Raw genomic sequence first — 72,089 nt, 5'->3', positions numbered from 1 at the left:
TCAGAAAATGAGCAAAATGCGATTTGTTCCAAAATCGGGTCGCGAACAGTCGTAAGGTGTGCGGTGGCCTTTAGACTCGCTGAGAGCAAATCGGTCAGTGGAAATGACTGATAAACCACTTCATTATATGAAATGCTGCACAGCAAGTCTGTCTTTGAAATATGCAGTACAAATTAAGAAACCTTAGGGAAATTGTAATCTTGATTGATTATGAGTAGATGCTTCGTGAATTTTTCAAGCCCATTTTGAAATAGATTCAATCCATCTGCTACATGTACATGCAAAATGTCAGTCATAGATATACAATGTACAAAGATTGTAATTAACGCCTTTCCTTTTTTAATATGGAGTAAACTCAATAGATAAAGTGTATTGTAGGGTTTTTGTGATATTACTCATGCCTATATTAATTACCTTGTATGAAGTGATATTGAATGAAATAGACATGAACTTGAAATATACCTGGTGCTATCAGAACATTGCATGTACATGTGTTTGATTATATGGAAAATATGTATTAATGTGATATATTTGAAAAAATTTTGAAGAGAACTGAATGTATTGCCATGTGACTGTTTTATTGCTTAGGCCCATATAATTGTTCTTGAAGCTCCTATTTAATTTGGCTGGAGATGATCTTGTGGCTCATCATATGGCCCGATACGTAACTCAAAAGATGCAGTCAATTGTATAATTACATGTACATGTAGCATGGAAATTCTGTAAATCTCTGATGGCCAATCATGTACAAAAAGTTATAATCTATCATAAATGATATTGATTTTACTGTGTGTGAAAAATCTCCAGGGCCATTGAGAGGGGGGATCAAGGCCATTCCACAGGGTATCCAGGGCTGTGGATTTTGACGGTTTTGAGATGTTTACTCCTAAAAGGAAAAAAAAACAAAAACAAGAAAGCAATATCATGCTGAAGGATGCTTCATCTTCAAATCAAATGGACAGGTTTTGAGGCACATTCCTGTTTTTAATTATAACACATTTTGATTTTTGTTCTGAAGTTGTCTATCTGTATCATTTTACTTCAATACATGTGTTCTAATTTTTGTTTTCTCTTATTGTGTAGTACGTACATGTACAGTTTGGGTTTTAATTATGGGATATTTCTTCCATTCCTCAATTTATCAAGGTTTTTATTTTGGTCTTGTCAGTTTGTACTACAGTATTATTGTTAACATTGCTATTTTCAATAAGTTATTTTCATAATCAGTATTATCAAATGTATGTTTGATCATGTAGGTCCATGGTTTGATTTACCATTCAATTTGTTTGGTTTAATAAGATTTACATGTACTTGTTTTTTGTGACTACTGTTTACGGTGGACTGATGAGGGGACTTTCTGCTGATTAATCTACAGCATATCATGTTATACAGTAGAATGGTTTCAACTCGATTCTGAAACTCGAAAACCATTTGAATTTTGTAGTACTAGTAATTTATTGCCTTGACATTTCATATTTTGTTCAAATTCAGCAAAGTTCTTAGTTCTGTTGTATTGCCATTGAAGTGGGCATGCAGTCTTATTTTTTTTAAACAAAATGAATCTATGACATATTCAATTTCAATTCCTTTTCAACCTTGAATGAACATGGAGTTTTCATGGCTGTTTAATTCTCTTCAGGTGGTTTCAGACCAACTCGAAGTTCGTCAGTTCCAGGTATTCTCTGATCGGGAAATTTACCCCGATCAGAAAATACTAGGTATTTTGGTAATGTGAAAGCAAACTGCGCATAATTTCCCCAAAAGAAAATACCCGCTAAATAGTAGGTACTTGGCGAAATTACGAGAACTTTCACAGGGATTTTTCCAAGGTCGCAGGTATTTTGGCAATGTGAAAGCAATTAACGGGAACTTTTAGCCCAGCGTGTCGTCAGGTGCGGCGTCGTGGGTGGCTACTGGGCTAGTGATTTTGAAACTCGCGCCTTGCCTGCTTATGAGACCATACTGTGCATGGTTGTAACTTCAGGAACTTATCCCAAAGGGTATGCTTCGGGGCGGTGTGAATGCAGGAATAATTTATGGGTATTTTTTACCTAAAAAAGTTCTCGTAATTTAACAGGGATTCTTATGATCGAGGCGGTTTGAAACCACCTTTTGTGGGGGAATGTTCAAAGTATTCAATTATGCCACAATTGCCATCACTTCTTTATTATAGATTTCAGAACCCTTTTTTTTACAAGGGTCCTATCCAACTTTCATTTTTCCTAGCTTGTTTTTATTTATCAAACCGATTGTCTGAATGTAGTCTATGTCATTACACCCCCCCCCCCTTTTGTATTATGCACCTGTACATGTAAATATGTATCTCAATATATTTTTGTTCTAACTGTTCCATCTGTAAAGTGTATTCATCTTCTATTATATCATGATGCACACCTACCTACAGTCTTTGAGGGGAAATATTTTAATATCTGGTAATGTATGAATATGTATATTTTACAAAGTACTACATGTATGTGTAATTGTGGTTATATTCTTGATATACAGTGTATGTTAAAAGTTGTACTAGTAATGATAAATAATAATAATAATAATAATTGGTGAAATACTGGTTAAATATTTTGTTATTACTGTATGTGTAATTTGGGTTATATTCTTAATATACAGTGTATGTTCAAAGTTGTACAGTTATATATGTACACCACGGAAGAGCCATGGTGTAGTGGTTCTGGATCTGGCCTTGTAAACAGAGGGTCGTGTGTTCGAATCCCACCGCGTCTAGCGTCCTTTGGCAAGGCGTTAATCCACACTTTGCCACTCTCGACCCAGGTGCTAAATTGGTACCCGGTAGGATGCGAAAGATATTGTATGCTTGAGTTTGCCAGCGCCATAATGTGGCTGCGATGAATGCAAGGAATGCTCCCCAGGGAGAGGAAATTGTGCACTTTTCGTGCTTGATTGAAATGAATCCAATGACCGGGGTAATAATATGCTGTAACGCGCTTTGGGCCATTCTGGGAAAAGCGCTTTATAAAAATTGGCTATTATTATTATTATATTATCATGTAGAGTATTGAGCCATACCCTTGTGAAGGAGAAAAGGTACTCTTTAATTCAGGGGAAAAATAAAACATAACTTGCCATGTAATTCATTTAATTGTTATCACTATTCTTATCATTTCTGATAATATTTTGTAAAAGACACCAAGGGTGGTTTCCTACATGTAGAAGCCCCTGGTAAAATATTGACAAAATTGAAGCCTAACGAATGAGTGTCTAAAAAGTTTTTAGTAAAATTGAAATTCAATATATGTAAAACATCCTTAGGCAATGTGTTCAGGGGAGCATTTCATCAATATTTTCATCTGACAAATTGTCAGATCTGACATCTTTCCATGATTTTGATTGGCTGAGAGGCACTGTTCCTATGGTAACTGTCGGATAAAATGGGACTTGTGGGATAAAACGTCCAACAAGTCCTTTCATGAAACTCCCCCAGGACTTCTCTTATTTCAAATATAATGATTTGAAATGCATGTTTCTTTTTACAATAAAATCTGGGTTTTTTTAAACAATTTGGCACTTGATATTTCAGTTATTCATAAAGTTGTTCACAACTTAAAAGCAGATTTGTGAAACTTACCCCATCCAGGATAGAAGATCATTTAAACAAATATTTCTTGTACCAAATGTGTATTTGAATATAGTCTCCTTTTTTATGGATCTTTATTTTGGAGTAAATTTATTAATCATAGAATTTTATTTAGACACAGAAGAATAAATACATGTATGTAGATTATATTGTAAGAGAAGTTAATATAATATTAATAAGTGTAAACGTATTAATGTGCCTAATATGAAATAGTAACAAATTTTGCATGAATTGCAGATATAGTGCCAATGTATACAGATATACAGATTGTATAATATTTTGTAGAAGTAATATATATGTTAAAGTGGTGGTAAGTTTTGGTAGATGTAAGCATCCGTCATCAAGTTCATGCTCATTTCTGATATTTTTGAAGATTTAACAAGATATGAAAAGCAATTGTTTTTAATGTAGAATTTTTCTGTTGTTGATAATAACAAAAGGAAAAAATACAATCTTTAATATTGATTGTATCATTAATCTGTAAATTGATTAGTTGCTTTAATAATGAGATCAGCATATTTTCAACAATGCATTGGAGATCTGAAATTAATATTTTATACATTGAATTATTGATGCGCCGTGCGTATCTAGAGTACTACCTCATATGGAAAGGTTCAGTACTGATCATTGTAATTATGTTTTCACTTCAAGCTTTATCTTTTCATTTTTCTTCTTTGTCTGATATTAAAGTTTTGTTGTGTTTTGTTTTTTTGTTTTACATAATTATCAGTTGGATGTTAACATAAATTTATTTAATGTACTATTATTCATTTATTAATTACAAACACAAGCAAAATTTCTGATCAGCAGGTTACATGCAAAATTTATGAAATAGTATACATGTATAGTCAACATGAAGCTGTAAACTTTGGATCTTGCGATTTTAGAACAAAACCATTGTAACATAGCAAATTCGATTCTAAATTTATTTTCTACTGATCATTGCTTCCTGCTCAGTACTTGCCAATAGTCAATAGCTTAATTATGAAAACTACACAACTTTAAAAATTATTTTACTCAAGATTTGATTCTGATGGTCTCTTATTTTTAAGTGATACATAGTCATGTATGTAATATCAACCAGTTATCTTGAGAATGTATTGTCATTGAAAAGCTTTGGAGTTTATCTTGCAACCAGCTTGCAAAAATGTCAATATCCTTTTCTATGATTTTAATTCCCTATTAAAATAAAGGGATTTAGTTTTGGAAACATTTAAATATAAAAGTATTATATTGGAATTGTATGTGTTTTTGGTGTACTTGCTGTTATCCATCTGATCAAATTTATTCATCATTGAATTTTAAATAGGTATGATTTCCTATATCATATGGTGTTGCCTTGTGACAGCAAAGTTGATGGGATATATTTGTTGGTATAAAACAATTCAAATGTTTTAGGGAATATCTGTTAGCATCATATTGTGATTCATCTACATGTATATACAAGATTTTGTGTATTTCTTTGGCAGACATTTTCAGAAGTCATCCATTTAAATTCAGGGAGGGGAGCAATTGCGTATTTAATGTGGAGCGTTGTGGCCCAGTGGATTAGTCTCCGGACTTTGAAACAGAGGGTCATGGGTTCAAATCCCAGCCATGGCGTAGTTTCCTTCAGCAAGAAATTTATCCACATTGTGCTGCACTCAACCCAGGTGAGGTGAATGGGTACCTGGCAGGAATTTATTCCTTGAAATGCCACAGCGCTGTAAAAGGCTGCAGGGCTAAAGCCAGGGTACATGTAATAATATCCAAGTCCTTTGGAAGCGCATAGAGACGTTATTTATAATGTGTTATGCGCTATACAAGAACCGTCTATTATTATTTTATTATTATTATTAATTATAAAAGAAAATATTTATCACAATTTGAAAAAAATGAACTCTTGGAAATAAAAGATTGAAAATGAAATAAATACCATTGTCAAATAGACTAAGACATCAGTCTATGGGAAACGATTCGAGTCCCATATTAATGTGTTTTTTAGTGTAACATTTAGATAAAATATTCTGTAGAATGAGGTGGATGTGGGTGGGTGGGTATGGCACCTTTCTTTCTCACGAGTCTCCCAAGTTTCGCAACTGCATCGATTGCATGATTCCAGTTTCTGACTTATTGTAATGTATACCGATGAATGAATCTATCAATGATTGAAGATTCCTTTGATACCGGTACAGATAACATATTGCATGGGACGAGTTGGGCGTGGCTCACCACCCTCACATCTCGGTAAGTTAACATCTGTATTGACTGCATGATGTATGATGTGCTGCACTGTTGTTGTTCATTTGTAATATTTATCAGATATATATATCAGTACTCTAAGAACACATCCCACTGCACTCAAGACCCATTGCCTTTCAACTGGAAAGTTCAATAAATGATGTAGCATAAATTATTTTTGTGTGTTGTCTAATTTATTTTTTTATTTTTATTGTGTAATTTATTTTTAATGTGTAGATAGAGAGAGTGTGAGGAAAGTACTTCGTTGTTGTTGGAGGTGGTTCCATTTGATTTAATGGGTCATTCTCATAAAAAAAAATCCCATCACATTTCATTGTCCCAACCATTATGGGGGTGTATTCTCAAGAATCCTGACTTATGTGGTAATTTACTGTAACAACACGGATGTCTATTGCACGACATTATGTGCTTGGTGGCCAGTCGGGTCCCTGGGAACAAATTTTTGAGAGGGGGTGCTGGTTAGGACAATGATTTGACAAAAAAATTTTTACAAATGATTTTCACTCCCAAAATGAAGACGAGTTTGGTTAAATGTAGACCTGCCGGTGGTATACACCATACACATTATTCCACACACCCCCACTTCCCAGGGCCATCGATACATTAGCTTGAAAGTGGAAACATTTTAACTGGTAACAAATTAGGAACATCTATTTATATTAAAAAAATTTCATTTAAATTTGGAAATTTTTGCAAGGTTTCTGTTATATTTTGAGAAAAAACACATATGGATGGATGGCCGTTGCACCAAATGTGCTGCGTGCCGATTTGAAGCACAAATATCTATTTAGCAGGTATCAATACAATTAATTTATTATCACACTGCCAACAATACCTGATTTTTTTTCTGATCGAGGTGGATCATGGTCGAATTCCCGAAGAGAGAATAGTTGGTATTCTCAAACTTCAAGGAATTCTGAATACATCCACAGACAAAATCACATAAATGGAGCTAAATAAAACATAGAAAAGGGCAAATGGATTGGAGGAGAGAGGATAAGGAGTGAGGGGGGGGGGTGAGAATAAGACAACATAAAAGGGCAAGAGAAATACAAATAAAAAAAATGGAAGCCTCCAATGACAATTTGAGACCACACATGAATAAGATTAAGAACATCTATTTTTCCTTGCAAAATATCGATAATTGCTTTATTTGTAATATAACAACTGTTGAGGTGATCTAGTATTAACAATATTCTCTATTACCACTTAAGACATTGGAAATGTATGCAACACAAAATAGAAAGACAAACGATCCTGTGCATAAACCAAATTACATGAAGTCTGCAAGCAGACTAAAAATTGACACTTTAAGGGATAATTCGCTGAAAATTATGATTGAACAGATTAAATGTGAATCTGACAAACAAAACACAATTTCATCTACATTGGACATGGAATTACAAATTTTGACGTTAAGTTTACAGTTCTATGCTTGTTTTCATGAATATTATGTGTGTCATTTATGTGCATCATGCCACCACATATTCTTTTGTATTATTACTTGAAATCATATAATTTATTCAAATTTTGTCCTGCAAGAATTAAAACATATTGATTGAATACCGATAACTGTGACTTATTTTGTTACAAGGGACACAACATACATGTACACACATGTAGGAACAAAGGAAATAATTATGATTTCATGTTAATTGCAAGACAAAGGAAGTGGGAACATGACATTTATCAACCCACCTATTGCCTATTCATGGTGACATGCATATTTGTTCTCTCACAATTTGGTCTTTTTTATACTAAAATTCATCAGCTCGGAGCACCCCTTCAACAAATTATAACAGTGTCTGTTGAAGAATAGACTCCAAACCCTATTCTTAAGTCGGGTTTAACTTGGATCATGGTCTAACTCTGTGCTAAAATTATAGGAAGCTGAAAGTGTCAAAATTTTTATTAAGTTGTATGTTTCTTATGTTTGCTGTGCTCTTTCCTGATTCATCGATGGTGAAGACAATCATCTTTTTGTACTTCCTAGATAATTATGAATGATTTGAGAGCCAAATGAGCTGAAATATGATATCTCTAGTTTCTCTACTGTTCGTGATTTATGTAACAATTGGCAATCGATATTTAAACCACAACTTTAAACCAGACTTCAGAATACGGGCCTGTATCTGTGGTAAATAAGTTGGTAGAAACAGCAAAAGTACATGAACCAATCTGGCCTCCTACTTCAGACTAAAAAGCAAGGGTATTGGCCTGCAGACTATTAAAAGTAACACCAATGAAAAGCCATGGAGATGTACACTTATAATTTTACATTTGAATATAAAGGTCAGTTTATCATACTCCCTGTTGCTTTGTATATTTTTAAGAGGGAGGGGGTAACAAAAGACCAGGGGAGCGTTTCATGGAAAGACTTGTCAGACGTTTTATCCGACAAGTCCTATTTCATCCGACAGTTACCATAGTAACAGTGACTCTCATCCAATCATAATCCAGAAAATTTGTCAGATCTGACAACTTGTCAGACAAAAATGTTGATGAAACGCCCCCCAGGGGCCAATTGCAGTCTAAACTTGGAAGAAATTTGTTTACAGGCAACTTGAAAAAGAAAGCATAAGTCTGAAATACTCGCATCTAATGGCTCAAAATGAAGTTGCATTTTACAAGTTTTTATCACAACATAAGTTCATCATACTGGTAAACACCACCAGTACTTTAAAAATAATGATTAAAAAAAAAATAATAATGATAAAAATCTGTATACATGTATATGAATAAAAGTCTCTCAATTCAAAAACATAAGCTGTATAGCACACGTGTACAGTAAGATGTCAAAAATTTAAATAAAAATGTAAAAAGTATTGCTGTTTACAAATTTACAAAATAGAGAACATTCCTACTGCTCTTACTAATGGGAACATAGTAACAAAAATAGAACTGCCAAAAACATTGCATGTACTTGGTTGTTGCTCACAATGGTTAGTTAAAACTGCACCCACACTTGTAGAAGTACATCTATTTTACCAAATTTTGAAATATAATTCTTTTCTAACGAATCGATTTTAGAGACTACTACATGTTTATAAATCAGGGCAGCCATGTACATGTAACATACTCCTTCAATATTGTGGTTCAAATTGTGATGCAATATCAGGCAAATTATTCTGTTTGTAAAGTTTGGTGAGGAGATAGAAAGAGTGGAAGGGGACAGTGGCATTTTTTGGAATGGCTGATGAATAAAATTATCCTTTCTTTAAACAGTTGTGCAATGAAATTCAAAATTAACAGACAAGGTTATTGCACAATACTTTTATGAATTTCTAATCCCATTTAAAAAATATTTCCAGATGTACAGTACATTCATTTCATTTACTACTGTAGTATACCATTATAGGTACTATAATAGTACATGTGATTTATTGTAAAGTAATTTAACATAAAATTAAAAGCAAGCCCATGACATCACCAATATCAAAAGACTCAATTTTTAAAAAGAAATGAAATGCTAGATTAAACATTTATAACTGTAAAAGCCAGTACATGAAAAATTCATGAATACAAGCTCTGCTTTTCAGTTGGCCCTCCCTCCCTTTTAAATATTTATCTCTCAATCTGATGATTGTAATTTCAGAATGTTATTTATTTTTTGTATGTACTTCAAATGTGATTATATGTTACTATGTCAATTAAATCATAATTGTAAATATGAAATTGAAAGTGGAAAATGAATAATTGAATTGAACACCTTCATTATTGTAAATACAGGCATAAATATCATGCCCATGTACATAGTAAATTTACCTGATAGGATATCATTAAAATAACAGTTTTCAACTTGAATAAAAAGTATAAATGTTGGCCTAGTATTCTATTCTTCTTCTTCTGGAAACAGTACAGTCCACCGTCTGGTGTATTGTCGTACTGGTGAAGTGCAGCGTGCAAGTGTACATGTATGTACATTATCCAATAAAAAATTGCTTACAGCGTGCAAGTAAAAACAAACAAGTATCCGAGTATGGTACTGTCCAATTCGATAAAAATATGTTTCAGTGTCCCCAATTTCTACACTCTTCAGTGTGTATGTACATTGATAACAATAAATTTGCCCCACATAACTTCCATTCTACCATACATGTAATTCCTTACCAAAACTTCTGGACAAAGGCAATTTCTTAAATGCATCTGTGTCATTTCATTCTTGCATATCGATCTACCTACAATCTCTAAAATACATTAAAAAATGTATGCAGGACCTTCCAGCAAAGTAGCTGTTCAAATTCAACTTCAGATGTTGTTAACTGCTGCATTGTATTGTATTACAATATAAAGTGTCAACGAGGTTACACAGACACAGTGCATTAAGATGACTATTGACTAGTCAACTGGCCACAAGTTCTATTAAAAAGCAAATTATGGCAAGTGGTTCAGCTCTGATAAATAAAAACGGTGGCTGGAGCCTCTAGTATAAAGAGCCGATTAGAGAAGACAATTTTATCCTGGATCATGTACGCAGTAACGCAATACAGAGGCAGCAGTGGCATCAGGTAGATTTGGTTGAATTTGAAAGAAAAAACAAATATTTCCACACAGGAAGCTGCTGCGTGATGCCTGTTGGTATTATTTCCTCATGAAAGCTACACTAAAATTGATGATGATGGCTATTTAAAACAGAAATAGGACTCAGACAGCTCAACCTCAGCCCTCAAAATCCAAATTTGTTTACAATTGTACAAATTATGCGCGTGTCTCATTTGAATGAATTTTTGAAAAATACAAGTTTCTGAATGTTTTTGAGTGGTTTTTGTTCTTTCTTGTCATACAGTAGTCGATTCTCCATCATCGTCGACATCTGATATTGAGAAGCTTCTATTCCCTGCTACGCTGTAAGAGTTCACGAAAGTCCCGCCTGGTACACGCCCATTCCCGGTGAATGTCGACGAACTCCCCGAATCTCCACTCGCAGAAACCTCCATACCCTTGTCATTATGCAGGCCGCTGGACAAGGCAGACGCCGGGTTCAGCGGTCCGCTGGCGCTCCGTGATCTCGCACTCCCATGTCGACTCCGAACTGATCCTGTGCTAATAATAAGGTCATTTGCTTGTTTCAGACTCCACAGACAGCTCTCCAGGGCAGGTAAATTATCACAAGCATCTTCTAGGAGCTGAGTTTTAGCTTTTAATCTCTCAATCTCAGCGTCTTTTTCCTTGTTTTGGGTCACTAATTTCTGTACCCGGGCTTCCGAAGCAGCCACCGTTCTGTGTAACTCGGAGATTTCGAGGTCCTTTATTCTTACAGCTTCTTTGACATTGGCTTGATTAATCTCATCTCGATGCATTATAGCAGAAGCCTGCTCTTTGACAGTGTTCTCAAGTTCACTAATCCTTTGGTACAGCGCTTGAAGGTGGTCGTTAGCCTCTCGAATACTGGATTTATTTGGAGAAAACATGACTGTAATTCGAGAATCATCACTCGCTTTTATTCAAAAATATGATGTTCACGTGTAACCGGAAGTGAATTTCGCGGACTCTTTAACCTCGCTAGCGCTTCCGATGTACCCACGGGTATGGCAGGGCGTAAATCCCGAGGGGGGGGGGTGTGATGGCACGTACAATCATCCTCGCCCCTCCCACTTTTCAAGAGACAATTTTTTTTAATCAAGTAGTTAATACTACTGTTGACGTGTGGATTCATCTTTAAATGCTGCACAGTACCTAAATTGGCATAATTTTGCCTTCTAAATTAAAATGCAAGAATGAGTGATCACTTCTTGCAAGAATTTGGCCGTGATCGATAAATCACTACGTTTAGCCTATTGCAACGGATGTATCCACTGCAGTAACAAGTCCATTTATGAATATGTGATTCCAATGATTTTTCAATATGATTATTATTAATTTTTTTAAACCAATATACACACTTTCGCAGGGGCGGATCCAGCTCGCGCCAATAGGGAGGGGGGCGAATTTTTCCACCCATTATTTTCCCCGATCGGCCGCTCAAATTTAATTTTTATTTGTTTCTTTGAAGGGGGTTGTCCCAGCATTGGCGTTATGAGCCAAACATTTTGAAGGGGCTCGATACGGCGTATCGACTGGAAAATTTGCTCGCTCACATTTGGATACTAACAGTATAGTAGTTTACGTTACAAATCCACTATGATTTAGCCATCGAAAAAAAAATCCATCGTGATCGTCCTATAGCCTGCGATGTGATAATTACACACTACTTGAAGTTTGGGCAATAAGTTCTTTCTTCCACCTACTGAAAATTTGCTAGCTGCATCGGTTCACTCGCCGCAGTATCAAAATCACACCTCAAAAGACGATTTTGGTCATGTCTTTACACTCTAAAAACAAGAAATGTTAACTTAACATTTGAAAGGTTGGAGGAGTGACAACATTTTCTAAATGTTGCATTTACCACTATAAATGGTTCTACCGAACACTTTAAAGGTTGGATTCAGCTTTATACAAGGTTGGATGTAACATTTGGAAAAGGTTGTCACTCCTCCAACCAACATTCCAATTTTTATAGTGTAAATATTTGCACGCTCGCTTCGCCCGCTAGCATTTGTATATTAGCCGTAGATCAATAGCTGTTATAACACAAAAATATTAATTACAATTATTATAGCCATTGAAAAAGAAATCATGAGAGGCCTTTAACTGAAAGATCAAAGGATTATGTACACGGTTACATAGCCCATATAGCCCTAGGTGGGCTCGGTGTAAAAAATGACAGAGGTAAAAATGGCAAAGGTAAAAATGGCAGAGGTAAAAATGGCAGAGGTAAATAATGGCAGAGGTAAATAATGGCAGAGGTAAAAATGGCAGAGGCAAAAATGGCAGAGGTAAATAATGGCAGAGGTAAATAATGGCAGAGGTAAATAATGGCAGAGGCAAAAATGGCAGAGGTATAAGAGTGGCAGAGGTAAAAATAGCAGACATAATATTAGCAGAGGTAAAAATGGCAGAGGCATAAATGACAGAGGTAAAGACCATGACATGCTACATCAACAAGGAAAAGACACAGTCTTTCCGGTATTATATCAGTCATAATTATTGAACTTGAATGGATTCCTCTAGACGAAATGAGTATTATGAACTGATTAGATATGGATTTTTTGTCATCATTTAAGGTCAATACTCTATCGTTGATATGACTAAACTCAAACGGTTTCATGCCAAAATGATTTCAATTAGTGACTGATGAAAGGATTTATCTTGGCCAGTTCGTATAGTTGAACAGCACTTCATCCCTTGCATACCCAACAAATTTTAATGTAAAGACCAATGTGCGCTACAATGAATACGCTGAGATAAGTTCGGGACTACTTTGAACCACTTGCATAACTGAAAAATGGCAAAACGCTCTGTAATAAAAGTGATTTCTATATTTAAACATCATAATGGATCCGAATAGATATTGATATGATACACATGTAGTGTAATGTAAATGATAACAAGTAGTGTTCAGTTTTTTAGAGCAATGTCCGGATCATTTCACCTATAGTCCAAATGGATGCCGGGTTCCTAAACTAGTTTCTATATATTATATATGGCAACGGCTGCCGCATGAATTTTGAAGTGTGCAGCGAATCAGGGATTAAAATTTATAGGTGTTTCTTGGGTAGTATTCTATCTATTGAACTATTTGAGGAAGAAAGTCACCCTGACAAATGGTTTACTGTAAAAATAGCAGAAAAATATATTGGTGAAAATCCATCAAAGATTAAGAAAGTTATTAGAAGTTTGAGTTTTTGATCTGTGACGTCATATACTAGCAGCTGCTCCGTATTTTATGCACCAAAATCATATACTTTTCATTTTTTTAATCAGTGGTTCATGCGCGATTGCCAAAAAAAATATTTTAGGAGCGGATGTGAAATGATTTGTATGGTGATATATTTAAGATACAATAAAAACCATTCAATTCTTTTTTTTAAAGAAAATGACATTTCATTTATATTTTTTATTACACCATAATGTGGGAAAACTGCTCGGAAATGACATCACCGTTAAAATGTAAAATTCTAAAAGCTTTTTAAATCTTTGATGCCCTAAAACCCCCATCAAAATCATTTTCATTATTTTCTACTATTTCTACAATAAAGTCTTCATGTCAGTGTGAATTTCCCCTGTAATGAAATAAGTATAATACTCGGGATCCAAAGTATGCTTCAAATTTGAATATTATATAGAAGAGCGATTTGACATGAGAAGGCCGTCCAAGAAATATGAAATACCAACTCAAGTGTCATCAATTTGGAGCAGAAGATCTACAGTATCATTTAAAAATGTTACCCATTCCATCCGTCAAACATTATCATTCCAATTTTCTTCTCAGAACCTTTCTTATTTTCTACTGTATACATGGAGGGTTTTTTTTTTTGGATTTTTTGGCATGGGGGTTATAAGACTGACCATTTACACCTCTGCCATTTTTACCTTTGCCATTTCTACCTTTGCCATTTTTTACCTCTGCCATTTTTACCTTTGCCGCTTCGTCCTCGCTTTGAAATTCATGATAAAATATGTATTTAGAATGCTTAGAGGGGCCTAGATTCTAGATCTAAATGTGAAACGTGAGCGAGCATGTTTATTTAGGTACTCAACTTGATCTCTATTTAAATAATTATCCAGTTTCAGATCACTATATCAAAAATTTTCTGCTCACGCTTTGTGTTTGCAATACTAATGTAGATCCCCTATTATTCATCCTTTCCATGAATTACAAAACATGAATATAGAGTGTCCCGTTTTTAGGACTAAATCTCGAATTTTCCGCTCGCGCTTCGCGCTCGCATCAATTGTTTAGTTATATACCTATGATTTACAAAAAGTGCTTAGAATTTCCATTCTTTAGGTAAAAATGTAAAAAAAAAAAAAAATCAGCTCGCACTTTTGATTGTTTAAATACGTAACGTCTTCATGGCTAAATGCAAGCAGTCTTTAACAGGTACCTTTCCCATCAGTTCATTTCTGCTCGCCGCTTTGTGCTCGTATTATATAAATAAGGACTATACTTTTTGTTGATTTATAAGAATAAAGCTAAGAAGTGACTATTAGGACTTCCCCTTCAAAGAAACACACAAAAATTATCTTCGAGCGGCTGATCGGGTAAAATATGGCTGAAACCCCCCCCCCCCCCATAGTCCAAGGCTGGAGCCGTCCCTGCTTTTATTTATTTCGTAAAAAATCTAGTTAAGCGAAACTTTAAATGTCATAACTTTCTTTATTACATCCGATTTTGATGAAAGCTTGTTAAATGTTTCTCTTTTATATAATTCTAATGAATAGTTTCCTGGGGGTGGACCTTTAACCAAAAAAAAGTAAAAATGAAATTATAGGAGACGCAAAGAATCTGAACTGAATTCAAAGGAGTCTGATCACGGTCGGTGCACCTACTGTTTTATTGTATACTTTGATTTGCCCAGCTCAACTATACAACCAGACAGAATGCATATTTATTTGAGTTACCAACAATCAATCAAGCTAAAGAGAATACTAGTAGAAGGATCAAACTATAAAGGAAAAACCCATAAAGAGACTAGAAACCAATGGGATATAAGTGCTGGATGTGATAAAGATGTCTGGACTATTCTTATGCATTGTTATGAAAGTATGCTCTACGACGGTGGCCGTAAGGCGAGTTGAAAACAGCATTTTTATTCAAACCATCATTCTATGTATAGCTAGCTGCGAAAAAAAATGTCTGTTTTCGTAGAGAAAATGTGACTGAGGTATACAGAGTCAGGTATAAGGAACTAAGTGCATTTTTGAATGGAAAAGGAATACAGATAGAATCAGAGAAAAGGTACATGTATTCATAATGAAGGCGAGTGAATAACAACTGAATATCATTAAACCGTGCCAATTAGAAAATAAGAAGGTTCATCACTTGCGAAAAATATATGTTGTAATCTTCAAGGGGGGCACACCCTTTTTTAAGAACGGCAGATTTACATATTATCTGTGGCTCTCAAAGGTGGGGGCACGGGCCAGATCGGTAATTGCTTTTTCCGCGGTAGTCTGGGGATAGCAAAAATGAATACTGCAATATTAAAATATGACTTTAAATTACTCTGCTGGCCACATGTACCCGCAACTGTGACACAATACATCGCAAAATGTTCAAGTTATTAATTTTCTCACCGATATATATAAAAACGGTATAAAATATGTACAAGAATGAAAATAACATAGAGAAAAACGGAAACTACTGAAGAGTTTATAAAAACTTGTGAGTTAGCTTCCATTTAAATAAGGTAAAATACATAAAAAATGATTTATGAAAAATATTTGGCGCAGCATCAGCAATCACCATCAGCATACATACAAGGGGGACGGGGCAGTGGGGGGAAATGTATATAGGATTAGGTAAGGGGAAAAATACTTTGAATATTCACAAGTAGAAGATTATTACCTCGAAATAATCATATTTTTCATAATGTGAAAGTGTGTTGAAATTTGCAATTTCTTATTTTATTTAATCATTGTCCAATTCTTTGGGTTTTCACGTAGGCCTATACATTTTGAAACCGTTATACAATATTTCAACCAATGTCAGGACATAATCAGGCTTTGAGATATATTTCGTCGTGTGTTAAATATCCACATTTTGTGATTAAAAAATTGGAAATATTCCCAATTATATTACAAGGCAATCTAATTTTCAGTTCTCCCCCATGATGAAACTGGCAGCATCACACGTCGCCACTGACCAAAGGCTACAAAGGCTCTGTCAAGTTCCTTTATAAATTGGAAGTAGGCTCCATCGGTGTACATTTTTTAACCTCTATGTCTATGCAAGAGGAGAAATGAAAAGAAGTGCAAATGAACCTAAATCTACAGTATAGACTATGAATTGTGAGTACAGCTGGGAAATAAGTTAGATGAAATAAACATGATAAACAAACCAAATAATCGTTCTCTGGAGATACTATGACACACTTGTTTTTAATCTGTTTGCAAAATTTCTGCTTGTCTATAATTATCTTTTACGTAAAATACGACAATAACCATGATAACGCTACAAAGTATAAGAAACAAAAATACTCTAGTTAGACAGCCACAGAGATCAATATTCATAGATTCTTTCCTTTTGGAGCATATGGTCCCGCTTTTTTCTTTGAATTTGTTGAAGTTATTTGGTTTTGACAATGGTTAATCTTTGGATTGTATTTGATTAAAGCATGAGTTTGAAATGGTGAGGTTGTAGATTCTGGGTGAATATAACTACTATTTCATCAAGACAGCCATCAGAAACAATCCTAAACTTATCCCATAGCTGCGGATCTCAGTCTTGACAAGAATACAGACACCAGAATCATTCTCAGGTAAGGATTTGGCTTACAGCGGAAGTACACCCTGACAAAAAGTTTCTTGAAAAAAAGAAAATAATTTTGAAAATAAGAATTGGTGAAGGTTTGAGGAAAATCCATAAAAGAATAAGAAACTTATAACATTTTTTTTCTGACGTCCGCGAGTAGCATTCCTTTATGTGCAAACATCAATGATACGTCATTTTCTCAAAAAATTGATAGTGGTTTTACTGTATCTTAACACCCGCTCCTGAAAAATATGATTTAAAAAATGGTCATTATACGAACCATTGAAAAAAGTAATGGATTTTTTTACATAACATATGGGTAAAATGGCGTCACAAATTATAAACTTTAAATTCTAATAACTTTAACTTTGATGGAAATGAAATTTCCTCAAACCTTCACCGATATTTTCAATCATTTATTTTCTTCTATTTTTATTACAACAAAATTTTAATCACGGTTAACTTCCCCTTCAGTTTAATTCCTTTTCGTCTGTCCTCTTTCATTTTTGTTTAGGGAATCGAATAAGATGACGAAAATTTTGATTCATTCTGTTTCACCTTTTCAATAAAATATTTTCTTCATACGATATTTATTTGTTTATCATTTCTTTCAATTTTATGATTTACTCATGGTATAGCTATCATGGGTCTAAAATGATGAAAATCAAAATAGGTTAAAATTTGTTCATTACAAAAAGCAATTCATGCGTGACTACATCTTGAAAAAAAACATTCCTTTTTTTCTTTTCGACAAAAAAAATAGTCTCGATCTGCTGTCATACTTCATCAAAAATTTACAAATTGACAGTTGTAGCAGGTGGGGGGGGGGGGTGGTGAAGATGATTTTACTGTTCCTCTGACCATTCCGCTACAATTATCATGCCTACAGAAATTTAAGCATTCTGCTAGCTTATAACTAGCGTTAGTGACTTAGTGGTGGCTCACTTAAAAAGAGATTGCAAGCTAGCAAACATTCTATTCTCGCTAAAGGATCGCTTAACCGCTTGCTATCTATAGCTTGCCGCATTTATTTAAAAAAAGCTTGAAATTTCCATGAGGGCTCTGCAAACAGCCAACAAGTAAAATATAAATGACTAGAAACTAATAAAACATCTTTACCTTTGGTTTCTTCTGTAGAATTGCTGTAAAGGGCTGTAATCTCAACAATGTCGACAAAGATGTCTGTTATTTTGAGCCTTATTTGTGTATTCGTGGTAGTTACGAGCGTGGCGGGGACTAGGCCTACCCCGGAACAGGCAATCGGTAATAACCCCCTTTTCACTCTTATAATTTGTATTCACATAGTTAGAATATAATAAGTGATTTTCAAACTGTCCATAAAAACTCTTTCAGTGAGATTAATTTAGTCTCCTAGAATATTCTAAAATGTTAAAGCTCTTCACTATAAGAAGCATAGATGATAGCCAACTATGAGGCCTGGCCAATTGCCCGAGCGTTGTTGGAGCGGTAGGGAGAGAGGGTCAAATTTCGCTCACAAAATTGGGAGAAAAAATCAAAAACAAAATCGAAAACAAAAGACAAAATATTGAAATCGAAAATGGTGAACGGTAGCGAGTGGTGATGATTTTTTCTCTCCGCTTCCACGACCGCTCCAACAACGTTCGGGCGGTGTGACATAAGGGCTGTCTCTATATGATAGATTCTATATAAATATTATGACAGAAAAATCAGCCAAATTGATTCAGCCAATTCAGAGAAAAGTTGGCGACAAACATAGGTGCCAAGAATAAAGAAAGAAATAAATAAATAGAGAAAGAAAATTCTGACAAAATCAAGAGGTGATCTGTCATTGACAGACCACCTAATAAATATAACGGTTGTTTTCGACGTACAACCGCCATATAGGGGATGTTATGTTTGCAACATACCACCAGCGCACAGTGGGCCAGAATGAGTTGAAAGTGCGCCAAAATTATATTCCGAGTTAGATTTTTACTTCAACAAGTTGAATATGGATAATTTTGGGCGTAGAATCGACTGAACATAATTTGAATCCGATGTGACGTCACCTTGATACCAAATTATGATTGGCTAGTTAAAACCCATCTTTGAAAAGACAAATTACGCTAAACAATGTGTATAGGCCTATATAAACTTTGTGTTATGTGCTACTCTAAGATTGACCAGAGTGAATATTGGTTTATGCTTCTCACATGCCTTAAAAGTGTGTATGAGATGCTGAAAATAATTTTATGGCATCAAAATGATCATTAATTAGATTTATAAAAAAAAACCTTTAAAATATGAAAAATATTAACATTGCTTTATCAAGCTGTGTTGACTTGTGTAAAACGCAGAGTATGTAACGCCACGAATGTATCACCTTGAGGAGGGTTTTTGGCTGAATTTATTCTACAAGTAAGTTTTATATCTGGAAGAGTTGTGGGTATAGCCTTTATTTGCGTTAGCAACCTTTATTTTGTTTACATTATGCCCGGAATTCATGTCATTTTCATAGAGTGGAAGGGGAATCGTCCTCGCCGTGCAAAAGCGAACGGCAATTTACACCCATACGGTGCGCTATATACGACGACTGCGCGGTATAAAAATGACCGTTTTTAAAAGGTTTTTGGGGTGATGTGCCGGGGGGGGGGGCACTTACATTGACGAGTGGATACCATGCGCGACCAAAAAAACACGTAAAAAGGATGTCTTTTTCACGATAGGGCACGTTACGTACGTAACGTGATAAGGGTATCAAAAACACAAAAATAATGAAAAAAGGGTATTTATTTCGCTAGGAAAATTACTTGTTTAGGGTCGAATTTGCGGAATGATAAACAAAATTAAATGTTTTATAAAGGATGTCCTTTTTGCCCCAACACTACGTGTTTATTAGGGTCCGATGTGCGCGAGGTGTAGAAGGTGGGGTCGTATACTAAACCAAAATAAGGTAAAGCCGACGACCGAAGGACCCGTAACAATAAAACATTCCTGTACTTGTTTAGGGGTTAATTTCAGGAAATATTTGCCAAAAGTATCGTTTTGTTTCCAAGACTTGTTAAGGGTAGGGTTTCACACGCCAATACTTGTTAAGGGGTGCATTTTCAGAATATGGAAATTACGTGTTTAGGGTGCTTTTCGAGACCCCATGGTCGCGCATGGTATCCACTCGTGAATGGAAGTGCCCCCCCCCCCCGGGTGATGTGTCAAGTAAAATCGGCTCTAACATGAAAACGGGCAAAAACGGGCAGCTAATTTTGGTATCGACTTAAAGCTTAGACGTTGGGAAAAATGATGTTTATAGAATTTAGACGGAAATCCACGAAAATCCAAACGTTGATTGTAAATGCAAAAAACATTGATTTTCAGCCTATTTCGAGGAATAATCATCCTATAAACCTCCTGAAAGGTGTTTTTTATGTACTTTGAACCCTCTCACACGAAAAAGGAATATATCAGGATAATGTGGGAGCCATTTCAGATTCCTACATGAAAAACCTCCAGTGAAATGGCCTGTTTTTAAACTAGGTTGTCATATACGCGATTTCGCAAAACCTTTATGCAAATTCCGGAATGAAATATTTTGCTGAAGTATTCTTCAAAGTGTTGTCTTTCAGCTGGGCATGACAAAAATTAAAAATCTGAAATTGCCCTAAATGACTTTTGGCGCACTTTTGTTTCGCCCCGGCCCACTGTGCAGCGTTTCTGTGCGGTCGGTACCGAACAATAACAAAAATTTGTCACATAAACCTCTATAAATCCATGTCCCTTAATCTCATCCATTCCATTAGGTTGCGATTGCATTTGTCTTGACCGCTACTTCATGGACTGCGGTAAGTATAACTTGACACAATAATGTATGAAAATGAGCTACACGTACTTTCTGTGCTAAGAAATTGATTTAAGATTAATTTTCATTCTTGATAATTATATTCGTTTGTTATGCATTCAATGAGCTTTCTTTAATTTAGTTCATAAAACCATTTCAAAAAAGGTAAACCGGAGTCAAACGAAATTAAAATAAGATTGCATGCCGTATTTGATGAATATTGAAACAAGTTATATCTATGGATCTACTTGAAATTGAACATTGGGCTCCCTATTAAATTTTGGAAAGAAATTGTCTTGGTTAAAATCCAAGTTTACATAATGAAAGGTTTTCGAGGCAGATTAGTCTACGGAGCATTTAAGGACGACAATTAAAATGAAGTCCATGTCATTTTCACCAAATTCTGCAGAGAATTACTTTGGTATCTATGCATTAAAAAAATGCAAAAAAAACCCTGTAGGTTCATGTGTTTTTTTTTCTACGGGACTTTAAAATCGCGGTACTTGAATAATATGAAATATTGCGCAATCAAGAGAATTATACCTCTCTAAGACCTCGATACCGAATTCCCCAAATGAGTTTAAATCATCTTTTCTCTGTCAATACCACATCAAACTTCATCAAACTTTCAGGATTATGTAACTAAGCGCATACCAACTTGGTAGGATAAAGTCTCTTACTTGGCAAAAGATATCTATTTGGAGTCAGCAGCGCCCTCATTTGACAAGAATGGTGCATAAACTTAAAAAAGCAAATCTTCAAAAGACATGAATCTACTCGAAAATTAAGAAAGTATAGTTTAAGCTGCACTTTATTCAAAATCCATGTCATTTTCATAAAATTCGGCAAAATTATTGGAGAGGAATGCATTGCAAAAGAGTAGGGAAGTATAAAATACGGGATTCATGTGCTCGTTTTTGTCTCACCTGCATAGCAGACATGGCAGAGTGAAACTATAGGCGCCGCTTTTCCGACGGCGGCGGCGTCAACATCAAATCTTAACCTAAGGTTAAGTTTTTGAAATTACATCATAACTTAGAAAGTGTATGGACCTAGTTCATGAAACTTGGCCATAAGGTTAATCAAGTATTACTGAACATCCTATCAGAGTTTCATGTCACATGACCAAGGTCAAAGGTCATTTAGGGTCAATGAACTTAGACTATGTTGGAGGAATCAACATCAAAATCTTAACCTGAGGTTAAGTTTTTGAAATGTCATCATAACTTAGAAAATATATGGACCTAGTTCATGAAACTTGGACATAAGGCGTTATTAAGTATATATCTCTATGATCAAGTATCACTGAACATCCTGCATGAGTTTTATGTCACATGACCAAGGTCAAAGGTCATTTAGGGTCAATGAACTTTGGCCGAATTGGGGGTATCTGTTGAATTCCCATCATAACTTTGAAAGGTTATGGATCAGATTCATGAAACTTGGACATAATAGTAATCAACCATCACTTAACATTTTGTGCAAGTTTTATGTCACATGACCAAGGTCAAAGGTCATTTAGGGTCAATGAACTTTGGCCGAATTGGGGGTATCTGTTGAATTACCATCATAACTTTGAAAGTTTATTGGTCTAGTTCGTTTAAACTTGGACATTAGAGTAATCAAGTATCACTGAACATCCTGTGCGCATTTCAGGTCACATGACCAAGGTCAAAGGTCAATGAACTTTGGCCGAATCGGGTGCACTATCTGTTGAATTACCATCATAACTTTGAAAGTTTATGGATCTGATTCATGAATCTTGGACAGAAGAGTAATCAAGTATCACTGAACATCCTGTGCGAGTTTCAAGTCACATGATCAAGGTCAAAGGTCATGTAAGGTCAATGAACTTTGGCCATGTAGGATTTTTGTTGAATAATCATCATATCTCTGTAAGTTTATTGGTCTAGTTCATAAAAAAGTGGACACTAAGAGTAACCATGTATCACTGAAGATCTTGTGCGAGTTAGAGTAGTTTTCAAAGTCAGCACTGCTGCTATATTGAACCGCGTGATGAAGGTGAGACGGCCAGAGGCATTCCACTTGTTAAACTATCATTGTCTATTGCGAGATGGCTTGAAACAGCCCAAAATGCGCAGAAAACGTGCAAAAGTCTCATTCCGTCTAACTAAAATGCGTATGGTTCCGTATAGTTCTGCTCTCAAACGTTCGAAATCCAAGTCATTTTCATCATACTCTTCAGATTCGTAGAAGAATATATTCTGACGACAATACATTAAACATAATTAATTATGTGCTCGTTTTTTTAATTATCAGTGTCTAAAGTGTTGCGAGTTGGCTTGAAACAATCTAAAATGCGCCTAAAACCGGCAAAAAGTCTAATACCGCCCAAAATGTCTAATATACGAATGGTTCCATAGTTCTGCTCCCAAACATTCAAAATCCATGTCATTTTCATATTACTGTCTAGATTTGTAGAGGAATATATTCTAAAGAGGTTAAAATATTAAAAATATGGGGTCCATGTGCTCGTTTTTAAATTTTCTGTGTCGAAAATATTACGAGTTTGCTTGAAACAGCCCAAAATGCGCCGAAAACAGGCATGTCTAAAACAGTCTAAAATGCGAGTGGTTCCGTGGTCTTGCTCTCAAACATTGAAAATCCATGTCATTTTCATCATATTTGCATATAGATGCTTTAGCACATAAATATTCCAATAAAATATGCAAAAATAACAAAGTCCATGTGCCTGATTTTCTTCTATAGAGCTTCAAATTTCACCCCAATGGATGTTCTTAAGAATTGCGCATTCAAAAGAATTTGGCATTTTCAGACCTCACGAGATCACAACAAAGAGTTTAAAGATCTATTACTTAGTCAAAATACATGAAAATTTCTTCAAATTTCGCATTATAATTAGCAATCATATCCTTATGATGGATAATCTAATAAATGCGCAATTTATTCAAAACCCATGTCATTTTCACCAAATTTTGCAAAGTTGTAGAGGAATTACCTAAGAGGTGCAAATATTAAAATGATATGGGTTCATGTGCTTGTTTTCAAACTATCAGCACTTTTATAAGAGCAAATGCGCTTCCTCAACCCCCTGAACCCCCTATAAAACGTGGGGAAAAATTCCAAGCCACTCTACCATTGATTTAAACTCGGGGCCATTTTTGTGATACTTTGCAGCACTGCAGAGTAAAGTATTTTGAAGTCGTATAGGAATTGAAGGAAAAAAAGTCCATGGAATAACAATCAGCTTCATAAAATAACACATCGAATCTGAAGTTACTGCAGATGAGGAGAAAAATCAGCTGGTGATTAATCACCTGTACATCCATTGTGACGTCAGCGCGTAGTGTAAAATATGCGCAGATCATGATGCGCACAAACATAACTGTGGAACTTCCTTAAAGTGCAACCGACATGAAGACATGCAATTATAACGTAACTCGCCATGTCGACATAATTATGCTATTAAATCGACTTGGCGAGATGTCGCTATGTCGATATACTAAAGCCATTAAGTCGACATAGCAAGATAAAGTATCCCGCCATGTCGTCAAGTCGATGGCACTTGAAAGGCTCAGTAGCCTCCAATCGTTTGTACACAAATCCGAGTGAACGCATGACAGAACCAGTTCGGTGCTGTTGCCCCCCCCCCCCCCTCCACAGAGTACCAATTGTCTTGGTCACGAGATCACTTAGCTTGGCAGCTGATGGTCGACGACACGAAAAAGAGCCTCGAACTGGACTAAAGAGGCAGATATGACAGGGTAACGTATATAGTGAATACTAAAATTATAAAAAAAAATGCAGATTGATTGAAACTACAAATTATCAATCCCTGGTGGCTAATTTTTAGTCAACCTTTTTTCTCCTTCCCGATCCAGATCGTAGAACATGGTTCAAAATCTTCAGATGTCCTCATAGTTTACAATTGGATGTTCAATATTTCTGCTCTTGTGGGAATTCCGGAATTGAATGTTGTAAGTGACACCATTAACAATTTACGCTAAGATCATGCATTTGATATCCCCTGTGTTCCAGGTGCTGCGATCTTGGAGACCTAGGCAAAGTAGGGGCGGATCCAGCCTTCGCCAATAAGGGTGGGGAGGCGGATTTTTTTTTCTGCCATATTTTGCCCGATCGGCCACTCGAAGTTGATATTTTTAAGGGGTAGTCCTAATAATCACTTCTTAGCTTTATCTTATAAGTCAACATTTATGAATATTCATTAGGTGGGCTGATGATGTCACATCACTACTTTCCTTTTTCTTATGTTATTACATGAAATCATAAATGATTCATTTTTCATACATTATGTAAAGTCTCCAGTATGATGAATTAAGTTGCAGGGGCGGATCCAGCTTTTTATAAAGGGGGGGGGGGTTGGGTGGTATGCGAGGGAGCATAGCGACCGACTCCAAGCGAGCGAGGGGGAGGGTGTGGGAGGGGGGTGTCCCCCCTCCCACAGTAGGGAAATTTTTTTGAAAATCTGTGTGAAAATGGCGTTTTCTTGCATCTAAAACACCAATATTTTTGGTATAGAGGTCGTTGCCAAATTAACCCCATGAAAATTTGTAAAATTAAGTTGCATTTTTCCTGCAATGTAAGGCCAGTTAACAACACAGATACAAAGAATTGGGGACCTTGAAATAAGCACTGTTTGCCTAATACTTTTATTATGAACAGCTTGCCACTGATACTCACTGGCAAATCTCAGTCAAATATGATGGACTGGCAGAAGAGACGCCTTGGACGTTTCTGTACAAATCCCTGAACTATTTTGAGCCCCCTTTCCCGCGAAGCGTGGGCGCTGGATGTGTTTTATTTACTTAAATTGTAGTATTACAACACGTCCGTATTACACCCCCGTGTATGGTAATTTACCCTGTATGCCAACTTTTTTGCATGATTCAAACATACCTTCCAGTAAAAAAAAGATGCGAGACTGGATTGCCGCAACTTCTTTGCCCTGTTTGCTTCCATATTGCTTGTCACTACACTCAGATCAGACTGATAAAGAGGGTGAGCAACTTGAACAAGTAATCCAGGAAATGAGCAGCCCAGCTCAGCGTGCGTTGCCAGGTTAAATCTTCACAAAATCCCCACCCAAACGACACTTAGAATATCCCCAAAGTTGCCAAATTTTGACAGAAAATCCCCAAATTCGTTTTTCATAAACTCAATATTACTTTCATTCCCAAATATTTATTTTTCATCCCCAAAGACTTCAACAATCCCCCAATTTTTTTTTTTAATGTGGGGATTTTGGGGATGAGAATCGGCAACGCTGGCCAGCTTGTCACTTCGGCGGTGGCCCGTGTCCTCAAAAAAGCTGATGGGGGGGGGGCAAGGGACTCTGTGACATTTGTTCGCCCCCCAAAAAAAAAAAGAAATAATAATAATAATAAATGAAATAAATACATAGAAATAATAAAAATTACAAGTTTGAAAAAAAAGATAAGATTTAAAAAATGGTCCCCGGATTTTTTTGGGGGGCTGCAACCCCCCACCCCCCCCCCCCCCTCTAGATCCGCTTCTGAGTTGCACTTATCAGAAACTTTTTGTCAATCCAATTGTTTCAGTTCTTGGTAGAAAATTCTTCAATTAACCTTATTTCATATAATAAAATACAAAGGATCAAGTGGCGATATGACATCACCAGTCCACCTAATGATTATCAATATTGGGATATAAATAACTCACCAATCAGAATTCGAGCGTGCAGCGCTAGCTGATTCGTTTAAAGGCATGGTCACACCGCCCGAGCGTTGTTGGAGCGGTCGTGGAGTGGTACTTCCCTGAGGGAAAGAGGGTCTTATTTCGCTCTCAAAATTGGGGAAAAAATCGGAAACAAATAACAACAATCGAAATCGAAAATGATAAACGGTAGCGAGCGGTGATGATTTTTTTTTTCTCTCCGCGCGGAAGGGAAAGAGGGTCGAATTTCGCTCACAAAATTGGGGGAAAAATCGAAAACAAAAAAACAACAATCGAAATAAAAAATGGTGAACGGTAGCGAGCGGTGATGTTTTTTTTTCTCTCCGCTCCACGACCGCTCCAACAACGCTCGGGCGGTGTGACCATGCATTTAGACAATCAGACTTGAATAGGAATATTTTGAGAACTTCAAGGAATACCCGAAAATAATTGGTACCTAACAAATCAAATTTAATATTCAGACCATAAAACTGACATTATAATTGAGCACTTAATGAAAGTCTTTTTGTAAATCAAACAAAAGAATGAAAGTTCGATTTCCAACTTCGATTTCCAAACTTGATGATTTAAACTCCATAATGAGCAAGATATTTAAATCACCTAAAAGACAATAATGACATGAAATATTTTTTGTTTGTTTTCCAAGTCTTCCCCTCATCTTAATTTATTCGTCTTCCTAATATGTAACTAGCACAATTGCCTTTTGTCCATCTTAACTTCAAGTCTCCATTTTCTATTTATTTCATAGAGTCTAATGGATCACAGTGAGAGCTATACAGACTGCAGGCCTGCATCATGCGGATGAATCGGCTACTTCAAATCAAGAACCTAGTCTACACTTTGTCTTCTTCATCATGACAAATCCACGCTAAAATCAAGTTGATCCGAAAACATACTTCCTCTATGGTGCAAATAGATATGTTGTATAGACTTATTATTTGACAAAATAGAGCATTTATTTTCTCAAAGTCTGTCAAAATTGTACACATCTTTTATTTTGGCGCTAATAATTTTGTTTCACGCTATGACAAAACCATGCAAGCAGCTGGTGCTCATTTATTTTCATTTTTTTTTTTGGGGGGGGGGGGGGGGGTGACACGTGATAAAGGCGAGGCTTGATATGGAGAAGAAAACAATTAACATGTGAGGTGTACTTGATATTTTTTTTTCAAATTTAATTTTATTTGAACACACTGTAGGCCTATATTTGAATTCAATTTATTGATAAAAACAAATGCATATTTATATGTACAATTTTCATTTATTCCTATTTCAATGTTACCCCACCCCCATTTAAATACCATGTGAAATATAATCCAGAAATCTGTATCACTCTTAACAAAATGCATACATGTATTTATCATATAAGGCCTATCATGACGATAAATAATATCTTTCATCGATCTGTTCATGATTACAGAATCAATCAATCGCAACTATAAAAATCATGCGCAACTTGATTTTCAACCAATCAACAGTGCTCATTTTGCATTTTGCGATTGATTTTTTTTTTACTTGCGTTTAAACGCAACTCTTTCTGCAACGGGCCCCTGTTCATGGTTACAGTTGAAGTTGATATGCACATAAATTATACGCACGCAACCGGTCTCAGATGATGAATGCACGAGGAAGACAATTTCAAACTGATTGAGTGTCATCTTTATTGTTTTGAATTTAGTTTGATAATGGAAGGAGGGGTGATATGATAATTCACAACGCTAAAAATGCAAGGAGTGGAAAGGTGAAAAGAGTTGAGGAGGGACATCGTTTAACAGTCCCTTTTAAGGTGTCATTCCTCGATCTTTCTGAGGGGGGGGGTTCCCTTTCCAATCCTTTTATTTTTTAGAGTGAAGATGACCATAGTATGAAGAAAGACTAGAGGAAGATCAAGATGGAGAAAAGAAAGAGAATTGGTGAAGGGCAGGGTTATGGAATGAATGAAAGATTGATATACACACTGAGAAATAAAGGTTGGGGTTCATTTTTGCACCCTGCGGGTTAAAAACTGCACCCCTAAATTTTAAATTGAACCCCTAGGGATGCAGTTTTGAACCCGCAGGGTGTAAAAATGAACCCCAACCGGAGGGTTCAATTTTTTTGAACCCATAGGGTGCTGATTTTGCATCAACCTTTCAGGGTTCAATTTTGAACCTTTAAGTTTCTTAGTGTGAAGAAGCACAGACATTGTCTTAAACCAGGATCAAGTTGAGTGCACTAGAAACCCAAGAGAAATGAAGAAGAGAAGTGTTTTATTTCATTTAAAAGATCGATATACAAATAAGCAATCGTAATATAGATCAGGCATTTTTTTTTTTTGGGGGGGGTGTCATCGTTTATTTCTTACTGCATATTCATCTGTACCAGATGACTCCACCAGACAACTTAAGTGCCTAACAACCTTTTCGAAACAATCAAAATGTCACTTTGGGGTTTTCCATTCTATCATTTCAACATGATACAGGATGATAGGCAAGATTTCTCTTCAAAATTGAGGAGAGACTCTGAACAATTTATACAAGTCAGTTGTAGCTTTACGAATGCAACATGGATGGATCATCCTATACCCGAGTTCGTCAGTGTTTCAGTACGGGATGAACCGCTACGAGTTCATACTCGTCCGTACTACTAGCATTTCCGGGAGAAAAAAATTGTACTTCTTTCATTTTTCATCCCGGAGTGCATTGACGGATAATTATCCGTTACTCCTTGTAGCCAACTATACATCCGTGTTACTACCCAATACGTCTGGGTGGCTCCTTATAAGAACGGTAGCTTATATCAGGTAGATCCCTAGTGCTAACAAAAAATAATAAATAAAAATAAAAAATAACCCATTTTCGTGTAAATACCCAATCAAATCCTCACTGTTCTGATTTAGTTTGGTTTGGATTTATTTACTGTATGAAAATAAACAATATGTACATTATCATGATTATAAAACACTAAAAAAAGATACGGATGGATCACTCCTTTCACATCCATCGAATGGTTCTGTTCTTTCTAGAGGTCCGATTCTTCCGACAATGATAGAAAAATATCAACTTATCCATTCTTGACGTACAAGCATGTCCGAGAGAAAAATTCTACATGTTTGATTTTTCATCCCGGAGTGCATGGACGGATAATTATCCGTTAATCCTTGCAGCCAACTATACATCCGTACCGAATGCATCCGGGAGGCTCCTTATAAGAACCGGAAGGTAATACTGGCTATATCCGGGGTCAAAATCTTGCTATTGTTTGTGACATGAGCAATCATAATATGCATTATGTTCATTCTCATGTCCAATATTGGCCAATGCTCTAGAGAACATTAGATCTCGGCAGATTAAAGACACCGTGAAAGGTCAGTGTAAGCATGCATGGACCTTGTAGTTGGACCATGGTGTACATAGTAACATCCGTGTTTTCTGTGTTGACTCAAGTAGATCCCTAGTGCTAAAAACAAACAAACACAGACAATAAAGGTAGAGGGTCAAGTTAACGCAATGGCTCGATAAAAGTTTTACTTCAAAAACATTATCAAAATATTCGATATGCGTGTTCACAAAAGTTTTGATAATTACCAATTCAGCCTCATAATTTTCATACTCGTACATATTTTTTTTCGTTAAATCTATATTAGCAACGATAGTCAATAATCAAAATACCGGTAGGCTACCATGAGGGCATCATTGCACTTAGAGTAATTACAAATCACTGAACAAAATATAATAAATTATATTTAGTAAATGCATGAGAACAAAAAAAGTAACGGTACTGTCAGGATTGGCGCCACGAATCAGTCGTGGCAATCGTTTTGACTGTAACCGAGGTATTGTAAATAAATAAAATAAATGGAACACTAAAAATGTAATATTCTTTATATACATCAAATAATAATATAGCAGCGCTTAATTCTGGGGTGAAATAGAAATAAATGTAATGATATTCTTTTTATGCATCAAATAATTAATAACAATAGTAGCGCAATATACATCTAATAATAAATAGAAGTCCTTTCTCAGTGGGGCTCGAACACTCCACCCTCTGTTTACAAGGCGATAGTTAGAACCGCTGCACTACATCGCTTCCACTTAGGAACTATCATTATAATCCTCACCATTATTATTTTCACGGTTATTAAAAACATCATTTTATAGAGTTAACCAATGTGTTGGTGAATATGTGTCCAGACGAAAAAAAAACGATCAAAATCAAAGAATTGATGGTGAGGATATACCAGAATTCTTGTTGTATTTTGATGTCGTTTTGTTCACACTATTATTAAATGTCAGACACAGTGGCGGACCGTGACCCGGAGGAGACAAGCATTGGGGGGGGGGCACAACATTGTTCACAGACAATGCAGTGCCCCCCCCCAATGCTTTGTCTCGTCCGGGTCACGGTCCGCTACTGGTCAGACACATTAAACAGGTTGGAAACTTAAAGCAATCCCTTTGAAGGATGTACAACCACTTAAAACGAAACCGACTGCAGACCGAATCAAAGGTATATACATTATTACCAATCTTATGAAATACCATCGGTTGGTCGGAGTCAGTTTCGTTGGTGTGACTATATCAATGGCAGGCTGGTGGGGGGGGGGGGTATACGGACAAACTTGCTTACCGGTATCCTTACTGACGAAATGAGACTTGTCCCTAATGACGCAGTCACATTCGCCCTACTGCGGCAGTTCGGCGAGTCGAAAACAGCTGTTTTAACATTTTTGTATACCAGCTACATAATGTGGTTTGAATAAAAATTAATAAAATGGCTGTCTTCGACTCGCTGTACGACCGCCGTAGGGGAAATGTGACTGAAGCATTAATAAAGAGGTACTTTAAACGAGATATATGGGTGTATCTCGTTCCACATGTCATACAACCCAAGACACTTGAAGGTTATAGGCAATGTTCACAAAACAAGTTTAATTATACACTTAATGAAATTCGAAGATAACAGTGGACAAGTTGCTCGGATTTGAAATACTTGAGAATTGTAATTACCTTCCACATTTTGCAGACGGTTTTTGGAACGTTGAGAATGTATTGAAAATGCCCGTCAAATCACAACGGACAGATTAGAGGTCATTGTCGAAAATTGATGGACAGGGAAAGCATATCGTCTTTAGATTCGGACTGGACAAAAAAAAATGCAAGTTTGTCGTTCGTCCAGAGTCCAGGACGACACTGCTGTTTTGATTCCCCGATTTTCGACAAAGGCTGCTTTGTTATGAAGGGCTGTTGACAAAAGATAATCAGCGTTATAGAAAGCGTCTGAAAAGTAATTGCTAAAATGCCCTGTAATGAAATTGTACATCAGGATCGCGAGCCGCGGAAAAGAAGGGGGTGGGGGCTTAGCCCAAGTGTGATGATGGGGGGGGGGATGAACATGAAGACACCGCTATGATATTTATTGCAACTTTTTTACGTTATGAAAACGTTCCCTGAAAAAAAATGTGAAGGGGAGGGGGGTCAAGCCCCTCAGCCCATCCCCTCATATTCCGCGGCTCCGTGGTCACTGTCATTCTTAGTGATGGGCAAGTTATAGGACGGTCGTTCTCGAAGCAGTGTCTTTTTTTACCGTAATCTATCGTCAATGAAAGATTACTTCTCCTTCGACTTTGTGAACTTCATTCTTTTCGTCATCCTCACCGAAACACTTCAACCAGTTATAGAAGCGGTACTTTTTATGGAATGGTTGGCGAGCGAGGCACATTGCAAGATCCCGGTCACACTCGCATATCGCCACGGCACACTTGGGTAAGAAGTCGTACCAATAGTATTTATCCAGACCAGCTTCATGGAGAAGAGAAAAAAAAAAATATATAGAGATTAATACAATACATATTTAAGTGGAATATTCTATGCCATGTAAATCTCTACCCTTTTGTCATTTCAGGGCGGTACAAGAACATATTGATACGGTGGTAAAGAAGGCAAAGTACTTATATTCGCCATTATTTTTTCTGAAACAATCTGTATCATGGCATTTTCTTATATTTTTGTAAAGAAAAAAAAGCATATCACTTTCATACGAATAATATCCATATTGGGAAATGATATATGTATACCCCCCGGGGGGGCGGCAGTCAAAAATATTGCTTTACATATGCGTGACCGAAAAACGCGCAAACGAGTTTAAAGGGGTGTTTTTTCAGTTTTGGACGCGGTCCGCGCGTGGACTCGTTAAGGGTATCAAAAACACAGATTTTCAATAAAAAGGGTGGTTTTGAAAGACTGGTCAATGGTCAATCGCGGTGTCAAACGTATTTAAGGAATGTTTTTTCCACAAGCTTTTTTTTTAGATAAGCCAAACGTATTTAGGGTATATTTTTCCCAAGCTTTTTCCCCGAGGTCATATTTTAGCGACAACTTGTTTAGGGGCCAAAAATATGTAAATAAAGCCCGCGAAAAACTTGTTTAGTGCGTTATTTTGCACACAGAGAAAAAAAAACTCGTTTAGGGGGTGTTTGGAAATTCCTTGGTCACCCGTGTGTACAGCAATATATTTGACAGCCCCCTCCCCCCGTGTATACCATTGCTTACCACACGTCACATATGCCTCTCTTGTATCACATTGATGAAGATTATATTTATATGGAACAAGATACTCAACGATGGTGGTGTAGCACGCTCCACCCTGTGTCATATGTGCTGCTTCATAACAATTATCATGACTCTGGCAGCATCTACAAAAAAATCATGAGCAAATAAATAAGAAATTCAGATCATCATTCACTGAAATATAAAAAAAAACGTGTTTAATTGGGGATGATAAAAACTAAATCTATGATTCTTGACAGGAAGGCAAGAATAGACCAGTGCGTAGTTACTTCTGGACAACTTTGGTCAAATGACCTTTCATTTCTTTCATTATGATAGGCAGATTTCGAAGCAAGATATTACTTATGCTTGCCTTACATAGCAGGATGAAGAAATTGAATAGACCATGTGACTAGAATAGCACACCAATGGACTCTTAATGAATGTATTTGTTGCTTTCCTACTTTGAATGCATATCATAGCATGTTGCACAATGTACTTGGCAAGCTGTGAAATACCAGTCGTTCGTGGACGCATTGTTGTTGTTTTTTGTGGATATAAATAAAACCACAATTCAAAAGAATAAATGAATAATCAACACATCAAAGTTGGTGCTTATCTCATTAGATTTTAAACCACCAAATCACTTTAGTACAACTGACCTTCCTCTGATCATGCCTATAGAATCTTTTGATCATGCGCAGAAAGAAACTACGAACTGGCTTTACAAGATCCTCCAGATGTCTTCTTGTCTCCCCTGTTGTACTATAAGCCAGTTCGTAGTTCCTTTCTGCGCATGATCAAAAGATTCTACGCATGATCAGAAGCAGGTCATTTGTACTAAAGTGACATTGTGCTTTAAAATCTGATGAGATAAGCACCAACTTTGATGTCTTGATTATTCATATATTCTTTTGAATTGTCGTTTTCATTTACGTCCACAAGAAAACAACAATGCTTCCACGAACGATTTCACAGTTTGCAAAGTACATTGTGCAACATGCTAAGATATGCATTTAAAGTAGGAATGCAACAAATGCCTTTATTAAGTGTTCATTTGTGTGCTATTCTAGTCACCTGGTCTATTCAATTTCTTCAAATTCAAATTCAAATTATATGAAATATTCGAAATATTCTCCTCATTGTCAAGTGAAACAACGATTAATCACCCTGAACATGTAGAATTAGCATTGTTTGATATTATATGGTTCAGTAACGGGGTCCTTATTGTCAAATCTGTAAAGAATGAATTATTGTATAATTCAAACAATAAAAAACAAAGGAAATAGTGAATAATGGACATCATTGGCCGCTGCCTCATTTGCATGTCAGTGAGTTGTGCATATAACTGTTTTGTGAAAAATAACCGAAAATTCAAAAGTGTCATAACATTCTTATTTTACCTCCGATTTTGATGAAATGTTCAGCGTTATGCTCATTTGATTTTTCTTTATTAATTCAAATCAACATTTTTCTGTGGTGGACTTGGCCTTTAAGAAGTGAGTCAAAAAAGTTTGCGGAGGAGGGTTCCTAAATATTCGCGAGCGAGGCTAGCGAAAATTTAGCCAAATGAAAATGTAATTTTGAAGGATTTCTTTTTACACACAAGTATACGTATACAAAATAAGAAATAAGGGTTTAACATCAATATGAACCATAGGGGTCGACATAGCAGAGACTCGACATTTTGCTCTGGGCTTTGTGATTATGCCCATGTGGAGTATGCACATGTAAGGATGAACCTAGCGACATTCAGCACCCGGACAGGTTGCAGAGATGATCCATGTATTAAATCTATACTTTCTTAACGACAAGTGTACCTTTCAAAGTGAAAATTGAATATTATGATGCAAACTAGCAACCTTTAGGATGCAAACAATATGATAACAGACAATATCGGAAATCTCTCCCCAAAGGTAGGGGACCAGGGGCAGGGGCTGGAAAATTGGACAAGCAAAGAAAAAAAAATCGATTTTGAATGATGTAGACCAAAAATAGTAGGGGGACATTTGATATTGTGTCCCCTGCAATTTTGGGAGGGGGAATTGATATTCGCTCATGATAACAGAAAATGATGTTGGCACCTTCTCCCACTTCGGGTGCAAGATTACACCTCAAAAGATTCTACCATGTGTGTGTACGGAGTAGGCCCTATAAGTAAATCCGCATACATTCGTTATTCCGAAGGTTCGTAATTCCGAACGTTCGTTAGTCCGAAAACGAAGTGAGGTTATTAATTCCGAAGGTTCCTTAATCCGAAAAAGAAATGAGGTTTGTAATTCCGAAGGTTCGTGAGTCCGAAAACTAAATGATTAACTAACCTTATTTCGTTTTCGGACTAACGATCCTTCGGAACAACGAACCTTATTTTGTTTTCGGATTATCGAACCTTCGGAATAGCGCCACAAATGTTCGGATTAACGAACCCTTTTACGCTTTCGGATTAACGAACATCGAGATATTGGCAATTTACGTGTTTCGGAATTACGAACCTTCGGAATTACGAAGTGTAACCAGTTATTGAATGAGTCTACTGCAATAAAACTAACCTGTCCACACCATCCACAGGTTTGCCGAAACCACCAAACCCACAGTAGCATCCATAAAACCCGAAGTCCGCTATTGTTTCCAGGAAAGTCCTGTTAGTGGTACAACTCATCATGCCATCCAAGAAGTTCAGAGCTCTATCGCTTACTATGTTCAGAACCTGCTTAGACTTCGGCTCCTCATCATTGTCGTACATTACTGTACCGGCTAAGGAAATCGACAACACAAACTTTTGTAAATGTATATCATTATTTGAATTAGCTAGAATGTAAGTGACGTACGCCGCCATACCTCCTGAGGACAGCGCGCTTGCCCCGCCCCCCCCCAAAAAAATAGATAGATAAAATTTGAAAATAATAAATGAGAAAAGGAAAGAAATGGAAAGAGAGAAGGGGGAAATGTGATATCATTTCCTGAATGTGATGTCAAAATCTATCACAAATTGGATTATTGTAATAAAAATGTCGAATTTTTTCTCGCACGCAACATTTTGCCCGATGCACCATCATAATCTCGCGCCCCGCCTCAAATAATTTGGCTTATTACGCAACTGCATGAGGAGGTGCAAATATTTTCTGACCAGAACAAAAACAATAACAACGAAATGTAAACGATGACCACTATTTTTGTTTTGGAGTCATGCACTTTCAAGTGTAAAATGATCTGAGAACTATTAAAAAAAAAGCGTCAGCAAATTTCGGAAGCGCTTTCCAACATTTTATGAAAACTTCTGAAAATCCTTCCCGCCCCCGAATCATAACAATTTCATATTTACACTAATGAAAATTTGTATTTTTTTCACCACGGAAAATTTGAACAAAATTTATAAATACATGCACCATACAACCAACTTTTGATTATTCTTGTTCCGTAGGCCTATAAAGTGAATTCTCTTAAATGACAAACTCTTGATGATATCAGACGTGATTACTTTTTTAGCTTGATTAATGTGTAACTCTATTCATTGAAAGGCCCCAGTCCGAATGTGCAATGAAGTGGAAATGGTCTTTGAAGACGCCCTTTTAAAGGACAAGTCCATCCCAACAAAAAGTTGATTTGAATCAAAAGAGAAAAATCCAACAAGCGCAACACAGAAAATTTCATCAAAATCGGATGTAAAATGAGAAAGTTATAACATTTTAAAGTTTCGCTCGATTTCACAAAATAGTTATATGCACATCCTAGTCATACTAGTCGGTATTCTTTTGTATTTTATTAAATGAAATATTCTCATTTTCTCCTCATTGTCCTGTGAAAAAAAGTTTTATTTTGCCCTGAACATAATATGGAACTACCATTTTATGGTTCAGTCAAGTTGGTCCTTATTGTCAAATCTGTAAAAAATGAAATATTGTATATTAAATTCAAACAATAAAAAACAAAAGAAATAGTGAGTGGGGACATAATCAATTCTCTCATTTGCATGTGACTTAATATTGTGCATATAACTATTTTGTGAAAAATAAGCGAAACTTTAAAATACCATGACTTCCTTTTTTTCATCCGATTTTAATGAAATTTTCAGCATTATGCTTCTCTGATTTTTCTCTATTGCTTCAAGTCAACATGTATCTGAGGAGGACTTGACCTTTAACATGTCTAATACTAGACTTGCCAATATACGCTGAATGTCGTTATTTACCGAAGCCCACTCTTGAATGTTATAAGAGTTTTTTTTTTTAATATGCTGGTGGCTTGGTTTCGAATAACCTATCTGATATTCGGAATGCAAATTCTCTTGAAGTTTTAAGCGTATGACAATGGCCATTATTTCAAACCTGTCGTTTAATGGCATTACATGTATTGTTCTATAATTGACCGACCTCTTTTTATTCTTTATCCCTTCTCCCTTTCTCGCCTCTCTTCTTTTTTTGCTTTTCTCTTGTTTTTCGTTTATTGTTGGTCAGAACAGCACTTATCCTTTTTCATCATTAAAACCCGTCACACTAGAGGCGGAATGAGCCGGAATGCCGTCGGAATGAAAATTCTTGGTACATTCCTGGATATTCGAAGCGCATTCTAAAAATTCTGACTGCATTCTGAGTGCATTCCAGACATTCGGGTCCATTCTTGTGACCGGCCCGAATGTTTTGCTCATGTTCAAAACTTTCGAAGTGGAGAAATATCGAACGACATTCGAAGTGCATTCTGACTGCTCTCTGACTGCATTCTAAATATTCTTACGACATTCTAAGAGCATTCGAGGCATTCTGATCGCATTCTAGAGAAAACCAAATCGCATAAAACGCGGCCAGCTGCTGTTGTAACGTCATTTGGCAGTAGAAGTCACCCGGTCATGTCGCAAAAAAGGAAGACATTTTTGCAAAAGTAGTGAAAATTTTAAATTCCCTCCCGAATGTGGCACGAATTTTGAAAGTTCTTCATTCCGGCTGGTTCTGCTCGATTCCTGCTGATTCCGAATAAGTGTGACGGGGTACAATAGGCCTTTAAGGTCAACTATTTCAATGCTGAATATTCAATAGAGATACTCAGCATGGAAAGTGATTGTATTTGATACGCATGGGTTTTCCTTTTCATGGCGATTGAAGAAACGTTTGCGACGCAGGCACACCAACAATACGGAATCCAAACCGACTATAGTGATTCTTCATTGGGAACAAGGCAAAAACGTCGATCGGCCTGTGCCCTTGATTAATTTGTGTGACTGCGTAGTATCATAGTGTTGGATGACCAAATACAATAACCCCACATAGAGGTAGGAGGTAGGCCGAGCTGAAATCAGCCTCTCACCATTCCTGCCACGTTTTAAACACGTACGACCGGACGGTATACTATTCTATGTTTATATACTATGTATATATACATGCATGTACACATATAAAAACAAACAAACAAATACAGAGAACTGTACAACAAATTTACCATACATTCATGTTGGAGTGTCACTTGTCGCTTGTGATCAAGAAATTACTTTTAAACTTGTTACAGCTACATCGTACACTTTATCACAAGAAAATGAAAATTGAGAAAGCACTTACCAGTGGTATGTATTGCAGCAGCAAATATGAGAGAAAACAGAATGGAGTCCATATTGGCGATATTGCCTCTATCAAAATTATGGTTGATTTTGGCAGAAATCATGATTTATTGGATCAGTATAGTGTTGACATCTTATTAGGACATGGTTATGCAAACTGATCTGATCAGCTTCACTTGTTTGGGTACAAACTCCAGCTAGCTGCATTACAAAATAACCCAGGTGTTCACTGAACCCCGACGGGGAAAGCAAAGAGCTCGGGCTATACAGTCACGAGTTACTATTTAATGTGACTCCCTCGGATATGTAAATTGTTGAGATAGGAAAGTATATAACAACTTTCATTATCCAAAAGTTCAAGCTCGGTGAATTCCAAACTAAGGCCGGGGTTCGATTGGCATGGTTGGGGTACCAGAAGGGCCACTTATTACATTGGCAAGTGGATACCATGCGCGACTAAAAAAAAGTAAAAGGGATGTCGATCTTTTTCAAGATAGCGGGGCACGTTACATACGTAACGTAATAAGGGTGTCAAAAACACTAAAATGATGAAAAAGGGTATCTATTTCGCTAGGAAAGCTACGTGTTTAGGGTTAAATTTGCGAGGGTGTAAAAATTAAGACTAAAATGTTTTATAAAGGACGTACATTTTGCGGGACATATTGCCCAAAGAGTCAACACTCCGTGTTTAGAGTATGGCTGATTTTGCGAAAGATGTGGGAGGTGCACCCAATCGGGTAAAACCGACGACAGTACATAACAATATATCGTTGTACTTGTTTAGGTGGCCAATTCAGGGAATACTTACTGAGAGTATTGTTTTGTTTCCAATACTTTTCCGAAGGTTCGTAATTTCGAAACACGTAAATTGCCTATACCTCGATCGACGTTCGTTAATCCGAAAACGTATACTGGTTCGTTAATCCGAACATTTGTGGCGTTAATACGAAGGTTCGTTATTCCGAAAACGAAATAAGGTTTGTTGTTCCGAAGGTTCGTTAATCCGAAAACGAAATAAGGTTCGTTGTTTCGAAGGTTCGTTAGTCCGAAAACGAAATAAGGTTCGTTAATCATTACGTTTTCGGACTAACTAACTTTCGGAATTACGAACCTCATTCGGGATTAACGAACCTTCGGAATTACGAACCTCACTTTGTTTACGGACTAACGAACCTCATTTCGTTTCCGGACTTACGAACCTTCGGAAATACGAACCTTCGGAATATCCGAACCTTCGGAATAACGAAGCTTCGGAATTACGAATGTATGCGTCACCCCTGCATGAAATTGAAAATGAAATCGGAATCAGCCAGGAAACGGAAGTAGGTTGTTGAAGACCTTGATCGTTGGTAATCCCCTATGTCAATATTTTTACATCATTTTCGAACAGTATACAGTGCGTATCAAAAAAAGTTACACTTAGAAAAAATCCTTTAAAAAATTATATATTTGTGATATCCTGAAGATTTTTTTCCACATTTTAACATTGGTACAGATCCATTTAAGCAAATGACGATATAACTTTTGAAAAATATTTCCGCTTAAGTGAGCACCACTTATGAAAAATTAGTGAAAAATGATTTGCGCAGAACTGAAATAGTTATGCGAATAAAAGTTATCTTGAAGAACACGTGGAATTTAGCTAGTAAAATTGATTTGATGACATCTTTTACCTTTTTAAACTTGTTTCCTTGCCCAAAACTCTTCGAAGAGTGCATTGCACCCCACCCCACTCCCCCACACGCCGAGGCCATCGTGACGATATTTGCTTTACACTGAGCTGTGATTTACATGAAATGGCTTAGGCTTCATTTTCAATTTTTTAATCATTGTCAAGCTTGGGAAAAGTGTGGAGAAACAAGTATTAAATGAAAAATGAAATGTAAACCCACTTTACATGATACAAACTTAATGAAAAAATGCTGGAGATGTCTGATATAAACTTTTGTCTAGAGTCAGTTATGTCCTCAGATCCAGCTGGCACAAAAAGGGTAAAGGCTGTGCTTACTAAGTGTTGAAATTTCAATTTGGGTTGCAAAATTGTTACAAAAGGCTTGTATGTATCCGTTTTATTTCAATTGACTAAAAGTGCATGGGAAATGTATGAGAAATGTGTCGCAGGGTAAGTTTGATTTCGCCCTTTCCCCTTTACACAGAGTGAAAACGAGCATTTCTGCGCAAACAGATTTCTGCGAGCTTTTCAAAAATGGACAGTGCTCACTCAAGTGTAACATTCTGTCAAAACTTTCATTAGATAGATGAGACCCAAACTCAAGATTATATGTGAAAAAAATACCCACATCTTGCATATTTCTTAATTCCCAGGGCTTTTTCAAAGTGTAAACTTTTTTTGATACGTACTGTATAGGCTATCCATTTAGTATGTGATGCAATTTTCAAATTCACCGTTAAGATTTACGAAGTTCTTGCGTCCATTCATATCTACAATTAGATGCGTAATGAGTAAAAAAAAATTGGAGGGGTTACAAAATGCGGTACAGGGCAAAGTTTCTTAAAGGTCGGGAGGTTGCCCCCCTTTCCTTGCAAATCCTACTTTGTGATAGATTTTGATAAAATGTTCTGAAAATCATTTAATATTTCACATTTTCTTTCCTTCCATTCTTTGTTGTTATTGGCCGTGGATTATTAGGCCTATTATTTATGTTTTTATTAATTAATCAATTATTTTTTTTATTTTGGGGGGGGGGCAAGCGCCATTAACACGACCAAACAATGATAATGTAGACGGAAATATTTTGGTGTAATTCGTGATATTGGTAGGACAGTTTTGATATAGAATACTGTAATTACGTTTTGTTTATTTGCTTTGTTATATTGTACTTCATGAACTTTTGTAAATTGACCCTTTCATCATGTGCTGCTGGTCAATTTTTATGTGAATATATACAAATGAATAAATAAATGAATATTTTTTTAATAATGGGTGGTATTTTAATGATTATAAACGTAGGTTTAACCCTAGTCTAAACTAGATTTTTAAACCACACTTCTATGAAATGTTGGCTTTATAATACTTCTCCCAAATTAATTTTGTGGAAATATCTTTGTATTAATTAAGATTCATATTTCTTTATTTTACTATTCTATCCATTTCACGATTCAATTCATTCTTTACAACATTATGAGATAAGAATTATATAGGATAAGAACACACTGCAAAACAAATATTGGGTAAGTTTTACTACCACGAGGGCGATTTTGTGTCCAACCAATTTGGGGCAGTATTTTACCCAATGCGGGAAGCATTTAGAATGGGCAAAATTTTCATCACTCTGGATATTAAATAAAAATGCTCAAATATAATGGACACATAATTACCCTCATGGACGATGGGGCACTTTTACCCAACTATTTCTAGAGTGTAATTTTTAATTGGTGAAGAATGGCACTCCATTTAAAAGTGTGTTAAAGTTAATCCAGGTTTTACTAGACTAATAGACTACCACCCAATTTGTACACAAGTGGAAGTGGACGTAGGAGAAAAATGCAGCAGGTTGACACCACCAAAGGTAAGGGCGAGTGCTCCCTACGATTTTCAAATAGTGAAAGTGGGAGAAAAGAAGAGAAAATGGGAAAAGATGGAGAAAGGGAAAGAAGAATGAAAGAGTATATATTAAGCAGAAGTCAGGGAAGTGTAACCCTATACTGTAAAAACTGTGGTGTTAAAGCTGACACTAATTGGTGTTAATAGAGGACCACACCCTGGGGTGTTAAAATTACACACTAAAGAATGAATATTACACCAAAGAGTGTAAATGTAACAACCAAAGGTGTTGTTATAACACCTATAGGTGTAAAACTTACACCACCAATTTAACACCAGTGTAAAATAACTGTTGTGGTCCTCTATGTACACCGGTTAACACCACAGTTTTTGCTGTGTAATATCCACATTAATTCAATTGAGAATAATATGAACATTTAGTTCGTCTATCCTGCCCCTATTGAATTTTTTCTGACGCAGCCCATGAATATATATATTATATTATATATATATATATATATATATATATATATATTCATGGGCTGCGTCAGAAAAAATTCAATATATATAAATATATATATATATATATGTAACATAGTGAAATCCTTCCAACCCACCTGCCTAGTGTATTGCTTCTGTGTTCTATCCTTTACTGCTTATCATCTCTCTATACTTTCTATTGTCTAGTCTCCACTCTATTTTCTTCATCTTCTCTTCCACTCTTCTCTCCTTGGTATTTCATCTTGGGTCTATAAATTATTCTTACTTCTGAGAATCTAGACAACAGGGTGGTTGTACCCCTCTAACCCATGTCCTTCATCATACTCCCCAGACCTAATAACATACCCTACCCCATTCACATTAATGTCTAACCCAGTGACCGTTGTGGTCATTTTGTGTTGGAAGTATGGTCCCATTCATATTGAGAAGTAAAGACGAGACCCAGTGCTATCTGAAAGGGGGATGTGTCTGGAACTGTCTCCCACCATATCAACTGGACCCCATTCATCTGTCAGACCTCATTTACAAGCTAAGCGAGTGAAAAGGGGAAATAATAAGAAATAGAGATACCACAAGTGGTCGAGCGGTCATCAGTGCACCCATTACTTTAATGAACTGTCAGGTTCGAGACCCATAAATTTAACTAATTATCAGGTCCGAGCTGTTGGAATAACATGAAAGTATTTCGTGGAATCAGCAGAATTCAGCTCTGGATGAAAAGTGGGCGGTTCGAGAAATGACCAATGAAAATATCTTTAATAAAATATCTTTGGACTCCCTTCCAATCGAAAGCAGCGATAGATGAACATTAATGTTCTGATTGGCCTTACATGTTAAGGCATGGCAGAATGGCGAACTGGAACTTAGAAAACCAGAGTGCAGTGGTTGGATCTTCAGTTGTCATCCCAGCAGCCACGATTAGAGCAACTCATCCCACTGCCCCTTCATCCCAGGCCCGGGCCTTCAAGTCTTCTTTAGTTTGAGAATCTTCGACTTCGAGCAAGAAGGTACCTTCAACCTTCTTGTCTCTGTTCCTGTCTCTGTTCCTGCCTAAAGATACGAACTGTTCCTGAGCCCCAACGTTTAATCTCTACCCTAACCATTCTTCGTCCTCTGCATCTCCGCCTTCAATCTACCAACATTCCAACCCTTCAAGTTCTTCACTCTTCGCATCTCTTCGATTTCTCCAAACTTCTATCCGCCGTTTCATCTAAAGATTCAAGACCCCAGCATCAAGAACAAGAGAACACTTTGACCGACAACCGCGATTGCATGTAAGTGGCCACGAAAACTAACTTCCATTTCCCCACTAATCCCATCAAACCCTTTTCCCATTAAGAGTTAGGCTTTAAGTGTAATATATATATATTTTGATCTTGGTGATCGAGCTAGTGTTTGTAATTTTGGAAATGTGTTGTAATTAATGAGTAATAATGCAGTTCTAGAGTTTGATTAAAAAGTACATGACACCGTAACTTTTAGTGTGTCCGAGCGCTTGTATTTATTTCGTATTTAATATTATTCACGTGGTCTTATGACTAACCCCCCTTATCCGAGGTAGAACCTAAGCTGACAGACCATTAAACACTTGTTCATCCTCGGAACCCCCGAATCCACAGCCTCCGCCGTGGAAGACAGGGGAATAGGCGGGTTAGACGGAACTCATGACCCTCGCGTCATCCGCACGATGCTCTACCATATTTTCTAAATTGCAAAATCTCTATTGCGTTTGTTTCTATCATATAAAACTTTTGCACTGATTGTTTTCATTTGTCAAGCGCTTGGGCACTTTTAATCTTTATGTATTTTGGGTATAATTTCTTGTTATAGATAGGATAGTAAAAGTCTACTTTTTATTTTTCCCTACTAAGTGCAGTTTACATGTCATGCAGAGGAGAGGGTTATTTACATTCTTAATTTGATGTGACATTGATTGCTCCCAGAGGGTTAGGCCGTGAAATTTAATGAGGGGGGATCTCCCAAAATTCTTGAGTGAGAGCAAGTGTTTTGTTATTGTTTTCATGCTTACTTTTTGTGGTAAGGATTGACAAATCTGGAGTTTGTTATTGATGGTATGCATGCTGGTTTGAATGTGATGAATAGTGTGTGTTTAAAGTGTAGCTGTTAAAGGTAAGTGCTAGAAACATTTTGTTACTACTATTTGATATTCCCCCACCGTTTGAATATTCAACCTATACTTGCTGGTTTGGGGTTTTTGAATAAGGATTTTTATTTTTCCCTTTATTTTCTCCAAATAATTTGGCTTTGCCTTTTTAGGAATTTGTTTTATTGATAAGCATATTTGGTATTTAACATAATGGCTTCGGTAAAGGGAGACTGTGTTGTTTTAGTTAAATGTTTGAATCCTAATACTACAGTGGAAAAATTACAGGAACTTTTGTCCCAAGTAGGTGAAGTAGAGTACATAGAGTTTGGGAGGGACTCCTTAACTGGAGAGAGTACCGGGAATGCTCACTGCGCTTTTGAAAGCAGCAGCGGAGCTGCAAAGGCTATTGAAGAATTGGATAAGAATATCTTAGATGGGGAAACCATCAGAGTGATGGAAATTCCCAAGTCAAACTTAGTGTTCTCGGTGAAGTTAGACAGTAGGCCTAATAATAGTGATGATAATCAGCCGATATACAAATCCCAAACAATTCTCCAAAATCCCCTCAAACTGTCAATGTTTTCGGGTGACCCCAAACCTAAGGGGGGTGATGTAACTTTTGAAATGTGGAAGCATGAGATTGACTGTCTGGCTACAGATGATAGTTGCAGCCCCATTACACTTGCACGGCTAGCAAGGCGCTCGCTGCGAGGGGAGGCAGGGCAGCTAGTCCTGAATTTAAATGTAGATGCAACTGTTGAAGAGATAGTTAGTAAATTAGAGGGATTCTATGGAACTGTAGAGTCTGGGGCAGTGTTGCTCCAGCAATTGTACTCGGCTCGGCAAGGAAACGAGGAGTCAATAACTGCATGCAGTGCCCGCCTGCAGTTGGCTATTGATGAAGTAGAACATAGAAAGGGGGTCTCACCTAATGCCACAGATGAAACTCTGCGAGTGGTATTTTGGAAGGGTTTGAAAAATGAGTCCCTTAAACAAGCAATTAGGCACAAATATGAGATTGTTAGAACTTTTGATGAGTTAGTGAGGGTAGCTAGGCAAGCTGAACAGGAGCATGAAGATTTTCAAAAATTCCACTCCAACTCCCAGCGCTCACGCCCAAATCGAGTAGGGGTAAATGCTACTAACTTAATAGATAACAAGCCGGACTTAATAAAGGAGCTGAAAGAAATTAAAGATAAACTTAAGGAAATGGAAATGCAAGCAGCTAGCAAGGAAAGCATCAATAACTCAAGCAGACCTGTCCGTCCCCGTGTCCCAAGAGGACCTTGCTACAACTGTGGACAACCTGGCCACATTGCCCGAGAATGCCAAGCTCCCCTTCCTCCTCCCCAGGCTTTCTTCTCTTCTACACCTCCCCCATTGCTTCCCCAGCCTTCAGCTCAACCTATTACCCCTCCCCAAAACATGCATGTCCCTTTAAACAGAGGGCGACCTCTGCCAAGGGGCGGGCAGTAGGTCTATCCTCTGTCAGTCAGAAGACAGAATTAACCAGCCTCCCTTCGAATGTATTGTTAGATAAGATGATAGGTAAGGCAAATGAGTCCATAGCGATTGTCAATGGTCAGCAATGTAGTTGCCTAATTGACACTGGGTCTCAGATAACCACTATTTCCCTTTCTTTCTTTAATTCTCATCTTCCAAGAAACTCATTGCATAGCATAGATGACTTAATAAAGGTCGAGGGGGCTAACGGTTTGCCGGTCACCTATTTAGGATTTGTAGAACTTTCTATCCACCTTCCTGGTTCCCTCCCCTCGTTTTCTGAGATTGAAGTGCCCGTTTTAGTAGTCCCTGACACTTCCTATAATAGGAAAGTGCCCTTATGTGTAGGAACTAATGTGATAAGTGCTTGTTTGGATCGAGGTATTGCTTCCTTTGGTACCAGTTTTGTTAATAGTGTTCACGTCAATACAGTATGGCAATCAGTTTATGCCTGCATGCAACTGCAAATCAAGTCTAGTTCAGATGGTAAGATAGGAGTTGTTAGGAATGCAGCTAGAAAGGCAGTCAGAATCCCTGCAAACCATGCAGTAATTATAGATGGTAAAGCACCCCTCCGCCTTTCCGGTAAGTCTTATGACGTGATGTTGGAGCCTCGTGAAATTAATAGGTTACCTGTAGGGTTAGTTGTAGAGTGTAACATTATTACAATAGATGTAGAGAGACAAAGAATGCAGAGAGTACCAGTGCTGGTTAGAAACCAGACTGAGGACACAATGTGGCTGTATAGTAATGATATTGTAGGCGAGTTGTATGTATGCAACATTGAGCATCCAGTACAGGTTAGGGCGCAGCACGCTGACAAAAGTGAAGATAGCACAAGGGATAGATTGGTTGTGGAAGGGTTAGATTTCTCTGAATCCCCAGCAACAAGTGAAAATGTGGATAAGGTTAGAAACCTATTGAGTAAATATCCATACGCATTTAGTCAATCTGATGTCGATTTAGGGCACAGCAATCTAGTAACACATAGTATCCCTCTCACTGACCAACAACCATTTAGGGAAAGGTACCGCCGCATACCCCCGGCTATGTATGCCGAGGTGCGTGAACATATCCGTTCCATGCATGAGGCAGGAGTAATAAGGGAGTCATTCTCGCCTTATGCTAGCCCTGTAGTGTTAGTCAGAAAGAAAGATGGGTCTCTTAGGTTTTGCATTGACTTTCGTAAACTGAATCAACGTACAGTTTGGGACTCATATGCCTTGCCCAGGATAGACGAGACTTTGCAAATGATGCAAGGTGCTAAATGGTTTAGCTCACTTGATCTAAAGTCTGGATACTGGCAACTAGAAATAGAAGAGAAGGACAGACAGAAAACGGCATTTGTGCTTCCTCCCCCTCTTGGGTTGTGGGAGTGCAACCGAATGCCATTTGGGTTGTGTAATGCACCGAGTACCTTCCAACGTGCTATGGAGAAGTGTCTGGGTGACTTGAATCACTCTATCTGTGTTGTCTACTTGGATGATATTATCATCTATAGTAAAACAATAGAGGAGCATATGTCGAGGCTTGAAGCAGTAATCAAAAGGCTCTCTGAGCATGGATTTAAGCTGAAAGCCTCGAAGTGCAAATTGCTACAGACAAGAGTGAAGTACCTTGGACACATCCTCTCTTCAGAGGGGATTGCAACAGACCCAGACAAGACAGAGTCAGTAAGGAACTGGCCTACCCCCAAAAATGTTAAGGAACTTAGATCTTTCTTAGGGTTGGCCAGCTACTATAGGAAATTTATTCCTAATCTATCTAAGGTGGTGAGCCCTCTGCTTGAGCTACTAGGGGGTCCCAGTAAACGTAAATGTAAGGCCAGTGTTAAGTCCCCATCCCATCCCCCTATTCCTCCATGGGTATGGACTAGACGTCACGAACAAGCTTTCTTAGAGGTTAAAGATAAATTGACTAGTGCCCCCGTCCTCCAGTATGCTGACTTCACCAAGCCCTTCATCCTGCATACTGATGCTAGTAATTCTGGTCTAGGAGCTGCTCTTTACCAACTTGATGAAGAGGGCAGGGAGAGGGTGATTGCATATGGGAGTCGATCCCTGAATAAAAGTGAGAGAAATTGCCCCGCCCATAAGTTAGAATTCTTAGCACTAAAATGGGCTGTCACTGAAAAGTTCCATGACTTTCTCTATGGCAACAAGACCCATGTTCTAACTGACAATAATCCCCTTACTTATGTCTTAACAACAGCTAAGTTAGATGCCACAGGGCATAGGTGGTTAGCAGCCTTAGCAAACTACGACATCACCCTAACTTACAGGTCAGGCAAAATGAACATTGATGCCGACGCCCTGTCTAGGCGCCCCTCTAATGACCCCCCTACGAGCCCCTGCCCCGGTGAAACATGTTCTAATGATTCATTTCAAGCAGTAGTAGATTATGCGCTTAGTGTAGATATAGATACGAACCCCTTTATCGAAGTGGTAGGACAGCAATCTGTAACGTTAGCTGACAGCAATAATCATATAGATAATGCTTCTGATACCATGTTCCCAAGTTCTCCCCCGGATTGGGCTAATGAGCAAGATTCAGACCCCTCCCTTAGGAGAGTGATAGGTTATGTTAGGGAAGGGACCTGCCCCTCTGTTCATGAGAAGAAAGGTGAAAGTAAAGATGTCCAGATCATCCTTAGAGAGTGGAATAAACTAGTACTTAAAGATGGGGTCCTTTACCGTAAGCGGAGAGTGGAAGGGAAAGAATTGCTGCAATTATTGTTGCCCAGAGAGTATCGGTCCTTGGCGTTAAAGTCATTACACGATGAGGTAGGACATTTAGGTGTAGAACGTACTATTGAACTTGTCCGAGGTAGGTTTTTCTGGCCATTCATGAATAGAGACGTTAAACATTATGTAAGTACATGTGGCAGATGTGTCAGAAGGAAGGGAGTGATGCATGCCACAAACACAGCACCACTTGTCAACATTAAGACTACTAGACCCCTTGAGCTTGTATGCATGGATTTCCTATCCCTGGAAGAGTCCAAAGGTGGATACAGTAACATCCTAGTTGTTACTGATCACTTCACTAGATATTCAATAGCTATCCCCACCAGAAACCAGACTGCCAATACCACAGCTAAGGCATTATTTGACCATTTCCTTGTGCATTATGGGTTCCCTGAACGTTTGCACTCTGATCAGGGGAGGAATTTTGAATCAGATGTTATCCAACAGTTATGCAAGCTAGTAGGCATTCAAAAATCTAGGACTACCCCATATCATCCCAAGGGAATGGAAGTTGTGAAAGGATGAATCGGACCCTCCTGGGTATGTTAGGTACATTGACAGATGACAAGAAATCAGACTGGAAATCTCATGTTGCCCCCCTAGTTCATGCATATAATTGCACCAAGCTTAGTGTAACTGGTTATTCCCCTTTCTATCTCATGTATGGCAGACACCCCCGTCTACCGATAGATATGTACTTAGGGCTTGATAGGACTGACAATGATGACACCTCGTCCAACCTACCCAACTATGTCACTGATCTTCGTGATAAGCTAGAATATGCATATAGGGTCACGTCTGAAAAGAATGATCGGGTAGACAATAAAAATAAAGGCATGTACGACAGAAAGCTGAAAGAAAACAAACTGCAGGTAGGAGATAGAGTCTTAATTAAGATCAAGGGTGTGAAAGGAAAGAATAAACTAGGCGACATATGGGGTGAGGAACCCCATGTAGTCATTGCACAGCCCAATGAGGACATACCTGTCTTCAAAGTAAGGCCTGAGAATACAAGGAGTAAGACCCGTACCCTTCATCGCAATCTGCTTTTGCCCTGTAATTTCTTACCCAAGCTTGAGTCACCCCAAAGGAGAGTAAAAGTGACCAAAAGTACACCTTCGTTAACCAACAACAATAATAAAACCCAAAACGTAGACGCAGGTACGATTGAGTCTGACGGAGAAGAAAGCGTCACGGCTTGGAAAACTCCTCAGAACCCGAGAAGCAAGATAATTATTTGTGTTTTGAATCCGATAAGGCAGAACTCCCCAGTTCAGGAGTTGATTTCTGTAGGCCAAATTCCCCAGAACAAATGAGTATTGGGTCTGAATCTAGAAGTGAAAGCCCAGTGAATAGTGATGTTGATGATGTAGATGGTGATGATGATAGCCTCCCTCGAGAGGATAACCCCTCCCCCTTGCCCTCTGGTGACGAACAAGAGACTGCCTCTGATAAAGAGGAAGATTGTCCCCCGAGACGATCACAAAGACGTCCTCGTCCACCAGACAGGCTAGCCTACTACCAAAGTCAGATTATCCAATCAGTTATTGAAAATAATTTTCATTGGATGATGTGGTATGTCTTAATGATTATGTTTTGTCTGAAGTTGGTATTTGTTCTGTTCTCCCCAGTTGAGATTATATTGAGTGTGATGATGATGTTAGTGATTCCGATATTGTCATATCTTTCCCCAAAAGGGAACATTTTTCCTCCATTCCCGGATTTGCGGAACGGGTTGCATAAATGACACAAGTAAATCAAAAGATACCCGGTTCATAGCAATGACGAAACTTTGCTGTGATGAACAATATTCCCCATTATCCTCTGCATAACAATATCTAGTGTCCGATTTGTACACATTAAGTACACTAAGTGTTTTGATTTATAGTCCACGAATTGGTGGATCAGTCGTTGTGTTCATACATATAATCCAAAGTGGTGGACCAGTCATTGTTTTTATATATATTCCACAATTAAGTGGGTCAATCACTGTTTTTATTTGTCTTTCACAATATATGTGGACTAGTCGTTAAATAATTATATACAGGTGTTAAATGTGGTGGGTAGCCACCAAGCTGTTTTTTTTTGTAATTTGTTTCACATGTGCAAATATAGCACAATATGTGATGTTTTCTGTATGATCTTTTTATTCATTATTTTCATATTGTGCCCTATTAATCATCTTGATTTTGACTCAGTTAATTACATTTAATTCACCTTATTGTTTGGTAACAGACGCACACACACACACACACAAAAAAAACATCTGAATTATAATCGATTGTAGAATATGATTTCATAAACAAAAACAAAATAAATAAAATAGCATTATAATTCTTCAGTATCTCTGTTTGAGAGCCCAGATAGTGTTGTAACATATTATTTACTTTAGAGAACTTAAACAAACAAACAACAAATAATAACTTTTTGACAAAGTGCCTTCAATATTTTTATACTGAATTGAATCATACAGTACAATGTGATTTGAGTGATATCTATTTTCTTTACTTCAGAGACATTGATGCTTATATTCTGTGCATAATCATGGAGTTAGCAGTTTTGTTTTTTTATTAGTATTTTAGGAATATCTGCTGTAAATATTAGGTACATGTAGTCTTGTTGAAAGGAATGATAATGATAATGTTCTGTATAGGGACGTCCTTAGGTATGTGCATAGTTTTCTGCCGTCCCAAAGGCGTTTTATTTGATTTGCTGGTATGTAGGTGTGAATTAGTAAGAGGTGTCATGTACATGATTTAAATTGTTGTTGTGACAATCAGTGTTAGCTTCTCTTTGTTTAAATTGAGATGCAAGTTCATTATTTTGTTTAGATTGTTTTGGGAATGGCGCGGACGCCATTCTTGTGGCAGGGGGGAAGGTGTAACATAGTGAAATCCTTCCAACCCACCTGCCTAGTGTATTGCTTCTGTGTTCTATCCTTTACTGCTTATCATCTCTCTATACTTCCTATTGTCTAGTCTCCACTCTATTTTCTTCATCTTCTCTTCCACTCTTCTCTCCTTGGTATTTCATCTTGGGTCTATAAATTATTCTTACTTCTGAGAATCTAGACAACAGGGTGGTTGTACCCCTCTAACCCATGTCCTTCATCATACTCCCCAGACCTAATAACATACCCCTACCCCATTCACATTAATGTCTAACCCAGTGACCGTTGTGGTCATTTTGTGTTGGAAGTATGGTCCCATTCATATTGAGAAGTAAAGACGATGACCCAGTGCTATCTGAAAGGGGGATGTGTCTGGAACTGTCTCCCACCATATCAACTGGACCCCATTCATCTGTCAAACCTCATTTACAAGCTAAGCGAGTGAAAAGGGGAAATAATAAGAAATAGAGATACCACAAGTGGTCGAGCGGTCATCAGTGCACCCATTACTTTAATGAACTGTCAGGTTCGAGACCCATAAATTTAACTAATTATCAGGTCCGAACTGTTGGAATAACATGAAAGTATTTCGTGGAATCAGCAGAATTCAGCTCTGGATGAAAAGTGGGCGGTTCGAGAAATGACCAATGAAAATATCTTTAATAAAATATCCTTGGACTCCCTTCCAATCGAAAGCAGCGATAGATGAACATTAATGTTCTGATTGGCCTTACATGTTAAGGCATGGCAGAATGGCGAACTGGAACTTAGAAAACCAGAGTGCAGTGGTTGGATCTTCAGTTGTCATCCCAGCAGCCACGATTAGAGCAACTCATCCCACTGCCCCTTCATCCCAGGCCCGGGCCTTCAAGTCTTCTTTAGTTTGAGAATCTTCAACTTCGACTTCGAGCAAGAAGGTACCTTCAACCTTCTTGTCTCTGTTCCTGTCTCTGTTCCTGCCTAAAGATACGAACTGTTCCTGAGCCCCAACGTTTAATCTCTACCCTAACCATTCTTCGTCCTCTGCATCTCCGCCTTCAATCTACCAACATTCCAACCCTTCAAGTTCTTCACTCTTCGCATCTCTTCGATTTCTCCAAACTTCTATCCGCCGTTTCATCTAAAGATTCAAGACCCCAGCATCAAGAACAAGAGAACACTTTGACCGACAACCGCGATTGCATGTAAGTGGCCACGAAAACTAACTTCCATTTCCCCACTAATCCCATCAAACCCTTTTCCCATTAAGAGTTAGGCTTTAAGTGTAATATATATATATTTTGATCTTGGTGATCGAGCTAGTGTTTGTAATTTTGGAAATGTGTTGTAATTAATGAGTAATAATGCAGTTCTAGAGTTTGATTAAAAAGTACATGACACCGTAACTTTTAGTGTGTCCGAGCGCTTGTATTTATTTCGTATTTAATATTATTCACGTGGTCTTATGACTAACCCCCCTTATCCGAGGTAGAACCTAAGCTGACAGACCATTAAACACTTGTTCATCCTCGGAACCCCCGAATCCACAGCCTCCGCCGTGGAAGACAGGGGAATAGGCGGGTTAGATATATATATATATATATATATATATATATATATATATATAATATATATATATATATATATATATATATATATATGTGTGTGTGTGTGTGTGTGTGTGTGTGTAAAGCTTTACATGTACAACAGCTTTTGGCAACTCTTTTTTATTTAAATATTGTAAAGAAATGGATGAAGAGAACAATGGTAGGCGTAGCTTAAATCAAGGTTCCCCAGAGCTATCTACCCTTTGGAAAAATTGGTGGTGCCGAAAAAATGTCTCTGCCGGGAATCGAACCCGGGCCCCCAGCTTTGAACGCCGGTGCCTTAACCACTAGACCACAGAGACGGGTTAATGGTTAGGGCGAGCCAGATCCGATTGACCGTCAGATAGACAGATTTTCGACATTATACCAATTATATTTTCCTTTGTCGGGTGAAGGTGAGTTTTGAACAATGACAAGCCGCCATGCCTCTGGGGAACCTTGATTTAAGCTGCGCCTACCATTGTTCTCTTCATCCATTTCTTTACAATATATATATATATATATATATCATACTCGAATTTTAGACCTGTATCAAATAATATTAAACGAATATAGTTCGTTCATTCCAATTTCTTTTTATTCATTTTTTCTTTTGAATGAATGTCGATACAATGAACACAAAAAGGATTTGCGTGTATGTTTTTATTGTTCAATTAGAGTAGAAACACTACCCGATCATCAATAGTCTATACATTTAAGACAAAATATAAAAACATCAGAGCATGTTCATTTGGACCTGCAGCTGATAATGTTGATCACACTGAAATTAATATGACACATGAAGAAATTATTCAGGCTATATCAAAATAAATCTTATCAACCAGACATAACGTTGTTTTAAATTTAATGGGAATGTGCACATCGGCGAAAGTTTGAAAAGCTATACAGGCGGTCAAATATTTTGAACTCATTTATATACGAAACCTAATTTTGTGGTAGATTTTGACCGTACTTTTTAAGAAAATGACAAATCATATTTGACCTTTTTCCTTTTCCATTCCCACCCCCCTTGTTTCCATGGGCAATGGCCCATTTTAAGTCGCTCCTCCTCTCCTTACATCAATGTAGCGAATGGAAGCGGCGATAATATTACTGTCTATTATCTTCCTTTCAAAATTTCAAATAATGTATTATTATCAAATAAATTACAATCTGAAATCGGCACTATTAGAACTATGTGGTGTTTTTAGTCAACAAAGAGAGCTTCTTATCAATTACATTTTCGATTTCTTTTCATTGATACAAAATAAATGGTAAATCACTAAAAGTATGGTGACATCAGCTTTCTAATTTGCATAATAATAATAATCACACTTTGAATAACCGTTTCGTGAAACTAAGAAACACTAAGACGTCATATTTTTACGAGGTTACAAATGATTTTCATCTTAATTATTATGCTGGCAAAATGTGTTTGGTTTTATCTATTCATATTGATTTGATAACAAGAGCCCCTGTGGCCCCGGTGGAATCCGTGCCAGAAATATCAACACTCTTATTTATAAACCAATATCATTTTATTTCATCTTGTATACTTTTTCGGTGTTCACGAAGAGAAAGATAGAGAATGGTTAATCTTTCACAGCAACGTCACTAATTGTAACCATAGGCGGCGGAAGCGGGGAGACGGGAGGGGGGGGACGACCCCCCCCCTAAATTTTTGTGTCGGGTAACCTTTTTTTTGCTTGCTTGTCAATGTTTTTTTCCTGCGCCCCCTATAATTTGTGGTTGATAACTTTTTTTGCTAGTCAAAAAAATTGTGTGGTGCCCCCCTAGAATTTGAGGCTCCCGCCGCCAATGACTGTAACCCTTACCCCCACCCCTACTACTCAAAGAAGGGGTCACGACATTCTTTAGAGGTGGGTTTCAGGATGCGTATGTATATTATTTTGTGTGTGCATAATTACAATGTATCATCAAAATATACAATAAAAGTTTGATTTAACCCTAAAAGGACTGGGCTATTTGAGTTTTGTATTGAGGACTGGAGGGGGGATGACCCCCCTTCTAATGTCGGCCGCCGTTCGCGCGATTGCCTCGAAATTTGGCACGCACATTCTCTACCACATAAACTACAAGCCAATATTTATTATGAATAAAATATGCTAATTTATTTGTGAAAAACATTATTCGCATATTCAACACCCAATTTCATTTCAAATTTTCACATTTTCCCCATTTGTCAGCATTGTAATCTTATTTGAAAGGTTTCCACAAAGAAAAATTGTGAAATACAAATTTCCTTGTATTTCTGTGTATTTCAAATTTCTTATGTATTTGTTGTTTTTCATTGTTTTTTCAATGGAAATTATTTCAGACCATTTAATAACTAAATCAAATCCTAAGTTTATTAAGCACACCAATTAGAATGAAAAAATAATCACCTTTTTATGAATGTCATCTCCCATAGAATTTGTACACAAAGTATAAAAATGGGCCATTTTCGGCATGACATTGTCTCATAAAAAGTCACGTGGCGTCGCGATACTTATACCCTTACGTCACGAATCTGGGTTCCGTTTCATAAATACAATTTCTATAACACAATTTAATCAACCAATCAGATTGAAGGATTTCATTAGAACCGTTATTACAAAATTGTTATTATATCAAGTTTTATCAAACGGGCAGCAGGGGCCCGTTGCAGAAAGAGTTGCAATCAAACGCAACTCTAAAAATCATGCGCAACTTGATTTTCAACCAATCAACATCGCGCATTAGGGACTTGCGATTAATTTCTTGGCTTGCGTTTTTAAACGCAAGCCAAGAAATTAATCGCAAGTCCCTAATGCGCGCTGTTGATTGGTCGAAAATCAAGTTGCGCATGATTTTTAGAGTTGCAATCGATTGCAACTCTTTCTGCAACGGCCCCCTGGTCTCATAAGTTGCGCGGGACTTGAAAGAACAAAGTCATAAAATTTTGCGGCTCTATTTTTTTTTGCGTGTCCGAAATATCGCACGAAGTGTGGGGGGCATAATGCCCCCAGTCCTTTTAGGGTTAAGAGGGCCACAACACTTTTTTTTCAATGACAATCATGTATACAAATAGGGCGATATAATAAAATCACATGTTCAGATATATACAATTTTTATAACTAACATTAAGCTAATAATTTCTAGACTGCTGTTTTGAGGCGCTACATATTCGAGTATGGAGACTTTACAGGCTTGTTTAAATCGTCTTTCATGTTGTTTACTTTGCCAAGTTCATGTGACTTCACAGCCCTCACATTCTTGCGACCATCAGATGCACCACCGACAAGCGAAGTACCTTCATCCTCGAGACTCCTTTGCTTGGACATGTTGGACAAAAGTTTGCTTTTATCGTGCACCACGCCGCCATTTGCAGACGACGCTGTCCCATCTGCGCGCGAAGTTTTACTCGGTGCAGGTGTTGTCGGTATCGGTGGTGGCGGGAACTTGAAAAGTGGCTTGCTGCGTTGCTCGTTGTTCTGCTTCTTAGGTCGGGCGGGGGCCACAGGTTGCTTCGTCGCGGAAGAGTTGGAGGACGATCTCGTCACTGTCTGTTTCGTTACCGGCTTATTACACGTTCCCGTGCTAGGCTTTTCATTTGCGTTGACAGTCTGCTTCTCGCTCTGCTTCGCGGCCTGGTTGTCGACCTCCTTGTCGGTTTGTCTTTCAATCCTAGGCTCTGGTTCTTGGTTTCCATTGGTCGTTGGAAACGGAAGTGACGTCGTGATGGACAAAGGAGACCGTACGTTCTCTGTTGGGGTCGGTGGAAGCGCCATGTTGGCTCTGGAGGCTTTGATGAGGGGATCCGTGCTGAGGACAGAACTGGACCGTCGTGGTGATGGCATGGGAGAAGGGCCACCGGTCATTGTAAGGTATGCTGACGGAACTGACTCCAAGCGAGATAAGTTTGAGATTTCGTAGAGACTCTCAACCCGATGCTGTCTCTTGTGCCTATTCCATATCAAGAAGAGAGAGAGAGAGATAAAAAAATTAAGATTATTCAACCCCCTTTCAGAACTTTGGAATTGATGATGTCATTTCTGCAATGTCAAAGAATGATCACTTATTTTTAGGTCTAATTAGGGCTTGATTTTGAAGTAATCATTCTTAATGCAAAATAATCTTGACATTTCTGTGCTATCGTTGATTTGAGAAATTAAATAAACCCAACATTTTTGATAGCACTATTCAAATGTTCAAGTTGCGTTTAAGAATTGTCTTACTGTATGTAAAAGCAATGTTAATTATTATGACTTTTTCATTAATCAATAATCGCCCAGATTATCAGTTTGATCGTTTTGCATCAACTGTATATTTTAGAGTGTTTATCATAATAAGTTCTATTTGTGCACGGTTACATACTATTAGGTTCTTTATGCTTATATATGTACAACTTTATGACATGAATATTCTTTCCCTTCGAAATGTACCAACAGTCATTAGATTTCAAAATATTCGTCACTTTATGGACATCAGGTATGCTTTCTAATATACGTTAGCGTATTATAATAGTAATATTCAGTTCTTTTATAGCGCATAACACATAGCAACGCATGTTCCTATGCAGTTGGATGAAACTAAGGAAAGAAATTAGAAAGTAAGTAAAGGGTGTTGGGCACTGAATTCATTACAAGTTAAACATATACTTTTTAGGGAAGTCTTAAGCTTATCTAAATCATGAATATTTTTCATATAATTGGGAAGTGCATTCCATAAGACGGTAGAGGCATGCGCAAATGAGCGCTCACGATATGTTTTTGGTATAGGGAGGAATAGCATTTAATGTATGCAGCATTTAACGTATACTTACCGTATCAATATGTATATTGCAAAGATGAAGACAGCTACTCCAATAACGACAAGAGCAGACCCGATGCCGATGACGGTGTAGGAATGTGTATTAGCCGAGCGATAGGCACCTTCAATCAAAGGGGTGAAAATAAATCGTATGTGCATGACGATGTAGCAATAAAGAATGACTATTAATGATCTACATTAGATGTAGAAGGGTTGGTTAGGCCCGGGGAGCGTTTCGTGAAATGACTTGTCGGACGTATTATCCGACAGTTACCATAGCAACTGAGCGTCTCAGCCAATCAAAATGAGGGAAAGTTGTCAGATCACATGACTCGTCAGATGAAAATAATTATTGATGAAACGCTCCCTGGGGAGGGTTCCATGAAAGGACTTGTCGGACGTTTTATCCGACAAGTCTTGTTTTATCTGCCAGTTACCATAGTAACAGCGCTTCTAAACCAATCAAATTCAAGGATAGTTGTCAGACCTGACACCTTGTCGGATGGAAATGTTGATGAAAGACTCCCCTGATCTCCAGACGGAAAAGACACATCAATTTTGAAATAGGATTTGAAGTTATAGAATATTTCACCTTAAAACAATAAGGAGTAAATTCAGCACTTGTATGGGAGCTCGTATAATAATAATGATAATAATAATAATAATAGGTATTTATATAGCGCCATCTATCCAGAAATATTCTATTACGAGGCGCGTTGTTATTATTATTATTACCCCGGCTTTAGCTCGAGCTGCCTTTTAGCGCTCATGCATTCAAGGAATTAATCCTGCCGGGTACCCATTCACCTCACCTGGGTCGAGCGCAGCACAATGTGGATGAATTTCTTGCTGAAGGAAATTACGCCATGGCTGGGATTCGAACCAACGACCCTCTGTTTCATAGTCAGAAGACTTATCCACTGGGCCACAACGCTCCAGCTTTTCGGTGCTGAAACAGCATGTGACGTGCTACATGTCGTGCTGACAATCAGCACCCGGAACTGCGGTTACTATGGCGGGGGGGGGGGGGGATGAGGTCGTATAGTAAAATGTTAACAATAATGTTCGTTCAATGAATTTTAAATTGACCCTAAACTATAGCAGTTTCCAGCATCCTTTGATCTCAGTGAATTCCTAGTCATCTTTCGCCCAAATTTTCTCGCACACTTAAACTGTCTCATCAGAAGACCTGTAGCCGCCCCTACGAAATCTACCTAACAAAACGAGGATGTTTCCCACCTGTAAGCGAAGCACACGGTATATAATGAGAGTCCCATTGGCCATACTGGTTGCAAGTCCATGAAGTCGACCCTGGCCCGTCCGTACAGGAAACGACCACCACCTCGTTATACGAGTAAGAAGAATGTGGGGAGACGAAATGGGCTCCTGGAGGCAGTTTGTCTGGTAGTGTGCAGTTCACCTCTTCAAACAGAAAAAATGGCAGATAAAAAAAATTGACACCAGCAACTGTTTTCTAATAATCACAATAAAATCAAATAGAAGCCCTGCTTTGATACTGATACAAAACTAAAACATTAATTATGATGAAGGCATTAATATAATACAGTGATAGAACAGATTGTATACCGGTTATGATAATCACAATCGAAATTCATCAGAGGCGGAACCAAGATTTCAAAGAAGAGGGACAACCATGGTAACAGGAATATCTGAAAATTATTGTTTAGGTAGGCCGATTCCTTTTATTTAAACTCCAACGAACTTCGTCTCTAAGAAAGTTTCGTTGCTTTTTTCAGAAATTTTAAAGAGCAAAAAAAAGGACTTGATTACTCTGACCCTAATTTGGGGCTTAAGAGGTGTAGCTGTGTGCCCCTCTCCCAAGCAACGTGTGTCTAACTTTATATTATGTCCTCTTAAAACTCCATCAATAATTTTATTGTCTATGCTAATATGCTTTTTTTAACCACTATAATAGACCATTTTCATAATGAACTATTCAATTAATGATTATTTTTTTCATTTTTGTTAAAAGGGATGCTCCGTGCTGAAAGTAATATGATATAAATAGATAAAGAAAAATCAGACAAAACATTCAACATTTGATCAAAATCAGACAAGGAATAACAAGAGTTATAGCATTTTAAAGATTTGCATGATTTCAGTGAAACAGTTCTACCGGGAGTTCTATGCATATCTTCATGAATATTCGATGAGCAAATTGATGATGCCAGATTCCCGGCCCTTGTCCTTTTATATTTTACTAAATGAAATTAGGTTATTACTTTTTTTTACCAAGAACTGAACAAATTGGAATGACAAATGTCTTAATGCATTGGATATTCATTGTTGCAACTTATTTCGTCATAAAGGAGACACGTTTGTTATCCGATTTTGATGAAGTTTTCAGCATTTTGCTGTGTGAATTTTCCTTTTTTTAAACATAAATAATTTCAGACCGGAGCATCCCTTTAAATTTAGAGTTGATCTCGATGGTATACCTTGGTCGCAGAGCTTGCCCATAAAACCTGGTGTGCATATGCAGTGGAAGGACTCTCCTGAATCGACGCAGGTTCCTTTATAGCACGGATCAGTCAAACAAAGTACTGAGGAAAAAGATGAAAATAGCCAGGAAGAAAAAGGCTTCAGTATCCTATTTCGATCAATTTATAATCATTACCATAACAGCCAAAAATTGAAATGTTGATAAATGACCTAAAATATAGCAAGGAACGAGACCCCTGGATACGTTCTCTTAACATTGTTACTGAATTCTATTCTCACATGTTGTGTCCAAAAGGAGGTTTCTTAAGACCATGGAGGGTTTAGGAAAATTCATTAACCCCACCTTTTTGGATCTGCACCAGCAGAATAATATTCTTAAGTATAATCTTGGTTCTGACCCGCAACTGATTGATCGGGCGTATGGAAAAAATATAAATCCAAATAAAAAATTCCTGTTTGATTTGACAAAGCAGACAAAATGAAGCTATCAATATTTGAATTATTACTATACAGAGAAGAATGAAAGCATGCAGGTATCGTCGTCAGTATATACCAACTCTATAGTTGCCGAAGAACTTCGAGGGCGCAAGAGTTACCTGGAGGTGAACAGGCCACACCGGCATCCTCAAAATGCGAGCAATCATGAACGCCAATCCCAGAATGTGAGCAGTTCAGAATGTTAGACTCGGTTCCCTTACAGTCCAGATTATCAAGCAGGATGGGTCCTGGTCCAGATCCGAAGTGGGCCGTGCTGGCGATCTGGAGAGGACTACCGAACCCCAACTCCTTGCAGATCACCCAGGCATCTCGTCTAGTACGAAGAGACAATCCCGGGAGACAATAGTTTATTTTCACTTTACCTACAGTGGGTCTATTTTACAGGGAATCTAATACCACCTAGGCTAAACCCATTTGATCCTCTTTAAATTTGGTATAATTCCCGTTTGGTCTACATAACAATTGGTCCTATTTGCACTATAGTCTTATCCTCATTTACTCCAATGTCCAGTTGATCTGATTTCCATCCTGTCTACTTATGCTGTATTCATGCATTTTACTTTGCCCAATGAAAATTTGGTTCATATTTATAACGATGTAGACTAAGGGGGTGTTGCAAGAAAATATTTGCGATCAATTGCAAATATTCTGTTGCAATTTTACAACTGATAGATCAACGTTAGCTGTAGCAAAACGGATTAAATTTCTTGTTTTAAGGAGCAGATTAGCAATCAATCACTAATTAACTGCAAGACATATGATGGATTTAGGGATCAAAAATAGACTTGCGATTGGTCGCAAGTTCCTTGCAACACCCCATGAGTGATGTATATAAAGATATTATATAAACATGTAGACAAGCGGATGCAATCTAACTAAATGAGAGGTAAGAACCTTCAAAATATTATATGAAATAGATAATGAAAGGGGGATGTCGGATTGGGAAGATAATGAGGGAGGGGGTATGCGTAGTTGTTTGAATGCCCACCTGTCCCACTGATCATCACATATTGTACCCCATGTGTTATTCCAGAAGACTTCTACCCTCCCTTCGTATTTGTTGAATCCTCCAACAAGTCGAACGTTTCGATGTGGTTCTGTTGAAAAAAAACAAATAGAAATAACGTCGTATGAAAATGAAACATAACGTTTTAAGATCCTTTAGTTATCAGTCCTACATATTGGCCCGAATTCACAAAGGTGGACTAAAGTTATACCGGGGTTAACTTTAGCCATGGGTTAAAATGACGTCAAATGACGCGTTTTATACCCCGGGTATAACTTTAGTCCACCTTTGTGAATTCGGGCCCATAGTATTAACGTCCTTAAAATTATAATTCCAAGCTGCTAGTGGCCTATCATCAGTACAGATTACTTGAGGGGAATGTTGGGAGTTTATTTCTCAGGGCTTTAATTCTTTGTTGTTTATTTGTATATCAAAATGTAAGGAAGCAATATTATAACGTTGGTAATGGAAATAAATGAAATGAAATTTAAATGAAATATTAATTATTTTCTTTTGTGTAAATTGGAAAGTTTCTTGTTCATGTTTCTGTTTTGAAAATACTCGAAAAACGATATGAATATGCATGGAATTGTCCAAGGGCGCCGGAAGCGGGGGGGGGGGGGGGGGGGCAGGGGGACACTTGCCCCCCCCCCCCCAAAGAAAATTTTTGGGGGGCAAAACGAGATCTTGCCCCCCAATTTGTCCCCTAAAAGTAGAAAAATTATATTATTTAAGGAAAAAAAGTAAACGATGAAGGCACTTTTCTGCCTAAGAATTGTCATTTCCATTGTCAAAAATAAAAAAAATTCGCCCCTGAAGGGGCAATTACACATCATAGTAAGCCTTGCGTCTTTTGACGAATATGTCCCGCTGAAAGATACCTTTGATAAGCCACTTTTCCATCTTATTACAGTGTGATACGTTTAACCTTTTAATGAATACATTTCAGACTAAAACCGAATGGCAATTGAAAGTGGTTCACCAATGCTGTGTCGGCTAACGAACGCGCGGTCGCCCAGAAACGCTCAGACCGGGTGGTGTTTCATCAATATTTTCGTCCGACAAGTTGTCAGATCTGACAACCTTCCTGTATTCATATTGGTTGAAAAGCATTGTTACCATAGCAACTGTCGGATAAAACAGGACTTGGCAGATAAAACGTCCAACAAGTCCTTTCATGAAATGCTCCCCGGACCCGATATCACCAACGCGCGTGAACGCTAGTTACTCGAGCAACATATGGAATCTGAAAATAGCTGTAAAACCCGAAAAGTATAAAGAGTTATATAGAGGCTTGAGTAGTTGCTTATTGGATAAATGAGAAGATGCTAGCTTGAGTCGGCGAATGGAGTGCAGAGCAGGAGTACTCATCTATCAACTAATCAAGCCTCTTCAAGTCTTCAACCTTTTCTGGTTTACTGTCTTTATCAGGACTATGCTCATTTGAACAAAAAAATTACTCGACTATCAACTGCCCACTTCCTCCTATCAATTTCACTTCTTCCTCTATCCACTTTTTCGAAAAAGAACCACATCCGCTGTTGGAATGTAATTGTTTTCTTCTAAATAATGTTACATAATGTACATTATGAACTGCCGTAGTTTGTTAATTCATGATTATTTACAAATGAATATTTCCTGGAATTTGATATTCATCATTTCCTAGTTATGGTCACATTTTCCCCAGAAAATATGTAAAGAAAAAAGAAGATTTTGAAGGGGTCATCCAAATGTGCTTCCCAGCCATACAAAACATGGCAAAGGAACACATAAATCGAGTAATGTTTTAAATTTTCAGAAAAGTTTTAAATTGTTAGACAATAATTAAGCAGGTCATGTTTCTTTTTCCTCCAGTTACAAAATATGAATCGTTTTGCCAATGCATGTAATAATCATGGAATAACTATCTCCAATGCTGAGGTCAGAAATGATTTGCATAAAATGGGGATTTAAGTGCTTATCGACGTCTGCCACGTCAGAACAGTATTTGAAAAGACATTCATTAGAATGTAGGTTGTTTCTGTTGTTACGCTTCTTCTGCATGCTTAATACACTCCTTGAAAAGTTTGATAATTGTGCTCTCTCGCGTCGTCCGTGTATGTAAATGTACATAAATAAATATTTCTGAAAGGATAATGCATGAAAAATGTAATTTCTGGTATTTTGAGTCAATAAGCGTAATACGTAATTTAATTGATCAGACACACACAAAAAAAAACACATTTCCGCGTAGATTTTATAGCTTCTCATAAACTCTGAGTTTAGTCTTTCGTAGTGAATTCTATGTTTAATTCTTAAAAAAATTATTATTGAATTCTCTTAGAAACGCAACTTTTATACTCCATTTTTACACAAAGTCCTTACGGGGGTCCAACCCCTCTCCCGCTCGATCGCTTCGGTATCTCACGCTGTGTAATATATTGTGCCCCCTTCGGGATTTTGCCCCCTAAAACTGTAAGTGTTCCGGCGCGCTTAGAATTGTCAATATCTTGGGATTACAATAATAGCTTATATTCATTAATGTTAGGTAATATGTGAAATGGAATTCAACTTAATAATATGAGAAGTATAAAGAGATGATGCTGAATTGATATAGCGAAAAAGGTAAAAAGATGGTAGAAACCATGATTATTAGCACTTCAAAAAGTACAATTAATCTTTAAAATGTTTACAAAACATATTTTTACATAGTTGCCAATGTGTCTGCACCACGCAGAGATAACATTGATGTTGCTATGCGTATTTCATTTTGTTGAGGCATAATTATGTCTAAAAAATGAAATTTCTGGGAAATATTAACCGCTGAATACAAAAGCATAAAAAGGAATCACGTCATTGTCATGTTTATTAGTTGACCTCAGAAAACCACGTAACTGACAGAACGGATGGCAGATAAACATCAAATCATATTCGGAAGTATTTTTTTAGAACATACATAATGTTCTTCTCATTCTCCCTGTTGACCGACCACTATCAACTATAGTTGATATTTAACTAGCTTAAAATTGCCGAAACTTAAATTATTTTAAACAGCGCATTCTAAAGTTTATCAGATCAATTCGTATTTTAATCACTTTTAACCAATCAAAGGAACGCGTCTTTGGACCAATCTTCACTTGTATCTGGAATTTTTTTAAAACCAAAATGTCTTAGAAGATGATTTTTATCAAATCGAAGGGCACCAAAAATTATTGATCCTTCATTGGAATTTGATCTTTTTTTTTCTTTAAATCATGATATCATAATAACATAATCAGTCTGATTCATTTCAATCCATTTCTACTTAAAAAAAAAAGATTAACAACAGACAATATACATGCACAGATCAATAATAATATCGGGATCATAAGAAGCACAAAAATTACATGTTTAAAATGACCCCTGGCAGGAAAAACGCATGCATGTATAATGTACATACAGTAAATAATTTAAGCAAAAAGAAAAACATTAAAAACAATAGAAAATTAAAGAAAGAAAGAAAGAAAGAAGGAAAGAAAGAAAAACATATAGACCAACTTGAATTAAATCAGCATTAACGTGTTGATTGTACGATTGTTAAAATATTTTTACTGTCTCACCATTTCTTAATTTAAGTGAGAGGGTGTCCAAACATTAAATGGCCTCGTTAAAAGAATTTTTATATTAATGTGCGAATCGGAGGTGGGTGAATATCTCGAGCAATATTAATTAGAAAGTTTTCACGCTAAACTGCTTAATTCATAAGCATAATATGTTAAACAAATTTTTGGAAGAGATTATTAGAGTAAATTCAAAAATTGCTCTTTCTGGAGATATTAATTCATTTGAAGGTAGTCATTAAAAAAATGATGTGCAATTTGCAAATCATTTTTTTTTTCAAAACATGTCTATGTAAAAAGGATTAGATTTGATTGGTGTATTGCTCTCATTTAACACGCATGCACACGTTGAAATCAAGCTCACTGTGATCGGCAAGCAATGACGTAGTATAGTGATGTTAAAGCGGAGGAATTGTGTAATTCCAAGGTTGAAAATTTTAATTATATGTTCTGTTTTTGTCTCACCTGCGAAAAATTGCATTCACATTTATATGGGGGGGGGGGTATATAACCGGATATGCTCCTGACAGGATTGTAATGACCACCCCCCTTATTTTTGGTTGCCAGAAACTTGTCGCCCCTATTGCGCACCCACAAGTACTTCAACTGCTCCGTTACCATTATAGTTACTAAGAAACAAATTCGTATGTTCTCTTCATATAAATAATAAGATTTATATTGCGTCTTTTCCAATTTGATTAAAGGGGAAGTTCACCCTGACAAAAAGTTTATTGTAAAAATAGCAGAAAAAATAATGAAAAATATTGTCGAAGGTTTGAGAAAAATTCATCAAATAATTAAAAAGTTATTAGAATTTCAATTATTTGATTTGTGACGTCATATGCGAGCAGCATTCCTAAATAGCGAATGGTAAAAAATCAATGAAATGTCATTTTCTCAGAAAATTGAAAATGGTTTTTACTGTACCTTTTGTATATCAATAGACAAATCATTTCACATCCGATCATGAATAGAAAACAAAATCAAGTCATCACGAACCATATAAAATTTGAAATTCATGCGTTTTATATTACATAACACATGGGGCAGCTGCTCGTTTATGACGTCACAAATCCAAAACTTTGAACTCTAATAACTTTCTTAATCTTTAACGGATTTTCCTCAAACCTTCACCAATATTTTTTATTATTTTTTCTGCTATTTTTACAACAAAGTCTTCTTCAGGGTGAACTTCCCCTTTAAATGCTATATCCAATATACAATAAATAAATAGGATATAGAATTTCAATGTAAAATGTGTTAGGTATAGGCCTGAAATCTTCAATATAGCTTTCACATACTCTCTGTTGAATGGATTAAATGAAACAGGTCAACGGTCATATATATACCCGCTGGTTTCACTTCCATTACTAAATATTTTTGGTGCCTGCGAGGATCTTTTTTGATGATGAGTCATCACTTAGTTTAGATTTCCGGTAACCAGAGGTGGTTGCCTAACGGTGTCCCCAACACTCTTTTTAGTGATAAAAATTAGGCCTATATACAGTGTGGGTACGATTTATATTACATATATCATTTTCTATACACTCTAAAAACAGTTTATAAATATTGGGTAAAATGGAAACAAGTATATGCTTACTGGGTAAAATGATACCTAATACTTTGTGTGAATTGGACACAATGTTGCGTTGAAATTTACCCTATAAACTTGTATTTTACTCAATATGAGGGGGGGGGGGGATTACGCAGCAAACGTGCTTGTTCCCTTTCTTCCCAATATTGGGTAAATTTTTACTCAATCATTTTAGAGTGTATTAACGTAGCTTTTAACCATGAATTTACTTTTTACATTATCATTAGCTATAGTTTTCTTCGCTCACTCACAATATTCCCCAATTAGTGAGTGGCCCCATTGCCACGGGAAGCAGGGGTGCTTTTGCTTTTTTTTTCAAAATCAGCACCCCCTTTTCACAAATCGTTCCCAGGCCCCTGCACAAATTTGTCAGCCCCTCAAAGATTTTGCCTCATTACGTAGATCAGAGGGCAAATCTACCATATAGCTCAGATTCTACATTATTGTATAATACTCAACCATAAAGTCTACTGCGCTTGATACTTGGTATCATAATTATTACCCCGGCTGTAGCTGAGCCGCCATGTAGGCGTTAAAGCGTTCAAGGAATGAATCCTACTATGTACCCATTCACCTCACCTGTGTCGAGGGTGGGTAAATTTCTTGCTGAAGGAAGCACGCCATGGCTGGGCTTCGAATCCACGTCCCTCTGATTAAAAGACGTGATTCTTAACCCCTAGACCACGATGCCCCCACGAACATGATGAAAGAGAAATGAAATTTCAAAGTGACAAGAAAAAATACATACCAGAACAAATAATAGGCTGTATGTTTGCGATCAGCAAATACACTGAAATAATCCACGGCGTCATGGCTGGTATATTTCTATTTGAAAAAAAAAAATGTATTTCAAAATATCGATGACCATAAAATTTGCTCATCAAAGAAAATCATTCAACAACATTAAAGTTACGAAGGTAGGCATTCGTGTAGGCCAATAATCCAATTTGGATATGGAAACCTATATCTCTACATAACAAAGTGAAGTCACACACAGACGGGGTCAGGCAAATAAAAAAAAAAGCTCCGTTGGTTTATTGAAAAAAGAAAGAAGAAACATTGGGTTGAGATATTTCCAGTATTCGAGTATAGGCCTAAACATAGTGATCAATTCCAATCAGTGATGATGTTTTGACGTATTATAGGCAGTGCCATATTTTGTTAGATGAGTAACATAGTAAAACAAGATATGTTAAAAAGTGAAAAATGAACTGACATCATTTTATATGACGAATCATGTAAATATATATATTTAATGATTGCAGATATTTCCCTTGCTAGAAAAACATCGAATAATTAGTTTGAGCTCTTAAAGACAGTGTCATCTTCGGCCTATATGTAACTCAACATCATGGGTAACATAGTAGAGTAAAAACTATTGAAGATTGGTGTACTTACCAAATTATATATATATATCCTCAAAGCTTGCTGATAAAATGATTCAAGCATACATTGGATATAACAAAAAGGTGACTTATAACTTCAACCGCTGGGTATAAAAATATCAGATTCCATTCTTTTATACCCAAAACATTTTCCCACCAGTGTACACGTTCAATTTGGATGATGTTATGACATGTATCAACTGTAGGATGTTTGAGAGCTATAACCTTCGTGCGCACTAAAAACATAACATTTAACGCATGATGTTCGGGTGGTGGTTGACAGAGCAAAACAGAATGACAATGTTTGTCATTTATTCTTTCACTTGTTTATTATTCTTTCTAAAAAGTATTTGTTTTGTTTATTTATTTATTCATTATGTCATTTATTCATCTGGTTACTTGGTTATTTATTCATATTGTCTTTTTACTCACTTATTGATCTTTTATATATATTTATTTATTTATTGTCATTTATTTACCTAGTAAAAAATTTATCATATATTTATTTATTAATTTATCCAAGAATTCATTCATGCCGGGCGTGTTGTCTCAGTGGTATGGGACCCGCCTCGTGAACGGAAGGTCGTGGGTTCAATCCACGGCCGAATCAAACCACTTAAAAACTTGGACCTTCTTTCTGCCTTCTTGTCAGGCGCTCGACTTTTGAGAATGGAAAAGGGTAATAATAACATACTTTATTGTGCAGGGCCCGCTTGAAAATCAGCTAATAGTTATGGCAAAACTTAATTTAAGTAAAATTTATTCTTGTTATCTATCAGTTTTAGTTATTGATAAATTTATCTATATCTATTCATCTATATTTTTTTATTCATTTATTTGGGACAGCCCCAAACAAAGTTTTAATGGATAGATAGATTTGTACTTATCTTTCTCTCAGGATATAACAGTTGTAAATTAAGCCAGAGGTGTTTTGAAATGACCATAATCTCGTCTCTACCAGGATTGCATTTCCGCTCCGAGTTCCGTCTAAAGTTAAGGACAATGAGAGACTATTTACCTCAACATGATTATAGATAACATGTCTTCATATCTAAATATATTACTGCGAGTTACATGGCCGCGCAAAATGAGCAGCGTCGGAAGGAGCGTTAAGATGTTTTTCTCCATGTATTCCAGTTGCTCCATCCGTTTCCCCCTCTTGAAATATATTATATTTCAAGAATGGGGGGGATGGGGAGGTAAGGGCGGTCGTCCCTGCACCCCGAGCTGCATTGTGATACTGTTTTACTTTTCAGTCATACTTCATATATTCAGACCTTATAGATAGATAAATAGATTGGTAGGTGGGTCGATAAATAGATGGATGGATAAATATAAATCTAGATGAATTCATATATTGATAGCCGGATATATTTTTAGGAATATAGATTTTGACTAGGATAATTAAGCGAAAAAACCCCAACTTCAGTAATACACCATAGTCACTGTACACGGGTCAAATGAACGGCCCCAAGTCCTCTATATACCTATCACCCCCCCCCCCGATCACCCCTATTTTTTCTCTCATTCCCTCCCTTTTCAAAACATCCTTTTGTCTTTGCTATCCTATCTCTCCAAACAACATCTCTCATTTGTTTGCAGACTTCACTTCCAAAAAATATTTCCACCCAGGGGCGGTGCTACGTATACCAGGGGACAGGGGCGGCAAGACCTTTGATTTTTCAAATAGTGAAGGAAAAATTTGAAGAATAAACAAGAAAGGGGCACGGATCATAGGGAAGAAGAAGAATGAAGAGAAAATAGAAGAGAAAGGAGAGAGGTACTCGAACTGAGAGAAAAAAATAGGTCGTCTTGGTCTTCGCCCCAGCCCATCAAAATGCCCTGACGCCAACCCTGTTTCTAGTCATAAAAAGCAACATGATTCTGCATCTGTTCGCTTCCATCTTAATGGAATAAAAATTAGCACAAGTAGGCGATTCTGGACTGTGGTGTCTTTCTCTTTCTTTAAATAATGACCCGGAATATCATTGGAAACAGACTACTTTATATTTGAATCATATGTCGATTCGAGGTATGTTTACCAATTGTACATTTGGCTTTTTTGAAGGATCACAGTTGTTTAGATAAATGCGGAAATGAGTAAGATAAAAGCTAGACCTTGAAGGGATATGTGAAGCTTAGACGGGTTTACAATGATATGTGTTGGTTTATGATAGTCAGTTTCCCAGTGGAGGTATTGATATTCATTGTGTGAATTTTTGTTCACAATGAAGATTTCAACACTTTAGAGTGACTTCCTACGAGATCGCACAATGCTGAACAAATTCCTGTGAAATTTGTATTAGAAAGTTGAATTGAATTGAATTTATTACCAAATATTACTGTCAGGTACAATTACAAGGAATAGTACATCACATATAAACAAAACATTTGGTAATTGGAGCTAACACAATAGCAAGATGCTAATCGAGGTTAGCCCCAAATAATGTCATTATCATAGTTTAAACAATAAATTTAACTAAATCTCAATATTGTACAACAAATTCAATACTAATTCTACTTATTGCAGAAAGTTTTGATTATTTTCAGTGAACATATTTACACTATTTACAAGAAAAAATCTTAATTATTCACAAAATCTTTACATAGAATTATTTGTTTTCAGGCAGTATTTTACCATATCAAATTAATTATAATCTTCCAGTAGCATTAATTTTAATGATTTGCTAAATGTCTTACGACTGGGGGTGTTTCTAATATTACATGTACATGTAAAAGTACATGTATTTTTTTACTCCGAGGTATATAGATCTTTGCTCTCATTTACCTCTCTACTAAGAATTACTACCCACCATCCTCCTCATCACCATCATCAAAGTCATCACATTCACATACTCCATCAACATCAACATAATCACCATCATCATCACCATCATCACCAGTACCACTAACATCATCATCACCATCATCACCAGTACCACTAACATCATCATCACCAGTATCGTCATCATCATCATCACCACCACCATCACCATCATCATCATCACCATCACCACCACCATCATCATCATCACCATCACCATCACCTCCACCATCATCATCGTCGTCGTCTTCATCATCATCATCTTCAACGTTGTTGTCATCACCATCATCTTCAACATCATCATCATCTTCTTCTCTCCACCACTGTGACCTATTTCACTCATCCCCACTCATCATTCTCTTTCTGCCCTCACCCCCATGCCTCTCTTTGCAGTTTTCCTCACCTTTTTATCTTCCCATT

General features: G+C 37.1%; 4 protein-coding genes and 1 long non-coding RNA gene across 5 annotated transcripts; 2 read left to right on the top strand and 3 right to left on the bottom strand.

Annotated features, from left to right (window-relative positions):
- Positions 1–10,543: 10,543 nt before the first annotated feature.
- Positions 10,544–11,331, bottom strand: LOC121424306. Its single transcript, XM_041619939.1, has one exon. The coding sequence runs from the start codon at positions 11,260–11,262 to the stop codon at positions 10,630–10,632; it is 633 nt and encodes a 210-aa protein (XP_041475873.1). The 5' UTR covers positions 11,263–11,331; the 3' UTR covers positions 10,544–10,629.
- A 4,990-nt stretch (positions 11,332–16,321) lies between these two features.
- On the top strand, positions 16,322–27,835 carry LOC121423427. Its single transcript, XR_005971281.1, has 5 exons — positions 16,322–17,154; positions 18,285–18,410; positions 20,903–20,944; positions 24,804–24,899; positions 27,386–27,835. It is a non-coding gene; the product is annotated as an uncharacterized LOC121423427 (long non-coding RNA).
- A 3,131-nt stretch (positions 27,836–30,966) lies between these two features.
- LOC121424015 (acidic phospholipase A2-like) lies at positions 30,967–39,080 on the bottom strand. The gene is made up of 4 exons (XM_041619590.1): positions 38,714–39,080; positions 35,717–35,921; positions 33,171–33,313; positions 30,967–32,420 (listed from the first exon to the last, which is right to left on the bottom strand). The coding sequence occupies exons 1-4, from the start codon at positions 38,814–38,816 to the stop codon at positions 32,218–32,220; spliced, it is 654 nt and encodes a 217-aa protein (XP_041475524.1). The 5' UTR covers positions 38,817–39,080; the 3' UTR covers positions 30,967–32,217.
- Positions 39,081–44,967: 5,887 nt separating this feature from the next.
- LOC121424251 (zinc finger CCHC domain-containing protein 12-like) lies at positions 44,968–46,301 on the top strand. Its single transcript, XM_041619867.1, has one exon. It carries the CDS (start codon positions 45,036–45,038, stop codon positions 46,299–46,301), a length of 1,266 nt encoding a protein of 421 aa, XP_041475801.1. The 5' UTR covers positions 44,968–45,035.
- A 10,105-nt stretch (positions 46,302–56,406) lies between these two features.
- LOC121423853 lies at positions 56,407–69,071 on the bottom strand. The gene is made up of 8 exons (XM_041619361.1): positions 68,859–69,071; positions 68,209–68,285; positions 62,271–62,379; positions 61,381–61,595; positions 60,781–60,885; positions 59,561–59,743; positions 58,335–58,443; positions 56,407–57,475 (listed from the first exon to the last, which is right to left on the bottom strand). The coding sequence occupies exons 2-8, from the start codon at positions 68,270–68,272 to the stop codon at positions 56,689–56,691; spliced, it is 1,572 nt and encodes a 523-aa protein (XP_041475295.1). The 5' UTR covers positions 68,273–68,285; positions 68,859–69,071; the 3' UTR covers positions 56,407–56,688.
- Between the last annotated feature and the right edge of the window lie 3,018 nt (positions 69,072–72,089).

Source organism: Lytechinus variegatus, chromosome 11 (assembly GCF_018143015.1).
Source record: "Lytechinus variegatus isolate NC3 chromosome 11, Lvar_3.0, whole genome shotgun sequence".
In the NCBI taxonomy this organism is placed as follows: Eukaryota; Metazoa; Echinodermata; class Echinoidea; order Temnopleuroida; family Toxopneustidae; genus Lytechinus; species Lytechinus variegatus.
The sequence above is the reverse complement of the archived record's forward strand: the minus strand, read 5'-3'. Positions and strand labels throughout refer to the sequence as shown.

Bases quoted from the DNA above. Each gene is read 5' to 3' on its own strand.
- LOC121424306 (XM_041619939.1), bottom strand. From the start codon at position 11,262: ATGTTTTCTCCAAATAAATCCAGTATTCGAGAGGCTAACGACCACCTT.
- LOC121423853 (XM_041619361.1), bottom strand. From the start codon at position 68,272: ATGACGCCGTGGATTATTTCAGTGTATTTGCTGATCGCAAACATACAG. The intron at 60,886-61,380 runs GTAACTCTTGCG...CTTTTTCCTCAG, and splicing joins TGTGGCCTGTTCACCTCCAG to TACTTTGTTTGACTGATCCG. The intron at 59,744-60,780 runs GTATACCATCGA...TTCTGTTTGAAG, and splicing joins GGGCAAGCTCTGCGACCAAG to AGGTGAACTGCACACTACCA.
- LOC121424015 (XM_041619590.1), bottom strand. From the start codon at position 38,816: ATGATTTCTGCCAAAATCAACCATAATTTTGATAGAGGCAATATCGCC. The intron at 35,922-38,713 runs GTAAGTGCTTTC...CGATTTCCTTAG, and splicing joins TGCTGCAATACATACCACTG to CCGGTACAGTAATGTACGAC. The intron at 33,314-35,716 runs GTTAGTTTTATT...ATTTTTTTGTAG, and splicing joins CCTGTGGATGGTGTGGACAG to ATGCTGCCAGAGTCATGATA.
- LOC121424251 (XM_041619867.1), top strand. From the start codon at position 45,036: ATGGCTTCGGTAAAGGGAGACTGTGTTGTTTTAGTTAAATGTTTGAAT.